At 38.2% G+C, this 72,089-nt stretch overlaps 1 protein-coding gene and 1 long non-coding RNA gene across 2 annotated transcripts; one reads left to right on the top strand and one right to left on the bottom strand.

Moving 5' to 3' along the window:
- Window positions 1-43,547: 43,547 nt before the first annotated feature.
- On the bottom strand, window positions 43,548-56,263 carry LOC134805644 (uncharacterized). The gene is made up of 3 exons (XM_063778915.1): window positions 55,322-56,263; window positions 53,896-54,219; window positions 43,548-43,606 (listed from the first exon to the last, which is right to left on the bottom strand). The coding sequence occupies exons 1-3, from the start codon at window positions 56,199-56,201 to the stop codon at window positions 43,548-43,550; spliced, it is 1,263 nt and encodes a 420-aa protein (XP_063634985.1). The 5' UTR covers window positions 56,202-56,263.
- Window positions 56,264-64,492: 8,229 nt separating this feature from the next.
- Window positions 64,493-65,360, top strand: LOC134805652 (uncharacterized). Its single transcript, XR_010146343.1, has 2 exons — window positions 64,493-64,748; window positions 65,170-65,360. It is a non-coding gene; the product is annotated as an uncharacterized LOC134805652 (long non-coding RNA).
- Window positions 65,361-72,089: the final 6,729 nt, after the last annotated feature.

Below are 72,089 nucleotides of genomic sequence, written 5' to 3'. Positions count from 1 at the left end.
TGCATTCAATTTACGGCTATCTAAGCAGAATCTCATTTCGCCATTTTTTTTAGGAGTCAACAGAACTGGGGACGACCAAGGGCTCTCGCAAGGTTCTACCACGTTTTCACGCAACATTTCATCAAGCTGAGTGTTTAGTATTCTTTGTTTTTCAGGAGACATTCTGTAGTATCTCTGTCGAACAGGAACAGCATTACCGGTATCTATATTGTGAGCAATTAGAGAAGTGCGCCCTAGACCACGCTCTTCATATGAAATGTTACGAAACTGCGCAGTGATATGATCAGCCGTAACCTTTTGCTCAGGCGAAAGATGGTCATAGTCACATAAGTGTGTAGGTTGAGGGTCTAGTGATAGAGAGTCTAATTGATCAACATCCCTAGGCAAAATTACGGAATCTAATTTTTTAGGAAACAATTCAAATATTCTCCAGAAATCCATGCCTAATATCAAGGAATTTTCAACTTCTGGCACGACGTAGGCCTTCAAGATGTAGGTTTGGTCTAAGAACGAGACAGGCAGATTGATCATACCAATATTGTTTAGTCTATGCCTGCCAGCTGCGAATAAATTTATCGTATCTGTACTGTTGAGCTTGAAACCCGCATCCAAGAAAACTTTATGATAGTTATTACCTAGAATTGTATAACTACTACCCGTATCTAACAAACCATGTATAGTTTTACCATTGATCTGAACTGAGACATACGGTCTGCTATGTATATTATCTGATTCCTTGATATTAGGCATGGATTTCTGGAGAATATTTGAATTGTTTCCTAAAAAATTAGATTCCGTAATTTTGCCTAGGGATGTTGATCAATTAGACTCTCTATCACTAGACCCTCAACCTACACACTTATGTGACTATGACCATCTTTCGCCTGAGCAAAAGGTTACGGCTGATCATATCACTGCGCAGTTTCGTAACATTTCATATGAAGAGCGTGGTCTAGGGCGCACTTCTCTAATTGCTCACAATATAGATACCGGTAATGCTGTTCCTGTTCGACAGAGATACTACAGAATGTCTCCTGAAAAACAAAGAATACTAAACACTCAGCTTGATGAAATGTTGCGTGAAAACGTGGTAGAACCTTGCGAGAGCCCTTGGTCGTCCCCAGTTCTGTTGTCTCCTAAAAAAAATGGCGAAATGAGATTCTGCTTAGATAGCCGTAAATTGAATGCAGTTACCATCAAAGATGCTTACAGTATTCCCTACATTTCTGAGATATTCGACAATCTGCGTGACGCGAAGTATCTCTCTAGTTTAGACTTGTCTAAGAGTTTTTGGCAAATTCCTATTAAGGAAGAAGACTGGTGTAAAACGGCGTTTTATATTCCTTCGCGTGGTACCTTTCAGTTTGTTTCTATGCCTTTTGGCTTGACCAATGCTCCAGCGACGCAGCAACGACTGGTTGATATGTTGTTCTATGGGCCTGATTTTGAGCATAAAGTCTTTGTCTACATCGACGACATTATCATTGTCTCATCGACCTTTGAAGAACATATCTTCCTATTAGTTAGAGTTCTAGAGAAACTTAAAATGGCAAACTTAACCATTGGTTACCAAAAGTGTCAATTCTTCAGAAATAAACTGAGTTATTTAGGCTATGTGGTAGATAGAAATGGACTACAACCGAACCCAGAAAAGATAGAAGCAATTATGAAGTATCCAACTCCTACTAATCGCAAGGAAGTTCGTCGGTTTATTGGAACGGCATCATGGTATCGCCGTTTCATCCCAAATTTCAGTACTATAGCTTCACCTCTAAATAAACTTACTTCACAAGCTAAAAACTCACCCCCTTTTAATTGGTCTACCGATGCTGAAGTCGCCTTCCGAACACTAAAGGAAGCTTTAATATCTTCTCCTATATTATCGTGCCCGGATTATACGCAATCTTTCCAAGTGCATACAGATGCGAGCGATTATGGCGTGGGTGCGGTCCTGACACAAGTCATTGACAATCAAGAGAAGGTTATAGCGTACATGAGTAAGTCTCTCTCTAGCCAAGAGCGTAACTACAGCGCAACAGAACGAGAGGCACTTGCAGTACTTACAGCGATTGAACACTAGAGGTGCTACTTAGAGAACGGCAAAAAGTTCGTCGTGTATACCGACCACTCGTCACTTAAGTGGTTCCTAAATCTAAACAATCCTACGGGCCGTTTAGCCCGTTGGGGAGTTCGTATGTCCTCATTCAACTTTGAGATCAGGCATCGTCGTGGCTCAGAAAATGTAGTACCAGACAGTCTCTCCCGTTCTGTTGCTATTGCCGAGATTGATGAGATCCCAACTAGTCGTAACATGTTTTATTCTACAAGCGATTCGTGGTATCTAAATATTTACAACGGTTGCCAAAACACTCCTACTTCATTTTTAAATTACAAGGTAACTAACGGCAGACTATTTAGGTTTAAAAAAAGTCTAAATCCTTTAACCCGAGAGTTCGAGTGGAAAGAAGTCATTCCCCTCAAATTTAGACTCGATATTATTAGTAACAATCATTCTGACCCTACCGCTGGCCACTTTGGCATATATAAAACACATAAACGGCTTTCTTTAAACTACTTCTGGCAGGACATGCATCGCGATGTAGTTAAATTTGTTTCTAATTGTGATATTTGCTGTGCTCACAAGCATGCTACTCATGCTACTTTAGGCATTATGGGCCGTCCTAAAGACTGCTTACGCCCTTTTCAAATGTTGAGCATGGATCTCATAGGTCCCCACCACCGTCGAGAAAACAGAACACCTTTATATTTGTTGTGATATGCTGTTTCTCGAAGTACTGTCTATTATTCCCCATTCGTCGCGCAACCTCCGAGATAATAGCTAAGTTAATCGAGGAAAAAGTTTTCCTAGTTCACGGCGTCCCTAGCACTGTTCTTATGGACAATGGAAAGCAGTTCACAAGTAACGTGTTAAAGAAGTTGTTTAATGACTACAATGTCCCTAACGTAAGATTTACTCCTAAATATACTCCGCAAGTGAACACAGTAGAACGATACAAAAAAGTGATTATTACAGCAGTATCATCCTACATTGAAAACGACCATAGGTTCTGGGACTGCAATCTACCTAAAATTCAATTCGCTATGAACACATCCAGTAATGAGGTAACAAAATACACCCTCGCGTTTCTCGTTCATGGACGGGAATTGGTCACTAGCGGTTTACACTATATTGACCCAGAACTAGGTCACGACATAATATTTACTCCTATGCAGAGAATCTAGGTCATTTGCGGAAATTTTTTGATAAGGTTCAATCTTCTCTAGTGCAAGCCCATACTAGGAATAGCGAACACTATAACCTACGCCGTAAGGATCATGATTTTAAAGTTGGTGATACTATTTGGAAAAAAACGTTCTATTTTAGCGACAAAAACAACATGTTTGCGAAGACACTTGCACCGAAGTATGTGCCATGTAAAATCGTTGCTAAAATGTCTACTTTAGTATACGAACTTGAAGACATGCAAGGGAAGAATATAGGTCACTGGCACATTAAAGATTTTAAGATCACCAACTACAAAGTTTAATAGGATTAAATAGTCCCATATATACGATTTCTACATTAACTGTCTAAATTTATTCATTAGCCTCATGAAACTGACTTATAAGCGCTGGCACATACTGTGACGATTACACAATAAACAGTACGACGCAACTACCCGCTAGCTTCACTCCGTGGAGAAGTGTCATGGCGAGTGGGTGGCTGGCGGAGTGCACAAGTGATAACAGTTGTTTCATTTGATCACCCAGTACACAACGGAGCCTGGACGTCACAGATGGCGACGAGGGTAAAATATTACAAAAAATTACGGAAAGGAAAGGTAACGGTGGCGGAAAAAAAAAACAATTCTAAGGTATGGAAATCCTAACCTAATAGCTACCGTATTTGTCCATTTCCTCCCGAGCTGCCGATTGTATTCAGGTAATACAAAATTTTGGGCGAGGTGATATTCTGTGTAACGAGTGACGTACGGTTGTACTGGTTGTACATAATACGAAAATATTAAAACTGCAACGATTTTGTTAGGCGGTACTTACGTAAGTAGGTTATGAAATTCCAAACTCACGTAAGAGGAGTATTAAAGAAACTAATGCAGAATTTAAATATTACTGTAAAAACGTAGATCTAGTTCCTATACCTAATTTTATAGTTTTGTTTACAATAAATGTTAATAAAAACAATTATGTATATGCACAGTTGATTTTGTCGACTGTTTACATAAGAACAGTGGTTAACTTTACAACTATTATTGAGTAAATCATTGATGGTACGTAGCTCGGGAGGAATGTTTACTAAGCAAAGAAGAAATATACGCGTGCTTATTACACTAACTCTTTGACAATGGCTACTGGGCGTGAGCCTGTTTACCAAATGTAAATCCAAAAGTGTAATCAATGCAAGATAGATCAATAATTGGGGTCACTACAAAAAATAATGTACTCATGTTACATTATTCCTATGATGTGGCACCGACGTATTAGCCATGAATTTTTCCATGAAATGACAGAAATGAATATGCCGATGGTTTGCGTGTTACAAATACAGATGGTACATGGTTTATTTTCTGACTCAAAATCGTATATTAGAATTCATATGATATAAAGGGTAAATATGATTATTACAAACCGGTACAAACTACCTTCGCGGAAATCATGATTATTATGAGTTGTGTATTTACCGTTCATACTTAAAATATACCGACCTACTTAGTCGTGTAATTAAATACTAAGATATTTTTACATGAGGGAACGTATAGAGAAACTTGCATATCAAGTCGGTATAGTTGTATACATTTTACGGACGTTATGTCCTAAAAGAATTATTGTTCGGTTAAAATAACCAGTTATAATCAATTGAAATGCTATTTATAGCACGATATGGGTATGAATCGATGTTAACTTGGTGTCGATTTAACATGTATTTATATATACATAGGTATGTGCTGTTTATGATAATAAACAATGCTAGCAAGTAACGGACCAGTTAAATTATCAAGGACCTTTACGATGTCAAGTGAGTCAAGAACTATAGATAGCGTACTTAGACTGATGAATGCCAAGGGCTTTGTTATTGTTTTACTGTAGGAGTAGACACGTAAACTCAGCATCAAATGAATTGAGTAGTAATTCGGAGTCGGACTAACAAGAAAAATAAATTGCAAGAAGGAAACTGTACATCACATCTATGCTGCAGTTGGTATAAGTAATAATTAGTAGGTTGAAACGTTCAACTGGTACTAGCAAAACAAATAGTTAGTAGGTTGAAACTTTCAACCGGTACTAGCAAAACAAATAGTTAGTAGGTTGAAACTTTCAACCGGTACTAGGAAAACTAATAATTAGTAGGTTGAAACTTTCAACCGGTACTAGCAAAACAAATAATTAGTAGGTTGAAATGTTCAACCGGTACTAGCAAACAAATAATTAGTAGGTTGAAACTTTCAACAGGTACTAGCAAAACAAATAATTAGTAGGTTGAAACTTTCAACCGGTACTAGCAAAACAAATAATTAGTAGGTTGAAACTTTCAACCGGTACTAGCAAAACAAATAATTAGTAGGTTGAAATGTTCAACTGGTACTAGCAAAACAAATAATTAGTAGGTTGAAACTTTCAACTGGTACTAGCAAAACAAATAGTTGGTAGGTTGAAACTTTCAACCGGTACTAGCAAAACTAATAATTAGTAGGTTGAAACTTTTAACCGGTACTAGCAAAACAAATAATTAGTAGGTTGAAATGTTCAACCGGTACTAGCAAAACAAATAATTAGTAGGTTGAAATGTTCAATTGGTACTAGCAGAACAAATAATTAGTAGGTTGATTGTTCAACTGGTACTAGCAAAACAAATAATTAGTAGGTTGTTTGTTCAACTGTTGCTAGAAAAACAAATAATTAGTAGGTTGGAACTTTCAACTGGTACTAGCAAAACAAATAATTAGTGGGTTGGAACTTTCAACTGGTACTAGCAAAACAAATAATTAGTAGGTTGGAACTTTCAACTGGTACTAGCAAAATAAATAAGTAGTGTGTTGAATGTTCAACTAGTACTAGCAAAACAAAAGAAATGATAAGCGAAATCATAACACTTACCTACGATACAAACAGAGAATAATTAGTTAGTTGAATGTTCAACTGGTACTAACAAACCAAAAGAGTCAAATGTACCTAGTAACTAGTCTAGTAGACGCGATAGTGGTGGTTGGTACACTTGGTACTTTAACGATAGGACCTTTTGTTATAGGTCGTCCAAATTAGTACAACATAGTATTTAAAAGTAAACTGACGCGATATAGTGTTGGTTGGTACTAACGATAGTATCTTGTTTTAGGTCATTCAAAATGTCCTAGATGCCACCATTAGACGGATTCTTTAGCCCACCAAAACTTAATAGGGAGGCAAAATAGTCATAAACTGACATTATGTTAGTATAGAGTGACCTCCTATTATGTAATGTATTTACTGAATTCGAAATTATATAATAAGCAGTTTAGAGCCTCTGCCTACTGTTCCAGTTAACTTAAGGCGTAGGTATAGATGGATGGCCTCGGGAATAGGCATATCTACTAATGTAGATTCAGAGTAGATTTCAATTATAAAAAAAAAATACGCCAGTTGGAAACATTTTCTGTAAATTATTACAATTTAACCTTCTTCTAACCTATACCCGTATCATAAATTAACTGCATTTTGCAGATGTTCGTATGGGTAAGAACCGAATGTATCAGCTTAAATAAAAACGGACAAAGTATATATAAAAATATATTATACGACGACTTAGACGGTATTCCGGTTAAAGATTGTTGTAGCAATCCTGTTGGAACAGTTAGAAGACAGGTTAAATTATAGTTTAAGAGAAACAAGCAGGTGACCAGGATAAGAGTAATAATGCATTCTGCGTAAGTAGCCGTGTAAATTGTGGAACACAGAGGCATGCCTAAACTGCCCAAATAAAACCTATAAATAGATGAGGATATACAATTCTTCAAAATCGTATATGACCCAGATTTCATATAATAAATTCCAATTCCAATCTATTTTAGAGCCGGAATACATGATTCTATAGAATAATAATCAGGGCAAAGCTCAATTACAAACCCAAGTACAACAGGTACGTAAATAGACGCTGGGCCTACATCATGTCATGTAGTACTTAAAGTCAATGCTGTAAAAACTGAAGTGGCGATGCGGGGAGCCTTACACGGTGAGGAAGCACTGCTTACTTAACTAAACTACGAAACTATACCCAAGGCAACCATGACTAAGGTACTAACAGAAAAAACTCTAGTGACCAGCAGTTAACCTAATGTCTTGTAAATAGACATACGACTTTTGTCGGTTAACAGTGTAGATGACGAAGTCCCTTTTTAACTACCTAGGTAGTAGGTACACCTACTCAGATGAAGATGAGTGATGTGTGTGATGTGATGACTAATTATAATTAAGTGTAATTAAAAAGGCACTTTACCGGAAAATATATTTCCTTATTTCAGTCACATGCATAAACTTACAATAATTAAGGATGCCAAAACTCTTAGGTATGCGGTTGAGACAATACATACATTAGAAATTATACATTGTCTCAGAACCGATACATTAAATCAAAACAGAAACAAATAACACATTATAAAATAAAAACAATAAGTATTCGAATTAACCGTGATTTGATCGCTCTCAATGACAGTTTGCCTGATGTTTAATTTGTTGAGGCTAACTAATTAAGTAAAACTAGTAGATTAAAGCTGTAGCTTGAACCACTTTATTGATCTACCCAAGAGTACACATTTATTGTACTAATTGAGCACTAAGACTCAAAAGACCAAAAGCCTAGGTCTTATCATTTAGAAACGTTAAACGTAACGATTAAATGGTAAAGTACCTAAACATTCGAACTGTACTCTGGTGTACTCAGTATTTCATGGGATCATGGTTAGAATAATGTAATTCCATTGGTTCGTTGGAAGATGTTTATTGAAGTTAAATGACATACTTACCAATGGCAGGATAGGAAGCAGACATACAAGGTGTTTACCTATGTTTCAGGTTTATAAAATATGTTGCAAGTAATTGAAATAAACCGAAGAAAAAGTGTATAAGTACAAATAATAATATTTATGTGATAGTCTGACAGTAATTATTGTGGAAATAATAATACAATACTTACTGGTCACAATTCAATTGAAAAATCAGCTTTCAATTAGTTAGGTGTTACGTTATTTTCATAACATAAATTGTAATTATGATTCTTCGCATAAGTAAGTTGCTAGAATAATATTACATTCGATATTATATTTGCTGTGTTACTTTTTGAGCAATAAAATGTTTGAAATACCTAAATATTTGGATTAGTTGATGTCAAGATTATATTATTCAAGTATTATAATTAAAGAACGATAATTAGATATGTATGCAATGCAATTAATAATAATAATGGTCAAATAGGCAGGTAAATCTTAGTAGGTACCTAACAAATTAATAATATATCAATCTATTTATATAGATTATTGTTTGCTTAACCTATTCACAAGTAAAATCATACTTGACGTGGTACCTCTACAACGAATGTAACATTCCTACTTTATTTGACCTTCGATTATCTACAAGTATTTTAAATTGCATTATACATATTAACATCATACAAGACAAGTAAAACTGAGTCAATCAGTTATTGCCAATAAGTAACTAATGTCCAAGACGCTTGGCAAGCTTACAATGTTATTGTACCTAAATCATGAAATAGGTATAAATTAGTAAAATATTATATTGTATGCTAATGGAAATACCTGGAAATATGTAAGCATCAAAAGGAAAATGTAGTAATTAAGGCGTTTAAAGTAAATCTTTGAGTTATAAGGGCATTTCTCAGGAGGGCCATTTTTACGTGTCCGGGGCAATAAATGATTGAATTTACTGTTTAATAAATCTGAATTAATTTAGGCATGATCTTCAGCCTATGTTCTGTCTGGGACACTATCAAATTATTTATTTATTATTTATATAATACAAGGAAAAAAAATTCAAATGCCAAAAATGATGTTCGGTGGGAGTGTCCCGCACCCAGATTTTATGAAACAAAAAATTATTACTCAAGATGGGGCATTAGATCGCAGTTATTATGGATAATCACGCATAAGGTATTAGTTAACTTATCATATTCTTTATATCACAATAATGTGTTTGCTCAACTCATTGAATAAAACCAAATTTACGATGTGTCCCGGGCTAGTGCCTGATTTCGGTGTAATTTGCAAAACATGTCGGTACTCCTTCAAAGTTGTAAACCAGGAACTCAGTGTCTCAAACATAGTATGCTTTAGTTGTGCCTTAACCGTTGAATAGAGTAGAGGTACAGTCACAGTATATTAAAGTGATTTTTTAAAGGTTTCACCGTCCTTCGGTGGGTTTGGTTCTATGTTTTTTTGAGATCGGTGGTGCAATTTACTCCGAAAGTTTCAGTGCATTTATCGTTATGCAAGTGCTTAAGAAATCCTCGAAAGTACGTAAATCCATCATTATTACATCTCCTCTGTATCACTCATGCTATTTCTCTAATTGCTAAAAAGCGATTAATTTTGACATCACTGGTGTTGATTTCCTTGGATTCGGTGGATTTTTTGACCACCGATATCAAAAAAGTGATCACTGAATTCAAATCCTGCTTTGTATACTAGCTTGTTGTACTAATTTATCACACCTAAAAAGTGCAAGATACGTTGTATAAACGTAAAATTATGTTTGTAAGTAAATTAAGTCATAATAGGTACAAAAATTCACTAGTTTACTATGAGTAGTTTTTTAAACCAGACGTGTGTTGAAACTTGTAGACCCAATGTTTCTTTCTCTGTCTTGATGTTCTCTTCAAACCAATGAAGTAAATTATGTTAATTGTCCTCTGTATCACCTGAGGCCCTACACCTCGATAACTTTAAACGTGTCAGCCATGTTAAATGAATGCAGATCCCACTTCTTTTACAATAACTTGTGTATGTAAGTATTATGCACCCAAGGGACGGGATGTTCAGAACAAGGGATTAAAAAGAAAGTGGCCTTCTAATGTCGAGATCGCTTCAAAGGCACTGAGCGTACCTTACTGATCGATATTTCTAAAGGATAGCCATAGACACAAATTGAACATAGCAAATGTTTTAACAATCCTCAATGTCTTACGTCTTTATGTCTAAATATAGGAGTTACAAATTAGCTCAAGTGTTTCAGAATGCTGGAGATCTCCAGCACCCTCAAATAATTAACAGGTTATTAGATCTTCAAGCATTAGTCGACCACTTCAAATAGTTTTAAATTGATGGAGTTCACGCTTTAAAACTCTGTTATTCAAAAATACTTGTTTTCCGTATTGCATCACATTGCTTTATAAGTGCATTAAATATTTTTTGAGCATTGAACACCACTCAAAAGTTTCTTGTTTATCGAGTGTAGGTAACATAAGTTTCTTTTTGATGCGTGTGCGGTCGGATTGTGTGAAACAAACGTCTTCTCCTTTATGGCACTAATGTGCGAATTTGTGGTCGACATGTCTGAAACTCGTTCCAGGACCATACATCGCCCACCACCCTATTATATGAGAGGACAGTCAAATAGTGTGGGATATCTTCTAGAGATGTTGTTTTACAAGCCGTAATTAGGTTATTTTAAAATCTATTAAATTTATGTAAGCTTTCGAGATCATTAGCCTTATTGAATGAATGAATGAATGAATATTCTTTATTTCAGACCAGGTCCATATAAAATTAAAATTAAAATTAAAATTAAAATTAAAATTAAAATTAAAATTAAAATTAAAATTAAAATTAAAATTAAAATTAAAATTAAAATTAAAATTAAAATTAAAATTAAAATTAAAATTAAAATTAAAATTAAAATTAAAATTAAAATTAAAATTAAAATTAAAATTAAAATTAAAATTAAAATTAAAATTAAAATTAAAATTAAAATTAAAATTAAAATTAAAATTAAAATTAAAATTAAAATTAAAATTAAAATTAAAATTAAAATTAAAATTAAAATTAAAATTAAAATTAAAATTAAAATTAAAATTAAAATTAAAATTAAAATTAAAATTAAAATTAAAATTAAAATTAAAATTAAAATTAAAATTAAAATTAAAATTAAAATTAAAATTAAAATTAAAATTAAAATTAAAATTAAAATTAAAATTAAAATTAAAATTAAAATTAAAATTAAAATTAAAATTAAAATTAAAATTAAAATTAAAATTAAAATTAAAATTAAAATTAAAATTAAAATTAAAATTAAAATTAAAATTAAAATTAAAATTAAAATTAAAATTAAAATTAAAATTAAAATTAAAATTAAAATTAAAATTAAAATTAAAATTAAAATTAAAATTAAAATTAAAATTAAAATTAAAATTAAAATTAAAATTAAAATTAAAATTAAAATTAAAATTAAAATTAAAATTAAAATTAAAATTAAAATTAAAATTAAAATTAAAATTAAAATTAAAATTAAAATTAAAATTAAAATTAAAATTAAAATTAAAATTAAAATTAAAATTAAAATTAAAATTAAAATTAAAATTAAAATTAAAATTAAAATTAAAATTAAAATTAAAATTAAAATTAAAATTAAAATTAAAATTAAAATTAAAATTAAAATTAAAATTAAAATTAAATTATAACATTACATTACATTAATACATTACATGTGTTAGTAACAGTGTGAAATCATTAAATTAATGTTCCTACAACTAAGGTTAGTATATATACAGGACATCACAGACTTTCTACATACAGTATATTGGCTTGCCTGTCAGTACATGTATCATATTACAATGGTTTATGTACTGACAGTCAAACCTTGACGCAAATGCCCTCAGGATAATGTTAGAGCTGTCCCGCACCCTACGCGACAGGGATGTGCACCGCTTCCGCATTGTGGTGTAGAAACAGTCTACCCTAGCTTCAGCAAACATCCCCGATGCGCTGCAGTAGCGAGACAGCCCCATCATCATCCTGAAGGCATTGTTGTACTGTACACGGAGGGCGTTGTACTGTTTCTGCGTATAAGAGATCCACAGGCTGCTCGTGTAAAAAGTTGTACAAAAGGCTCTAAAGAGAACTTCAGCAGAGCAACGAGCGAACCTGCGGGCCACCATGTTTGCCCTAACAGACAACGCCCTCCGTTCTCGCTCAATATCGGCATCATCTTTCAAGTCAGAGGTTACCACATGGCCAAGATACTTAAAAGATTCTACCCTATTCAAAGGAGTACCATATAATCGAATAGGCGGCACAGGTGGCAGATCTTTACCTCTGACTTGAAAGACCATGCATTCGCTCTTTTTTATATTGTACATTAGACCGTGACTTTTAGCATATTGCTCACATATGCCAAGCAACTGCCCAAGGCCACACGGAGAGGCACTCAACAGCACCATGTCGTCAGCGTAGCTTAAGTTGTTGAGACATACGTCATCAATGTGGCAGCCGACATGAGTGCTGCTGAGCTCCTCTATTAATGCATTTACATACAGGTTGAAGAGCTTGGGTGAGGAGATACCCCCTTGCCTCACCCCGCACTCCAACCTGTATGGATCCGAATATGCGTTTGACCATCTCACCACGTTGACCTGGTTAATATACCAGAACTTAAAGAGGCGGTAAAGCTCAGTAGGCATATTGATGTTTTTTAGTTTCTGCCATAATACATCATAATTAACCAGGTCGAACGCTTTAGAGAGGTCAAGAAAACACGCATACACGGCCGTGCTTCGACCCGTATAGTACCTGACTGTCTGCTTTAAACTCAAGATAGCCGTTTCGGTTGACAGGCCCGGTCTGAAGCCGAATTGGTTGTGATGTAGATTTAGGTACTTGTCAAGCTGAGTGCTGAGCAGACTGTCAAGCACCTTAGAGATCACGGTTGCCAATGAAATCGGCCTATAGTTGCTTTTATCACTTATATCAGCATTTTTGTTTTTAACTATTGGCACAACTACAGTTTTCATTAGAGCATCTGGCAAGTAAGAATGACTCATGCAAAGGTTAAATAATAAGGCCAGTACTCTAGGCAAGTGAGAGCCAGCATACTTAAGGTGTTCTATGCTTAGGCCGTCGTGTCCAGGAGATTTTCCCCGAGCCATTGATTGAATTACTGCATGTACGTCTTTCGCATCAAATCTAGCTATAATTTCCTGTCCTCGCGGCCATTCATCACCTTCTGACGGCGATGCCACCAAAGGTGACGATACAGTGAAATGAGATTTAAATATGCTGGCTATACTGTTATGATCGCTAATGCCATTAATACTTGCCGGAAGACTAGGTTTGCCATTCAGCCTCTTAGTTGATTTCCAAAAGCTACGAAAGTCTTGATTTCTATGATGACTTGCCAAGATGTCCATTTTTATTTGTTCGCTGTGATTTTGACACCACTTCAAGCGCTGTTTAAAAACATTACGACTACTTTGCATGTCATCATAAACACGTCCGGCTTTAGGTTTTCCATACAAAATCCATAACTTAAATTTATCCCTAGCCTCCAAATGCGCCGCACGGACATATTTGTTCCATCCAATGACTACTGGTTTCTTTTTAAAGGCACGTTTCAAAGAATAACAACCAGTGGCCGCATCGCTCAAAACCTCTATTATATTAACATATAATGCATCTATAAGTCTTTTGTGTGTGTCGTCATCACAACAACGGTCACCGCAAGATTTAAAGTCATTAGAATAATTAATTCGGCCAAGCCGCTCATTACAAATTTTGTTATACAGATCTACTTGTTCGGGTTTTCTTTCCCTCCAAATAATCTTGTTAGTCACAGGCTTTATTTCGTATAATAACTCGGACCCAATATTACCAAAGTTACATTTAATACAGAGAGGATAGTGGTCTGACCATATTACATCATAACTAAAGCTAACATTTACAATTGTTTTCGTGGCAGATTCCGTCGTCAAAATGTGGTCTAGCCACCGCCTAGACCCGTTAGCCTCGCTGATAAAACTGTAGGTATTTGATCTCAATCCTAACGTTTCAATGTCAGCACAAGTCCACTTTTGTTCGGAACAAAAATTTATCATTTCGTTATAAAATAATTCGTCCGGATGAGCGTTAAAGTCTCCTAATATGTATGCTAAACGGACATCCTCATTAATAATAGTAGCACTCACCAGGCTAAGGCAATCCGTAAATTCCACTAAGTTCATAATTTTATCCGTAGGCATGTAAACACTGAACACAAGTAACGATTCTCGAGGGAGGTTAATTTTTATGGCACTTACGCGCGCGTTATCACACTGCACAATAGAAACGTTGGGAAACACACTCTTATTCCACATCAGCGCGACACCGCCATACGGTCTTCCACGAATCATGCCAACCGTGGTGTCCATCGCTGAGGTTCCAGTATATCCAAACCTTGTGTCTATCTCAGCTAAGTAATGTATATCGTCAGGCCGCAACCAGGTTTCTTGCAAGGCAATGACATCCGAAGACTGACATAATTGCCGTATAGAATCCACTGACCGCTTTACGTTTTTACAATTAAAGCTTACTAACTGTACCAATCCATTGGCACTATTTATACATTTTTGGTTATTTGTTTTTTCCATTATGAATGCTATTATGTGTGCCGTCAACAGATGTCTTTCTGTTCGCCGTGCTTTGCCTAAAATGCACAAATCTCTTAAATACTATGCCCTTAGGCCATATTTTAGCATCCAGGAAAAGTGACTCTTTACTTTCCAATACGAAAAACTTGAATGCATTATGGGATTTTTTTTGGATATTTAGTTTTTCTAATATTATGTTTTCCTGTGTTTTGTCCTTGACATAGTTTATAATATCGGATTCAAGGCAATCTTTGTTTACATTTGAGATAAAAATCGGTATTTTCCTCTCGGCCGCCCTAAACTTAACATTGTTTTGCGCATCGCAGGCTAAGCCTCGTTTTCCCGCATAACGGTAATTCGGTTTATTACGCTTATAGGTCTTTGTAATCCATTCACCGTTTTCACTATTATTGTCGTCGCGCGGGTAGCTGTTGTTGTCTGTCACCGCGCAGTGGGTATCCGTATCACATTCCTTGGCCGCTTGCGCACACGGTTCAGCAATCTCCGGTAGGGGAGGATGACTCACCTCAACGGATAATAACGGATTCGATGTTGCGATTTCGTTGTTATTGTGACACTTTACTTGAATATTTTTGTGTGGCGATTGTTTCTTCGGAGATAACTGCCTATTGTTTATCTTATTATCATTATTTAGCGGTATAGTAGGAGATACTTGTGACGTGCAGGAAGAGTTCTCTTGTGACGTGCAGGAAGAGTTCTCTTTTTCTGAGTTTGTGGAACAGTGGGATAGCCCAATTGGGCCACTGTCATACATCCACGCTCCCCGCCTCGCATTCACCTTGCTAAAGGGGGATTGCGGTATTGACGCATATTTCATATTATTTAAATCCAAACGTAGCTCCTCAAGTTGAGTTATTGTAGCATAAGAAGATTTTATTAGCGTAATGTCATTTTGCATCTTTGCGAGATCTTTTAACAGTTTTGTACAGTCTAAATGATCTACCGTTATTGGAGGTAAGTTCTCGAGTTTACGCGCAACGAACACGGGCACTTTATCTATTTCGACTGATCGTAGTAGTGCCACAATGTCCTCCAAGTCTCGAACCTCCTTGCCACTGTTTTTTCGCGATATTTTGCGATGATCGGTCGACACAGAATCAAACAATAAACATTTTGATTTTTTTATCTCTTCGCTGGAAAACGACGTTCTACAAAGGCGCACTAAAGTGTCGTCATCTATTACCGATAGTTTATTCTGTATGTAGCACAACAGTTCATTAATAACGATATTACACGTGTTACATTTAAGCACATTCGCCATTTTTACGAATTTCGTCTCATGCGAGTCGGCGAGATAGCCGTTGACGTATTACATCGCTTATAATCAAATAAGAATGAAAAATATGATTAAAATGTAATACGATTGAGATATAAAATTGAAATGTGATTTTTGTGTATGCATTATTGAATTCGGTGACGCCAATTGATTTCAGTGCCTGCACATGATTTCGGTGTTTTTTCAATCTCAAATATCTTAAAAACTATAAGGTTCTAATGGAGGCCTCCACTACCAATATTTTTTATTCTAAGGCTAGATTTTAGGAATTAAAGTCGCATATCAAATAAGTTAAAAAAAATATTTGGCACCGAAGTCAGGCACCGAAGGTCATCTCTGAGAAACGCCCATAAGCAATTGAATAAAAAACTCAAAACTGCAAATAGGAGAAGGAGAGGGACTGACACCTAAGAAGAAATTGTAAAAGTAAAATAATAGTTTTACAGATTTAAAGGCTTGCTAGTGTTGGAAAATATTTATTATTTCACTGTTGTAAAATGAATACATCCACACCTCGCCGAGTTTCTTACGCCGGTTCTTCTCGGGTCTGAGGTTAACCTTTCCGAACCGGTGGTAGTATACCTATAAAAACAACATCATACGAAAAGCTAAAGCAACCTGTTCTCATAGTTAAACTAGCCCTTTCAAGTGTTTGTTTCAACTGTCATACAGACAGTTGGGATAATAATATACAAAAGTAAAAACAACATCATACGAAAAGCTAAATCAACCTGTTCGCATAGTAAAACTAACCCTTTCAAGTGTTTGTTTTAACTGTCACACAGACAGTGGGGATAACAATATACAAAAGTAAAAACAACATCATACGAAAAGCTAAATCAACCTGTTCTCATAGTTAAACTAGCCCACATGGGGCAAGGCCCCATGAGGTTTATTCATAACTGCTGGTTTAGCATTGTCATCATCATCATCATCACGATTCTTATTACCCTTGGATTCCAAAACTTTATTCATTAAAACATTGAGCGGCTTTGTAATTGGTTCAAAGGTTTGCGCTAGCGAAGTATCAAGCGATGTCTCATCTGCTCGCAACGCTTTTACTTTTCTCTTTACACTCTCAATGGGATCTACGAGTTTCCGCTTCACCTTTTTATTACCAAACATGTTTGTTTTTTTTATTTTAGATAAAGAGGTTGTTCCTCAGTAGCTGGCAACATAAAACTAATGGTAAACCGGAGATGACACTAGATTTTATACAATAATGTAAACGTCAACTCCTTTACGATATCGACCCTTGTTAACACGTTCGGCCCAGCAATTATATCATAATAATAGACACAACGTCTATTGACTTCAACTTTAAATGTTCATTAATTCTCACTACGTCGTATAACGCCAGGAGCCCTTACTATGACCCTATTAGCCAATTCCTGTGCCACAACGCTTACAATTATCAAATGCCTACCGCCACAATTTATCAAGTTTTGTCGGTATTTTGAAAAGGACTTTGACACACGCACACATGACTACATTCACACACACAACGTTCATTCCCATCGCCCAAGGTGTCGGTGCGCCCGCAGTAGTCGCTGTGTGCCGCATCGGAGTCCGCTCATGTAATAAAACAAGGCATCTCTGAAACTGTTTGAAGACTTTTCGTCCGGAGAAGGTTCGCCGGACCCCTTTAGTGATGACGGGGAATACGGTACCGACGAGGATTATGATCCTGGACCGGGGGCTTCTTCAGAAAGTGACAGCTCTGTAAGTTACACGCGACGTTCGACTTCAAAACCACCTACATCTAAAATCGAAACTTCGGCTTCAAATTATTCCGATTCTGGCGATTCCTTTAGTTCTGGAAGCATATTTAATTTACGCACGACACGTAAACCCACCATAAGGGCTAGAACTTCGTCGGCTTTCAGTACAAATGCGGCTGGGGCAGATACCATGTCAATTGAATCTCTTCCTGGATTTCCTTTAGCGGTTGAATTTTAAAATAATATACTTCGTGCATCACAGTCACCTGGAGAAATGGCAAATATGCCAACGCCTCCTCTTTCACCACGACCTGCAGAGAGGAGTGTTTACCAGCTTCCTTTTCCATCAGCGCCTATCGCTGAGGTGAACCCAGATATGAACTCAGGATCGTTATCGCCGCTGCCTGAACAGGTACAGAATAACTTAGTGCCGATATTGCCAGTAAGGTCCCCTTCAGATAATCACTTGCTGTCTCCCGATTTGCCACCTGTAGAGGGCATGGATCACTCATCACTACCAGTTTCTTCACCAGCTGCAGAGATACAAGGCCGCTTACATCATACTCCTATGCCTACTTTAGAGGAGGTGGCACCTGTCGAGGTAGAAAACCACTAACCGCTGACTGTCGAGACAGTCAGCGGTTAGTGGTTAGGAGAGCCTCAAACGTCAGACTTCACTAGACGTTGTTCTTATGACAATATAAACTATATACACTATATGCGACACAACGTATATATGCGTCAACGTGTCGAGACGTTGTGTACTAATTTAATACTAAGATGTTGACTACGTAAGGCACAACGTTATTGAACGTTAACGTCTTTTGACGTTTGTGTCGCATTTCAAAGCAATTAGGTTTGTGTAAAGAGCAGAACGTTTTTCAACGTTCAAATTTTTTCTATGAAAAAATATTGTGTCGTGAAGTGAACACCTGATCATCGCGGCGGTGGGCCGAACGTGTTAATGTCTCTCTCCTTGTCGATTGTTAAAAAAGTGTACTTTTTCTGCCAACACTCGCGACAAATTTCCTTAAACTTTTCCCAACTCATATCGGTGTTCACGTGATCGTCATAGGTATGTTTTAAATTCAACTCGTCTTGTTTGAATAGCAATATAAGATTGGCATTGTCACGTACCAACTGTTTAGGTATCCTACTATATGTCTGGCACAAATAGAAACAATCTAACCAACGATGCCGTCCCATTGCAAAATACTGACGAATGGCATCTTGATCTTCCAAAGCCACATCATCAAATACAATGACGCTGTCCTCGGCGGCTTCTTCCGGTGGGACGACTTGACTCTTATCACTGTACGTGTGAAAGGGTATGTCACCCGCTTGCTCTAAAACTTCACTCAGAAACTTGTATTTGGGTTGATTCAATGATTTCGAATAAAGATAAACATTATGAAACTTTACATCATTCGGATGTAAGAGTAGAGACAGCAGAACATTTGTCTTGCCCCAGTTGGAAGGTCCACAGATGAGACATCAATGTTATTCGCCACTAACGAGCCATGTTTAAAGGAGCGATGAGTCATTGTTGGGTTCACATTATCAACTAGCACAACACTCCAATCTTTAATAGCGAGCGACGTGTTTTGTTTTTTAAGCTTCATTTCACTCTGACGTATCAAATCGTTAGGACGTGTATTTTATACTCGCACATATACACACACACACACACATATTTTAAAAGTTTAAATAGATATATAGGCATACTTTATACTCACGTACACAGTCAAATATAGATACTTACTTGAGATGATAACACACATTGGCGGGGTTAGTGTTAAACATAACCCCCAACGACGTAGACGTAGACAGCAGCCTCACAGAAGCGGCGGTGGTATTTTAATTTAAATAGTTTAATTAATAATCTACCATTCGAAGCGCACATACCCGGCTACAATTATTGCGATCCCGTTACTAGATTGAAGGAGAGATTGGCTCGCAACGATCCCGGTGTGAATCCGCTCGACGAAGCTTGTAAATTACACGATATTGCCTACTCGCGTGACAACACATTGGAGGTACGTCATCAAGCAGATTTACGATTGGCCGAAGCTGCTGAAAATCGTTGGCGTGGCAAAAATTCAATTGGTGAACGTATTGCCGCGTTAGCGGTAGTAAGATTATGAAATATAAAGTTAAACACGGTATGGGCATGATTCCCATATCAAAAGTCATACAAAAACACATTGCGAAAAAGAAGGATACAACTGCTAATACACTACTCAAAGTGGGCGTAAAAGCGGCAAAACATTTTGTTAAAGGGAAAATTGTCAAGGGACAACAGAAACAGCGAGTCATCCCAATACCTAAGAGAGGCGGTTTCATACCGGCTTTGATACCGCTACTGGGTGCATTAGCCGCCACGGGAACTTTGGCCGGTGGTGTTACCACTGCTGCTAAAAATATTTATGAAATGGTAAAGAATAGAAATAATAATAATAATACCGAAAGCAAGATTGTCGGTAGAGGTTTATATTTAGCACCTTATACATTACACCAGCTAATGGAGCAGAAGCGGCAGCAGTGGCAGCAACTGCAAAATTGATGAAGAAAAAAAAAACAAGAAATTAAATTTACCTCCAATGGGTAAAGCTCTCACCGATTTGGACATTGTGAGATTTGCACGTAGAGAGAAAATCCCCTGCTTTAGAGGTGTTTTCATGCGAGATAATCTCCCAAAGGAACCTCACTATTATGAAACTGGTATTATCAATTTAGACTCTCAGCGTGGTGGAGGTGTGCCTATGCGAAAAAGGGTGATTATTGTCTATATTTTGATAGCTTTGGTGATTTGAGACCACCTCGAGAGTTTATTGATTATATAAACGGTGCCGCTACTCGTAATACTAATCTACAGCGCAACATGCGAATAGAGTATAATTACAATCGCCTACAGAAATTTAATACTGTAAATTGTGGACACTTGTGTTTGGATTTCCTGTGTACCAATGCTAAGCGTTTGTTTTAAATAAATATCACGAGCATTACATGTGTAGTTTCATTCTTACATTAAACATCTACCCGTCTGCAGCACCACCAGCAGCAGCAGGTATAATGTCTATGACATCTTTCACAATAAGTCTGAGCGGCAACGAGCCTGTGTTGAATGTAGACTTTCAACCGGCTCTAGAATTGGACAATTATGGTTTTTACGAGTGTGCTCTCGTGTACTTTAAGACTTTCAACACTATTCCCAATGTTGACAAGAGCAATAATCTGTTTCACTATGGGATGATGTAATCGCGATTCCTGAAGGTTCATACGAGCTCTCCAGTATAATACACCTCTTGAAGGAGGAAATGACCAAGAGGGCTAAAGGGCCAGAGGGTGAAAGAATGGCGGTGGCAGATATCTTGGTAAATAACAATACCTCCAAGTGCCATATTCTCGCCAAAGTATGATATTCACTTTGACAAACCAAACAGCATAGGATCATTGTTTGGTTATTCACCGAAAAAGCTTAAAGCAAAAACATCACATTGGTCGGATAAAACAATAAACATAATCATAACAAACACTATAAGAATAGAGTGCAATATTGTGGAGGGCTCATTCGTAAACAACAAGCCGTCGCATGTTTTACACGAGTTTTCACCCGACGTCCCGCCCGGATATCAAATTGTTGAACAACCTACCAACATTATATATTTGCCTGTCAAGAAGAGTAACAATCGCATACAAAACATTCAGTTGCGCATTGTAAACGAGCACGGTAATATGGTGAATTTCCGAGGTGAAAGCATTGCACTTCGTTTGCATATTCGTAAAAAGTAAAAAAAAATGATTATTCATAACAATAAAAGCCTTGGTAACAACACCTCTACAATTAGTCGAGATCTTGCTCTCGTTGGGACAAGTACTACTCGTCGTCGTCATCGTCGTCGTATTAACAACGAGAGTAGGGTTTGAGATCCGGATATCCGAAATATCCGGATATCCGCCAAATCTTAGATCCGGATCCAGTGTCTCATAGGATCCGGATATTTCGGATCTCACGGATCCGTTAAATATTGCATTGGTCATGGCCATCACGCGATAACGTCATAAAATAAATACAAATATTGTTGTGTACAGTAGTAACAGTAACAATACTAACAATCTTAAAACTAGCTACTTGCATACCTCCTGACTGGAATAAGGGTAATTATTAGTATGTTTTAAAGTAAATCAGGCTTTCGCTCAGTCGCCTTTGGGTCGTCTACCTGGAACGTCATTAGTGCTTGTGCGTGTTGTTATCAGTGACTTTTTTATGTTGTGTCGGTTCCCTGTCTTGTGTTAAAATAAATAACATGTGCTGCTAGCTGAGTAAGTAATATTGATATTTTTTTCTCGTTATTAAGAAGCTGTAGCCCAAATTTCTTAATTTCGCGAAACTTTTGTAGTAATTTTACATTATTTTGCAGTAATTATAATTAACTGGATTTATATAAGTTTTATTTATACCTATAATGGAAAATTGTTGTAATGGGGACTGAATAAATGAGTTAGATACTTTTTCTAAGCCATTTTTCTCAATCTAACGACTACAGGTATAACTATTTTTCCAATGTAAATTATGTTATTTAATTGTATAATTATACCACACCGGTAAAAAATAATAAAAATACATAAATGTAACTTTTTCTCCATTTTCTATTTTGTGAGCTTATAATAGCAAATTTAAGAAAAAACGCACAAGAAAAGCGGTGTTTTTAGGCACCTTTAGAATTAATTCTTCTGAGCAGATATATAGAAATAAATTTCCTTTAATTACTTAATTATTGGCGATTTTCGGTTACAAATCGGCCTCCTAAAAGAAAAATATTAATAGGAATACCTAATTAAGACTACACTGAATATCTTATAATACTTATTTATGTCGTTTTGCGATAAATAATAATTATTATTAATAATTATAGTAAACTACAATATGAACATTTTACTAGCTATTCGTTGTTATAACCGTTGAGTTATTCGTTTTATGGAACTATCTTTTTGTTTTTTCCAGCATTTTGAGATGATGTATTGTTCAAACTGACTCCAAAATGGCTGAAAAAACACAATATATATACCATACCGCAAATCTGCGCAAGAAAAAAGTTCTGTGTGGCAGCACTTCTTAAGAAGCACCAACGGCGCCGAAGCAAAATGCAACCTATGCAAAAAAATATTAAAAATTTCGGGTTCCACATCACCTTTGCATAAGCATCTGAAGTCGCAACACAATATTGATTTAAAACTGGAGGAAACTCAAAACGCAGGAACTTCAGCAGCTGCCGTAACGCCTACATCATCGACTGCAAATACAAGTGAACCACCGAAAAAAAACACTAAAATCGACCATTACTTTCCATCAGATGACTCCATGGAAGTAACAGTTTCGAAACTAGCAGCATTCGATGGATTTGCGTTTAATGTTTTTTGTACCTCCAAAGAATTACGCAAATTGTTTACTAATAGTGGATACAAGCTACCTGCATCCCCTCACACCATTAAGAAGATTATTGTAACACAAAGTGACCATATTAACCCTTAAAACGTTTCTGTCACTTTTTTAGTACAGGTACTAAATGTGGCGCCAAGTTTAAACACTAAGTCCGGGCTAGAAAAGAAAGTACGTTGAAGAAAGTGCGAGAATTATACTATTTTTCCTAGTTTAAGGTAATGTCAGACAAAATTCGGTTTGTGCGCAGGCGGCAGTTGAAATTTGAAATTCGCTGAATTTGCGACGGAGTGTGTTCCAGACGTCATAGAATATAAAGTAAATAGCCAAAGTGTTTTCTTTGTGTTGATATTATTACTAGGTGAGTTAAACATTTTTATTTTATACAAAGCTCATTAAATCATAGATTAATTCTATGTCAAAAATTGCGAAATAAATCTTGTCCCATTTTTGTGACATTGTCGATAGTACTGGTAACAAAGTACCATTTAGCACGTCCTAAAAAACGGACAGTGCCGACTTGTGAGGAGACAAGATTGTGACAGAAAACGGACATTGCCATACTTAGGGTATATACTTTTTTTTTAATTTATCGTCTATTTATAGGCTATTGTTGCATTGGGGTTATGTTATACATAAGTATGTGATGTGCTGCCTGGGCAGGAGTCACATATCCCCTCGGCCTGGAAGGCTGGAGAGGTTTACCGAGCTAGTCTCAGATTTGGGAGATAGGGGACTTACGGGTTGCTAACACAAACACGGATAGTACACTGGTATAGACGGGGCTTTATGCCGTTTATTGAAAACACTTAATAGCTAACACTTATCACTATTATGCCCCGGTGGGCCGGTTCCCTATAGTAGCGGCGGGATACGCGAGTGCCCTAGGTAATCTACACGCAAACCTAGCTCCGGGTTAGATCGTGTTCGGCGGGAGTGATAGGGACGATCGGGGACAGGAGTTACGCCGGCCGGCGGTGTCCGCTACAGGCCCTGCGTATGAGGATTCACTGGCAGGCGGTGACCGCTCCAGCCCGTGATGGAAGGGAACAGCCTGGCCTAGGCGCACATATGTCACCCCGGCCGCGACCGCAAGAAAGGGGCTAGGAGAGGTGTAAGTAATCGTGGTCGGCGGGAAGGTTAGATTGAGGGCAGGGGCTACGCCGGCCGGTGGTGTCCGCTACAGGCCTTGCGTATGAGGATTCACTGGCGGGCGGTGACCGCTCCAGCCCGTGATGGAAGGGAACAGCCTGGCCTAGGCGCACATAGGTCACCCCGGCCGCGACCGCAGGAAGGGACTAGGAGAGGTGTGTTGCCGAGAAGCGGCGGAGACGGAATGGGGTCCTGTACTCGCTCGTGTGCTTCTTTCATGCCTCCCGAAGGGAGGCATGAGATGCCTTCCCATCCCTTTTGGGGATTTTTGGCGGTTTCAAATCGCCGCCCGTAACTACGGGCGGGTCTTTTCAGTGCCCTTATTCTAAGGGCTGTGGCTTTCTGCGCCATGGCTAGCCGTGATGGCCTGTCATGGCTTTAGTTACTTCTTTATAGCCTTTCAGCGGCTTTGTGGCTGTGGGGCCTCGTAGCTGCTGCGGGCTGACTCCTTCTGCTTCTTGCGCCGGTGTCCCAGGGGGGGAGCTGGCGCTGTCGGCGGCTGTCCGGAGGGCGTGCGTGGAGCGGCGCAGTGCCCGCTGAGTGGCATCTTCTTCTTCTCCTTCTGGCACCCGCGCCCTGGGGGCGCTGGCGCTGACGGCGGTTGTCCGGGGGGCGTGCGTGGAGCGGCGCGATGCCCGCTGAGTGGCATCTTTTTCTTCTCCTTCTGGCACCCGCGCCCTGGGGGCGCTGGCGCTGACGGCGGTTGTCCGGAGGGCGTGCGTGGAGCGGCGCGATGCCCAGTGGGTGGCAGAGACGCGAGTGTGCGGCGCGCTCGGTCGTCTTGTTCGGGCGCAGCTGTGGTGCTGCGACGGTTGCGTGGGTGGGGCCGGTGTCCGCGAGAGCAGGTGCTGGCGCGGGAACCGGGGGTGCTGGTACAGAGGTTCCCAGCTTGGGGGCCTCTGTGTGTCCGGCGTCGTTGTTGTGGTGGTGGGGGCCCTTAGAAGGGCCTTTGTGGGGCTGCGGGGCGACTCCGGGGCTGGCACGGAGTTGCTGGTCCTTGGGCGGCGGGATGTTGTTGTCGTCATCATCATCATCATCCTCTTCGCAGTCGGGCGGGCTGCGCTCCGGTCCCTCCTCGACTGCCGAAGGTCGAAGAGTGGTCGGGCGCTCGTCCAGGTGGCGCTGTGGTTTGGTTTCTTCCAGGGACGGCTCCACTATCCCAGGGGCGAGCGCCGGGGGGTATACCTCCATGTGCGGAGGTATATGACCGACTCTCTCCGGGCCGGCGACCCTGGATCGGTCACGATCGAGGTGCCCGCGAGGGGAAAGTCGGTCTGGGGCTACCCGCGGGAGGGGGGTCGGTGCGTGGGGGCGTCCAAGGGCTTCGATGAGTCCGTCGAAGTCGAAGTGCCACGGCTTTGTGGGGCCGCGGGCGGGTTCGGGAGTCCTGGTGTCGACGGGTACTTTGAAAAACTCGCGTTTCAAACTACCCACCCTATCCGAGGGGACCGGGGGGGTCGCGAGTTTTTCTGTTGTGGCTGCGGGTGGATTGTAAAATCCGTTTTCTTGTCTACCCACCCGCCCCGGAGGGACGGGGGGGGACTTCGGTGGCTTCTTGTCCATATGTGCGGGACCTGCGCGACGCGTCACCGTCGGACGACCCTGTTAGACAGGGCGACCATCGGTGGATGGGTTCTGGGTGCAGCTGGGCTTCTGCTCCGGCGGGGCCGGGCGCGTACCGGCTTCAATTTTCGCAGAAAATCGTTGTCCGGATAAGCTGGTGCTGGTGAGGTGCGTCCGTGCGAGGTGCCAGTGGCTCGCCAGTGGGTCCTGTACTGAGTGCTGCGCGCGGTTATATAGCTGCCGGTTGGTGCTCCCCTCCGTCGCGCCCCGCACCGCGCCGTCGTGTCGGTGTGGCCGGATTCCGCTCAGGGCGCGTCGCTGCGGTGGCATGGCGCGCTGGTGACATGGCTATGTCACATACCCCTCCCTGGTTTGGAGATTTTTACCTGGGGAAAAATCACCGCAACATTAATAACATTAACGGATATCTATTCTATTAATATACTTTTTTTTTTCCTGTATTCTTGTTTTTTTTTTCTTTCTATTCTTTTATATATCTTTTTTTTTTTTAAATCTCTTTTTTTTTCTTTGTTTTGTTTTTTTTTCCAATATATACATTGTTTTTTTTTGTTATTTATTTTTTTTATTGTTTTTTTTTTTATTTATTTTTTTTTTCTTTTTTTTTTTACACAAATACTAAATAGTTGGCCATTTTGGTTTTGGCTTCTGCCTGGTATGTGGCATCCGTATTATGCCACACTTCTTTCCACCGTTCCTTTTCCGGCCCGCTCGGTGCTTCCTCTTACTCCTGTTGTTCGAGTTGGGGCTTGTTGTCGATGATGACGACGGTGATGATGGCGACGTGCCCGGTTCAAGTCCGTCTTCGCCCCCGCTCGTGTCCATCGTAGACAAGCCCTCTGCCAAGAACGCGGAGTACTCTTCTGTGGAGACCAGGAGGGCCAGCGTCTCTTCTAAGTCGCATTCTTGTTGTTGCTGGTCTCCTGTGTCCTCTTCCCGCGGTTCCTGGTTGTCTAGTGGTGGCTCCCGGTGCGTGTGGTCCTCCCAGAACCACTTCGTTCCTGGATTGTAGCGCAGTTCGCGCGCGCGTCCGGCAGCGATCACGGGATGCTCCACTGGAGTTTGCATTTTTCCGTTTGTGCCCGTTCATGACGTGCGTGCTTATATAGACCTATTATTTTGTTATATCGCGGGTAGTTTTAATTCTCCTTAGACACGTCTACCTCTTTGTATGTGTTCCTTCGCTAGCTGTATGTTCCTGATTTTATTTTATCCCGCCATACGAAATGATGTCTTCTTCTCCTACAAATAAGGTCCAATGTCGCTTGACTTCTCGACTTGTTTTTGATATGGAATTTAATGATATGTCATTGCCTAAACCCGTTGTTATTCCGTGTCTTATTTGTATTACGGTACGGTCCATTCCTCTTTGTCGGTGATCGCTCGGATATTCGAGTGGATTATTATTGTAGGTTCTGTTCCAGCTGGTACTGGTTATCTTAAATGTTGTTAATTATATTTTTATTCTGTTTATTTACTGGATTTTTGTTTGTTGATGGTTATTCCTTATTCTTGTTCGTACGGCTTTAAGTCTTTTACGTGTGTTGTTATTAATTTCCCTTTTCCGTCCGGTGATTGTAGCATAAATATTGCTGGTGATTTTTTTTCCAATATTTTGTATGGTCCCGTATACTTAGGTGCTAGTTTTGCGCAGAAATTTCTACTTGCGTTTGACAGTACGTGGTTTTTCTTAAGTACTAAGGTTCCAACTTCGGGTTTCCATTGTTTCCTATTCCGGTCGTAATACGTTTTTTGCGTTTGCGAAGCTTGTTGTTGATTTTTTCTTACTATGGTGTATATTTCCTCTAGCTTTGACTTCTCTTTTATTTGGGGTGTCGGAAGGGGATTAATGTCTTGCGGTGTCCGAAGTTCTCTTCCGTATAGCAAAAATGCAGGTGTATATTTTGTCGACTCGTGGACTGATGTATTTAGAGCGAAGTTGAATTCTGATAGGTATTTGTCCCATGGTTTGTGGTTTTCGTTGATGAATATTGATATCATGGTTTCCAATGTTCTATTCACTCGTTCGGTCATATTACATTGCGGAGTATAGGGTGGGGTTAATTTATGTTCGGTTCCGTAGGCTTTTAACGTATCCGTGAATGTTTTCCCTACGTATTGTTTCCCATTATCTGATAGTAACGCCTGTGGTGCACCGTGCCGCAACGCTACGTTTTGTTCAAATGCTCTGGCTATCGCAAATATCTGTCCATTTCGTGAACTTGTCATGGAAGACTATTATCCATGTATAACCTTTTGATGACCGCGGTAACGGTCCAATGAGGTCTGTTGTTACGATTTCCCACGGTCTTGTCGCGTTATTTATGTGCATCACCCCGTTCGGCTTCTGTTGCGTTGCTTTATGTTTTTGGCAGGCGTCACACTTTTTAACATACGTATATATATCTCTCTGCATACCGGGCCAGTAGTAACGTTGCATTATTTTTTTGGTTGTTTTAGCCATCCCTAAGTGTCCTGCGCTTGGCATGTCGTGATTTTGGTGCATTATTTGTCCTCTGTCAGCTTCTGGTACACATAATTTCCATTCTGTTTCTGGATCTGTGTGCTTGTTGTACGCCGAGTGAGTTATTTTTTTATATAACTGTCCCCCTTTTATGCGGTAATCTTGTGCTGCGTTCGGTTGCTTTTGTACCAGGTCTAGTTTCCTGTCGTACCAGCCTTGTGTATTTATTGCATATACCGGGTTTCTTGATAGTTGATCCGCTACATGGTTTTGCTTTCCACTTCTGTATATAATGTCAAACTGGTACTGTTGGAGTTCTAGTGCCCACCTGGCTAGCCTTCCAGATGGGTTCTTCAGTGTGTTCAGCCATTTCAATGCCTGGTGGTCCGTTATGATAGTGAAGTGATATCCCTCTATGAATGCCCTCATTTTACGGATTCCCCATATGACTGCGAGACACTCTTTCTCTGTGGTGGAGTATCTTGTCTCTGGTGGGGTTAGTGACCTGCTTGCGTACATGACTACTTTTGTTAACCCTTCGTGTTCCTGGGTTAATATTGCGCCAAGGCCCACGTCACTCGCATCTGTCTGTATCGTGAAACGTTTAGAAAAATCCGCCCTAGCGAGTATGGGGTCTGTTGTTAATATTGTTTTTATTTTTTCTAGTGCTTCTTGTTGCTCTGTGTTCCATAGGTACTTTTCTCCTTTCTTGAGTAGTTTTACGAGTGGTGCTGTTATTGTAGCGTAGTTAGGTATGAATTTCCTATACCAGGATGTCATTCCTATTAGTGTTCTCACGGCCTTTACTGTTTTTGGAGGTTGTAGTGATACTATTGCCCTTATTTTCGCTTCATTCATCTTTATACCCTCTCTTGTGACCGTGTGGCCTAAGTACTCTATCTCTGGTTTCGCGAATTCGCATTTATTCTTGTTTATTTGTAGCCCTGCTTGTCGGATCCTATGAAATATCTCTTTAAGGTGTGCCATGTGGTCCTCGAATGTCGTGCTGCACACGATGATGTCGTCTAGATACACGTACGCGTGTGGCTCCAATTCGGGACTTATTACTTGGTCTAAAAGCCTCTGAAATGTGGCTCCGCTCGAATGTAATCCGAACGGCATGACCTTGAAATGGTAAAGTCCTCTCCCAGGGACTGTGAATGCTGTGAGTGGTCTGCTACTCTCCTCCAGGCTTACGTTCCAATATCCATTCTTGAGATCGAATTTGGAGAAGTATTGTGCATTTCTGAGTTTCTCCAATGTATCATCTATTTGTGGGATGGGATATGCGTCCTTTTCCGATGCTTCGTTTATTTTTCTAAAATCTATGCAAAATCTGTACTGGCCATTCTCTTTTTTTACCAATACTACTGGTGAACTATATGGGCTATCTGATTTCTCTATTATTCCTTGTTCTAGCATGTCTTTAACTTGTTGGTCTATGATCTGTTGCTGGCTAGGGTTCCTGGGATAGTATTTCTGCTTGATTGGTTCATTGTGCTTCATTTTGATTTTATGTTGAACCCATGTGTTTCCTTTGGGACTGTTGTCACACTGTTCGAACTCGCTTTCAAGTAATTTTTCCAACTGTTGTTTCTGTTTGTCAGTTATATGTGGTGGTAGTCCACCTGGGGGGCTAGTCGGTGTTCCCTCCAGAGTCATGGCTTGAGCATCGTCGGTGTGGTTGTCTCTGCCATCTTGGCTATCGGACCAGGTAATCTTCATGCCCATTTTCCTTAAAATGTCCATACCTATGATGATGGTCGACGCCATGGGCATTACGCGTACCCAATGCCACAACTAGGGCTTCCAAATACCGGACTTCTTTCAATACCGGTATTAATACCGAAACTGTCTTCATCAATACCGGGATCCCGGGATCCCGGTATTGACTATGAATCGCCTAAAAATTTTGAATTATATTTAAGAAAGGCTCACTGTAACACCAGATATGTATGTTCTTAGCTTAGGCACCGAATAAATAATAGTACTAGGTACAGAAGACTCACTCTCTAACAAAATGCGTCTGTTACGATCAGGACAGATATGGCCGCTAGGTGGCGACAGCGCCACGCGCGGCTTAAGGGTAGCCACCAAAATTGGTGTGGAACGGATGTATTTGTAGCTACCTGTTGCAAAGCGACGAAATCGCGGAGTGGGCCACGCCTGGCTTAGGATATTAAACAATAATCGCCATCTGCAATAATTATCATTTCATCCTCCAGGTCGGCAATCATTTTAACCGCCTTGTTGGCTTCACCAGTCACATTTTTAGGTCTAATTATATTAATATAATATCCTGAACATCAGAATTCATTACCAAATATTTATCTAACGCATATCCACAGATCTTGTTTCAATTAAATGATCTACTTTAATTAAATGGGCAAGTAATCTTCTTAATACAGCCGAATTTGATCATTTTAGTTGATTTTAACGTTATAATCGGCACATTTTCCTTGTTTTTGAAAATACCGGGATCCCGGTATTGCATTAAAAAACACCGGTATTGAAAAATGCGTTTAAACAGACGGGATCCCGGTATTTCGGGATCCCGGGATCCCGGTATTGGAAGCCCTAGTAGGGCTTCCAAATACCGGACTTCTCACAATACCGGTATTAATACCGAAACTGTCTTCATCAATACCGGGATCCCGGGATCCCGGTATTGAATATGAATTGCTTTAAAAAAAATATAGTTTTATTAAAAAGGGGAATTAAAAAGGGTTACTGTAACACCAGATATGTCCTAAAAGCTTTTAGAACAATAAACAATCAATGTCGCCATCTGCAATAATTTTATTTCACACTCCAGGTTGGCAATAATTTTATTCAACTGGTTGACTTCACCAGTCACATTTTTAGTCCAACAACCCACCAGCCGACTTTTTTCTAATTTCCGCCTAAATTAGTTTGCCATACTACAGTTCCTTGTTCCTTGCTCTTTTCTTTAAATTTTTTGATAAAATTTTAAGTACTAACTATATTAATCTCACTGTCAGGATTCATCCACCACCAATCATCAAATATTTATCTGACGTTCAGGCAACGATCTTATTTCAATAATAAAATAAGAGCTAGATGCAAGTTAGATGCGTCTGACGTGTAGTAAATGCTTCTTAATACAGCCGAATATGACCATTCTAATGGATATAAACGGTTTATACTGCAAATTTTCCTTGTTTTTAAAAATACCGGGATCCCGGTATTGCATTTAAAAATACCGGTATTGAAAAATACGTTTAAAAAGACGGGATCCCGGTATTTCGGGATCCCGGTATTGGAAGCCCTAGACAGGAGTTACGCCGGCCGGCGGTGTCCGCTACAGGCCCTGCGTATGAGGATTCACTGGCAGGCGGTGACCACTCCAGCCCGTGATGGAAGGGAACAGCCTGGCCTAGGCGCACATATGTCACCCCGGCCGCGACCGCAAGAAAGGGGCTAGGAGAGGTGTAAGTAATCGTGGTCGGCGGGAAGGTTAGATTGAGGGCAGGGGCTACGCCGGCCGGCGGTGTCCGCTACAGGCCTTGCGTATGAGGATTCACTGGCGGGCGGTGACCGCTCCAGCCCGTGATGGAAGGGAACAGCCTGGCCTAGGCGCACATAGGTCACCCCGGCCGCGACCGCAGGAAGGGACTAGGAGAGGTGTGTTGCCGAGAAGCGGCGGAGACGGAATGGGGTCCTGTACTGAGTGCTGCGCGCGGTTATATAGCTGCCGGTTGGTGCTCCCCTCCGTCGCGCCCCGCACCGCGCCGTCGTGTCGGTGTAGCTGGATTCCGCTCAGGGCGCGTCGCTGCGGTGGCATGGCGCGCTGGTGACATGGCTATGTCACAAGTATATGTCTACATGTTTTTGTATTTTAGTTGCAGGTGGTTCCACCACCTGACTCAGAGGAGAGAGATAGCAAAAAAGACGACGATGACGACATTTTACTAGAGATAGATTGTACATCTGCCTTGCCCCAATCTGACTCTTTTTCAGCCAGGTCACTTTCTACGAGGATGTCAAATATGATGGACAAATATAGATCGGTTCATTTATGAACACGCATGCTATTATTCTTATTGTCATGCTATTAAACTTTGGTGCGCCTCATCGTGAATGACACTATCTGTATTTAAATATACTTTCGAAGTCTAACGTAGTCCTTGTGGGAAAAAAGTTGTTCATAATATAATGAATCGACCTGATGACCTAAACACGACCTGTCCTCTAGTGCTCATCTACAAAACTTAATTCCTCGCCATTAAATGCACAACTTGCTCCAGTATCCAAATTATTGGCACGTCTTGAAATGTCCTACGGTTAAAACCTCTTTCAAGTCGATGAAGAACATGTTACAATTCCTGAGGCCTGTAAAATGTAATCTTTACACAATTCAGGAGAGTAAATAGCTTATTTCGAATCTAGTCTTTCATAAGTGGGGCAGACGAAGCAAAGCATTACTACTCGGGTACAAGAACATATAGCTGATGTCAAGCACCGCCAACTAAAGTTTGCGGTCTGGGAGCATGACATGGATAAGACTCGGGTTCTCGCCAAGGAGGAGCCATATATTCCCAGAATGTTGCGAGAGGCCATTGAGACTGAAACATATCTAAACTTTTACAGGAACTACAGCTATGCTCTACCACCAGCTTAGGTTTCAGATAGTCCGGGTAATAAGGAAACAAGCAAGACATAGAACTGTGAGACCATAGTATTAAATGGTGTGGTAATTTAAGTATAGTAATATTACTTACAATAATAACATTGTAATGTGTAACTAGCTTTATGAGCCTATTTTGCATATATACGTAGCTTTAAAATGTATAATTTTTGTTTAGTATAGATCTGTACGTGGGTCGTTTTACACATCAACACTAGAAGTAAATATAGTATTATTATGTTTCTCATAAGTTTTTTCTTCTTGATATTCTAATTAAACATTTTTCCAAACATTTACTAGTGTGTTATTGAAATAATTTAAATTTTCTTGCCCTGTAATTCTTTAATAATTTTTATATTCTTAAACTGTATAACGGCGTTGTCCGTTTTTGAGGACAACCTTGGGAGCAATCAATCTATAAGGTTCGTGGCAATGTCCGTTTTAACGGACGTCCTGAAAACCCTACTTTCAGAAGGCTTTTAATTTTTTTTTTTAAATATAGTATTTTTTTACTCATTACTATCCCCAAAAACATTCCACGAGATAGGTGGATACGTTATTTCATGTCTTGCCATGTTAAGGTTTAAATCAGACCTGAAACAAGAGTTGAAATCAATAATCTCTGAAAGCTGCAAGTTTACATCCAGCCTTGATGAATGGACGTCTGATCAAAATATTAGATATCTGAACGTCTATATTCATTCTCCAAAGTTAACACCTAACGGTTTTCGCAACTTAGGCTTGCAGCCAATTAAGACAAAAGGGTACAGCGGAAAACTGTCTTAACATATATAAAGAGAAATTGTCTCAATTCGGCCTAACATTAAAAGACGTCATTGGTTTTGTGACAGACGGAGCCAAAGTAATGTGCTCTTTGGGACGAAAAACCCCAGCATTTCATCAGTTATGTTATGCACACGGGATACAACTGGCTGTCCTCGATGCTTTGTATAAGACAAAGCCAATCCCAGAGAACACATACACAGAGAATGAGGAAACAACTGCCGACACCGACACGGGAAGTACAACGGATATCGACAATGATGACATGGAGGTTGACAATGAAGAAGGTTTCATTGTCTGTCAAATACTGGGGCATCAAGATTACATCTGGCTGATCTGGCGGACTCCTACAATGAATTGATAAAAAAGTGAGGAACGTCGTAAATATGTTTAAAAATTCTCCAACTAAATCAGAAATCCTTTATAATTATGACGCCGAGGGTGAGAAAAAAGGAGTGCGCTTAATACTAGACTGCAAAACTCGGTGGAGTAGCCTAGCGGACATGTTATCAAGGTTTTTGTTGGTGAAAACTTCAGTTCTCAAATCCTTGATCGATCTGAAATCGAACATTATATTCACCGAAGAAGACCTATCCAATTTGGAGGAAATATCTGAAGCTCTTGGCATTGTAAAGGCAACAGTAGAAGCGATTTGTCAACGGGACGCAAATTTGCTGACGGTGGAAACTGCAATGAAATTTATGATACGCAAGCTATCAGAAAAACATAGCCGTCCCTTAAACTCAGAATTGCTGAAAGATGACAAGCTGAAATTAATGGTACAATTAAATACCTTCATAGTTCTAATAATGCGTTCTATCAAGAGAGCAACTCTGCATTTCCTTTCGAGAATCCAAGTAATGACTGTGTTCGAGAGACGATAATGAAAATAAATGCTACGTTTTTCGAACCCCAACCCATACAGGAACAGGCACAACCTGAGCAAACCGCACTTCCTAGTACCTCAGCAGCGGCCTCAATGAGTGTGAAACAACAACTGCAGGATGAGATTAAAAAAGCATTATTGGATCCATCATCTCATTCTCCAGACGAAACTGCGGCTCTGGACATAGAAACACAAGTAAAGGTTGAAATGGCTTTGTTCGATAATAATAACAAGAGGACTGAATACTTACAACGAGCTTATGATGCCTTATTAACGATATCACCAACCAGCGTGGAATCCGAGAGAGTATTCTCGTCAGCTGGTTACTTATGTAACATTATCAAACTGCACAACGGGACTTAATCGCGTATTTAAGTTTTAAGATTTACCTCCGACGTTTCGAGGACGGCGTTGTCCCCGTGGTCTCGGAGCAGACTGGCTCAAGTTGACATCAACATCTTCTAGCCGCGCGAGTTTTTCGAACTACCCGCACTTGGTCTTGTTTATCAGTTTGAACGTTTTGCGCACTAGGGATGTCACTCTGTCGACACACAACACTAACGATATTCGATTTATCGACTGTCGATATTCGTTTCCGCTTACATTTACTAATGACTGGATTCCATGTGGATGAGATCTTAAAACCCTCGTCCCGATTAAAATTGCAATGTTTTTTGATTTCAATGGCTTCCCGCACTTTTCTACTGTAGAAATGGCGATCCGTGGAGAGGATTTTAGGGTTATGCAGCTCAATCCAGTGGTTTGGTCCTGACTCCAGCAAATGCTCAGCCACCGCAGACTTGTTGACCTGACGATTTTTGGCAGCTGCGATATGTTCCTTAACTCTTTCTGCTATGGTGCGCTTAGTTTCTCCGATATAGGAACTACCACAACTGCAATCTATTTTATAAACGCCAGGTGACTGGAACGGAATAACGTCCTTCGGTGACCTTAGGCTCCCTGCTACTTTGGATAAAGGTGTGTACACCGTCTTTATAGAGTACTTCCCAAGTACTGTGCCAACTTTATCCGTTACCCCTTTTTCCTCTCGTCGCATTAGGGCTGTCATCAAAGACAACAGGGAGTTGTTCGAAGAAGACGTGTTCGATCGGTTGTACAAACCCAAGATCGTACTGCCACCTAAACTGTACGGATTGCCAAAAGTACATAAAAGGAATGTGCCTTTGCGGCCTATCGTGAGTCAAATCTCTTCTCCCACTTACGATCTTGCAAAGCATGTTGCGTCGGTGTTGCAGCCGCTTGTGGGTAGTACGTCGTCTTTTGTGAAGGACTCTCGTCACTTTATAGATATTCTCAAGGGAATAACGCTGGAACCAGATGAGGTAATGGTGAGCTTTGACGTTGAGTCGCTCTTCACCAATGTTCCCGTTAAAGAATGTCTAGAAGTAGTCAGAAGGAAACTGAGCGATGAGGGTATATCGGAGTCAGTAATGGTGTTGCTGAGGAACTGCTTGGAAGGAAGCTACTTTTTGTATTGTGGAAAGCATTACCTCCAGATTGATGGGGTAGCCATGGGTAGCCCTGTAGCACCGGTTTGGGCAAATATCTGGATGGAGCATATCGAAGCCAGTATAAACTTGCAGCCTTGGGCGGTGAAGTTGTGGAAGCGCTATGTGGATGATGTTTTCTGTATTATGAAGGGTGGGAAGCAGGAGGTGGAGCAACTACTCCGATATCTAAATTCAATTCATCCGAAGACGAAGTTCACGTATGAATTGGAATCACAGCGCAGTTTGCCGTTTTTGGACGTGAAAGTGATTGGTCGAGTGGATGGAACCCTAACTCATACTGTTTATAGGAAACCTACACACACTGACAGGTATTTGAACGCCCTTTCTCACCACCATCCTCGTCACTTACAATCGGTGGTTACCTCGCTAGTAAACAGAGCACATGATCTGTGTGACCCTGAATATTTAGAGAGTGAGATGTCGCATATTCAGGAGGTACTAAGGAGGAACGGGTACAAGGTAAAAAAGTGGCAACCCAGACGAAAGGCAACGCGGAAACGTCCTGATGTCTCCAGACAGCCGGCATTTTTGCCGTATGTAAAAGGGGTAACGGATAAAGTTGGCACAGTACTTGGGAAGTACTCTATAAAGACGGTGTACACACCTTTATCCAAAGTAGCAGGGAGCCTAAGGTCACCGAAGGACGTTATTCCGTTCCAGTCACCTGGCGTTTATAAAATAGATTGCAGTTGTGGTAGTTCCTATATCGGAGAAACTAAGCGCACCATAGCAGAAAGAGTTAAGGAACATATCGCAGCTGTCAAAAATCGTCAGGTCAACAAGTCTGCGGTGGCTGAGCATTTGCTGGAGTCAGGACCAAACCACTGGATTGAGCTGCATAACCCTAAAATCCTCTCCACGGATCGCCATTTCTACAGTAGAAAAGTGCGGGAAGCCATTGAAATCAAAAAACATTGCAATTTTAATCGGGACGAGGGTTTTAAGATCTCATCCACATGGAATCCAGTCATTAGTAAATGTAAGCGGAAACGAATATCGACAGTCGATAAATCGAATATCGTTAGTGTTGTGTGTCGACAGAGTGACATCCCTAGTGCGCAAAACGTTCAAACTGATAAACAAGACCAAGTGCGGGTAGTTCGAAAAACTCGCGCGGCTAGAAGATGTTGATGTCAACTTGAGCCAGTCTGCTCCGAGACCACGGGGACAACGCCGTCCTCGAAACGTCGGAGGTAAATCTTAAAACTTAAATACGCGATTAAGTCCCGTTGTGCAGTTTGATAATGGTTACATATGTATCTCGAACTAGGCTCAAAGCAGACTCTTTGGATGCTTTGAGTTTTCTGCGCTCACAGTATCAAAGACTGGACAAGTAATCATTAAAAAACAGAGATTTTTTGCTGATTTGTATCTTGAAATTCGTTATAATGATTGTGAGACATAATAATTATTTACTAAATCTTTATTGTTAATGTTACCTTCTCTTGTAATTTATTAAATGTTCATTTTTTTTTCGTTGGACGATGTCCTTTTGAAGATTCAATTAGTAGTTAAAAACGACTTTATACAATTTTTTGTTTGTATGACTATAATATTGATTTTGAAACCTTTAATTTTGATTATCATTAGCTTGGGTAAACTTTTTATTTTATAATGTGATTTTAAAAACTTTAAATCTGATTATTATCAACCTAGTCAATCTTTAGCTAAGCTTGTAAAATGTACCCAAGTTAATTTTATTGTTTATGTAGCATTGTAAAGAATTTTTCTATAAAGACTGATTGTTATTATTTAATTGTTAATTTGCAAATAAATGTTTAATTTTTGTCATACTTTTCTACACTGATTTCAGTCCGTTAATTTCAAATAAATCCTACTATATATGAAAAAAGCCTTTTTTTACCCAATCCTTGGTCAGTCACTTTTTTTTTACAGATCCGTATTATCCGAATTATCCGAATATCCGGATCCGTCAAATTTTAATATCCGAAATATCCGGATCCGAAAAATTTACGGATACTGCACTGCAAACCCTAAACGAGAGACAGCAGTCACTACAACAACCAAAGAAATTGACTAGAGAAAACAGTGCATTTTTACAGACTATCGGTTTCCAAGTATGTCCTCGTCATCTATCTTAAACATTGGTGAGAACTGAGAAGGTGTTATTCGATGATAGTACCTATAGAAAGTATAGAATTTCACCCATACACTCCGTATAAAGACTCTTTCAAAAATAACGACAACATCCACATATGTATCAACCGTCAAGATTTAATTCTACTACCGAGTCAGAGTCAAATATTAGGAAGGAACAGTGGAGAAAGGATGTCTATTGGTCAACAACGGTGCTGCATTTTTATTTCAAGACATTCGTTATGAATTGAACGGTGTGGAGATTGATCGAGCGAGAAACTGCGGTATCACGTCCACCATTAAGGGACTAGTCTCTTACACCAAGGAAATGGACCATAGTCTTCAGACAGCGGGGTGAGAAGTCGGTGCTAAAAAGATACATGACAAGTTTACTATAACTATACCACTATCCCATTTCTTGGGTTTCGCCGAAGACTATAAAAAGGTTATAATGAATGGGAAACCCGAGTTGATACTAAATCGCGCCAGTACAGATGTAAACTGTTTAGATTTAGCACCCGTGGATTCGGAGAAGGTACCGCAACCGCCGATTCCAAATGGTAAGATTAAAATCAGTCGTGTCACATGGAGGATGCCAGTCATAAAAGTATCTGATAAGGAGAAACTGCGTTTAATGTCGTATGTTGAGAGGAGCATACCAGTTCAGATAGCGTTCCGCACGTGGGAACTGTACGAATATCCCATACTACCTGCCTCACAACGTCATATTTGGTGCATCAAGACTAGCACTCAGCTGGAGAAACCTCGCTATCTCATTGTTGGTTTCCAAACGGATCGTAGGAACGACAAGACCAAAGATATGAGCATATTCGACCATTGTAATCTTACCAATTGCAGGGTGTATTTGAACGCACAGTACTATCCATACGATCCCTTTTCGGCTGAATTTAAAACAAACAACTATGCACTCTTATATGACGCATTTACCAATTTCCAACGATCGTACTACACCCGTGATCATACCAGCCCTCAAGTAAATTACGCTCATTACAAGACACAGTCTCCATTAATTGTCATCGACACGTCAAGACAGTGTTACAGCTACAGCTCGGGAGCTGGTGCTATTGATATTAAATTGGAAATGGAGTTTAAAGAGAATGTGCTGGCTAACCACGGCATACTGTCTCATCATCAACGATTCACTGTTTGAGAGTACAACGCTCTCACCAGTACCACTCGTAAAATTATTCAGTAGACCATTGACCGTCCTCACTTGTAAACGTGTCTTGGAGCTTTTTAAAAAATGAATTATTCAAACATGTTTTCACCTTCTTACACACCGTCGATTGATTGTTCCGGCGGTGATGGTGCCGGTCGCTGTGAGCTGAGCAAGAGTGTCTACAATCTCAAACGCTGTCCTGCTGGTGCAAGTGCTCTGATTGAAAATATACATGTATACTTGAAGTTGCAGTTTATTGAGGCTAAAATCAGACTAGATGCCTGTGTCAATTTTAATGGACGATATGAACTCACCTGTGAAGAATGGAATGCAATGTTTGCGGAAAAGATTGATGTCATTGGAAACTTCTTTCATAACCCAATGAGTGTTTCACCAGAGCTGATTCAGTGCGATCATCTTCGGATGTGTATCTCTCCAGTACGGCTACTTTTACTCACCTGTGACGACGAAAACGAACCCATGACAAACTCACACCCCTTGATGATAAACCACATGGAATGGAGCCATATCGAACATGTTATGGAGTGCATTACGCACGTATCGGATACTTGAACAAAATAAAGTCTACCTACGAGACCTACATTTCAAGATATATCACCCCGTAAATACAGTGGAAACTGGATAAATGGAATCGCAAGGGACCGGCTGTTTAGTTCCGCTTATCCAGGTTTTCCATTTATCCAGTTTTCCACTAAACCAGGTTCAAATAAAACATTTTCTCACTTACAGAGGCTCTCGCTAACAGAGGTTGTGGATGCTAGTAATGTCGCTTATAGAGGTCGCGTATGGTATGATCAAGACTTAAATAATCATCTTTTATTAAATATGTATGTAGATATGTATGTATTAACAAAAATAGGTATGTAATCCTGACTTTAAAAAAAGCAATACTGTAAATAATCCACAGTACCTACTCGTATACAATTTTCAAAATTACAAAAACAAAATCACTCCTAATATTTATTTATGCAAGAGAAACCAGTATGGTTAAATAAATCAATGTACCGATTGTACTTTAATGCAAAAAAAACTGAACGATGTGTGATCTCATACAAAATACGTAGTTAAAACACGAACCATAATGTTAACGAAACAAATTACCCTCCTTGTGACGGTTTATTAAAAATACAAATTTTATAACGCCGAGCTATTCCACTCATAGAGGTTTCGGAGACGGCTGCTTCCAGTTACAGAGGTAAAAATAAGAAATTTTCGAAAAAATGGATTCCGCTTATAGAGGTTCCAAAATTCCACTTATAGAGGTAATTCGTTGCCAAGGGACTGGAACCGAGAACTTGGGTCCACTTAAAGAGGTTTTCCACTAACCCAGGTTCCACTTATCCAGTTTCCACTGTATTCAACAGGCACGCAATATTATAGGCAGTTTGTGCAATGTCAACGATATTGTCGACTCTGAAATCAAATTTTATGCCGCTGATATTTTGTGTAATACCTATATTTTTCATTAATTGTTTAAAGTTTGATGAAAATAAAAAAAATAACAATAACTAACCTATTTTTTTATTTTAACATAATATAAACCCTAACATGCAGTAATATTTGAATATCTCGCGTTTTTCTGCTCACAAAGTGAGTTCACCAGAGTATACTTAAAAATATGCATTCATTTACTTGTCTTTGATTGACGGGAAATCCCCGCTTTCTCTGACTATTCTCCCTCAAGCCCGCAGGGAATGCCCCCATTCCATTCGGAGGAAACCCCGAAACACGTGCAAATTCCACAACATTTCGTCATGCCTGTGTGGGCGTCGAGTCGTCGACTCGCGCACCTGGCCGGCCCCTTCCCCGCTACGCCGCGCACCGCAGCCGCACGCGCAGGGCCTGGCAGTTGCCCGCGACGCGTCATTTCCTTTCGCGTCAGTCTGATTATGTAGACGTGAATTAAATCATCACTGCATGACTGTGTTACATAATTGCAAATTTTGCAACGAAGACGTTTTATCAAACTGATTAATACTACACTCCGAAACGGAACGTCATAAGCTGCTGTGCTCGGAAGATTTGTTGGCCGACGGTGCTGTTTACATTGTTGAAAGTGCGTTCAAATGTAGGATTGTAACTTACAGGATAAATGGGAGTGTGGACATTTTAGATCCTAAATTGTATTTGTTGAGTATTGGCGAAAAGCTGGAAAAGGTGATCAACATTGAATTAGAAACACATAAACATGTAAAAATAAATGTAGAACTCTTTGGTACTTTTATGAAAACCAATACTGAAGGTGAAATGATACGCGATCTAAAGTCCTTCAATACAAAAAACGTGGCTATGCATAAAGACTGTGTCGATTTTCCATCATACTTTGAACAAATAGCCATGTGTATTTCAAAGAAATGTGAAGACATTCAAGAGCGCGACAGCGGTTGGGCGCTTGAGAAGATTGAGTACCTAAATGTTAATATTAATAAGTATCAACCACTAAAAGGATCTACATATATACCGCTCCCGCCAGAGGTGCGTGCGAAGAAGGCATGTGTTAACGTGAAAAACAGTGATGACAAGTGCTTTTTTTGGGCTGTCATTAGTGCGCTATATCCAGCCGATACCCATTGTGACCGTACCTCATCGTACCCACATTATAGGGACATTTTGAATGTAACAGGTATAAAAGAACCGGTTTGTCTCTCGGACATTAAGGAATTTGAAAAATTAAATAAAATTAGTGTTAATGTGTATGGAATAGACGAGGAAAGGAATGACAGGGGCCTGACTATTGTACCTCTACGTATTTCGAAAATGTCATTCGATAACCATGTAAATTTGCTTTATTTTGAGAGGGGTCATATTTCACATTATTGTTGGATCAAGAACTTGTCTCGTTTGGTGAGATCGCAAATTAGTAAGCACAATGGAAAAACATGGATATGTGATGGGTGTTTACACCCCTTTGCAAATAAAAATAAACTAGATCAACACCGAACAATTGGTTGCGGGGAGACACTTGTCGAGCTACCCAAGCAAAATGATAAATACTTACATTTCAAAAATTATAAAAACAAAATGAAGGTACCATTTGTTGTTTATGGTGACTTTGAATCAATTTTAGTTCCGTTGGATAGTGAAAAGTCTACAAGTGCTACATATTACACCCATAAACATGTGCCATGTAGTTTTTCCTACTACATTCATTGTGATTATGATAGTAATTTATCAAAATTTGTTATCTATCGTGGTGAAGATTGTGTACAGAAATTTATAAAGAGCATTCGTAAAGACGCTGATAGAATTATAGAAATCTTGCGAAAAGTCGTAGCATCAAAAAAAAAATAACAGCGGCGGCGCTAACACCTCCTTCTCCGACATATATCATATTTGTAGGAAAAAAATTCGAATATATGAAGAGTATGTAATGGACCATTGTCATTTAACGGGTATTATACTTCCTATCCATTTGGATAAACTAGATCTAGGTCTTGGATTTCCAACTTTTCCAAGACAACAATATAATTTACTGAGCAGCAGTACATGGAATCATGCCGTCCTTGTCACACATTTTAGAGATATAATATTTAAAAAACAAGTTCGCACTGTCCCTCTCACTCGCTACGTTATCATCTCCCGCCATCCCGCTCCTACACCGCTCCTCAGATACCCGTCATTACATGTTTTTGTGTTAGTCCGAGTCACACGTATTTTCGCCAAAATAGTGTTCCTCTAAATATCTGTGTGTGTGTTTCGATTGATGAAGTAGGGTGAGTAATTTTAATATGTATAAAACCTCCAGTCAGTAAAACGGAACCAGCAAAGGGCACAATTCCATATTATTGTATTCGAAAAAGCAATGCTCACATATCGGCCGACAGCTCACACACATCACCTCAGATACCTAAGACCCCTACTCCGGAAATCAGTAAGGGTTCCATATTATATTATTTTCCTATTGTAAAGAAATTTTTTCGTGGCCACTAATCCTTTAGTAGAGACCATAGCTAAGGACAACAGTTTCAAAATACTTCACCAAAACATAGCTAGTGTTTTATCAAAACAAGAAATATTAGAACTAACTATTCAAGAATTAAAAGAAGCAAATTGTGACTTAGATGTTTTATGCTTATCAGAAACGTTTCTTAAAGCAGGGCATGAAAACTACCTATCCATAGAAGGTTATACAATGGTGGCTAGCTTCTGTAGAGAGAAGCAAAGAGGTGGTAGTTGTATCCTAGCTAAAATTGGATTAAATTGTAAGGAGCTTACACATCTAAAGCAATACGCTACCGAAATGGCTTTCGAAGTCTGCGGAATCGAAATACTGTCAAACAAACTTATAATCATCTGTGTTTATAGAACGCCCTCTTCGAATCCCTCCTTATTTTTAAAAAAGTTAGACTATATGCTGCATGATATACATAACAAATATAATAACTCAAGAATTGTTCTAGCGGGTGATTTAAACATTAACACTCTAATTGAAAGTAAGCTTACGAGAGACTTTAAAGATGTTTGTCGAAATTATAATTTAATAATTCATATTAATGAGCCCACGCGAAAGTCCACATGTATTGATCACATACTAAGCAACATCCAAAACGCAACCTCAACATTACTGCCGCTGTACCTCTCAGACCATGACACATCACAACTTCTGAGTTTTCCTATGGAAAACAATGGCTGTAATAGTATCACGCCGTATTTTATTCATAAGCGTGACTTTAACCTAGCTAATATTAATAAATTTAAACATTGCTTACAGAATTTGTTATGGACAGATGTGTATGAAGAACCGATCTTTAATCTAGCATTCACGGCATTTCATGACCTTTTTTGTCTATTGTATAATCTCTGTTTTCCTAAAATACGCTCAAAGGTAAATATTGGAAACAAATGGAAACGTAATTGGATAAGTAAAGGACTTAGAAGGAGTTGTATAACTAAACGCAAACTGAGATTTCAATATTATAAAGAAAAGAATACACAGAACAAAGTTAAATATATCACGTACTCCAGCATACTTAAACGATGTATTTTTGATTCAAAAAAGAAGGCTAATATACGGTTTATAAACAGAAGCAAAAATAAATGTAGAGCGTCATGGTTGGTTGTAAAGAATCAGATTTCAGGTTCGGTACCCAGTGATTATATTGAACAGATTAAAGTTGATGACAACATAATAACAGATCCAACGGCCATGGCTTCTGCATTTAATGATTATTATATTAACTTGGCCGTAAAAACACACGCAACTACGTCAACTTGTACCTTAAATAATTCAAATGCCAACTCTATGTTCTTAAAACCAATGTCAGAAAATGAAGTCAGATTGGAAATCATGTCCCTAAATAACACTAACTCCGAGGGATACGACGGTATCAACACAAAAATTATAAAGTCATGCATCAATGAAATAGTTCCAATATTAACCCATTTAATCAATTTTTCATTCGCCTCTGGAACCTTTCCAGATGTATTAAAATTATCAATTGTAAAGCCATTGTTTAAAAAGAATGAGAAAGATAATATAAATAACTACCGTCCTATCACTCTAATACCTATACTGTCTAAAATATTAGAAAAATGTATGTATAAACGACTTTTAGACTTTTGTACAAAGTTCCAAATCATTAATAAACATCAATTTGGCTTTCAGAAAGATAAGTCAACAACACTGGCGATCTATTCCCTGATCAGGTCGATATTAAATAGTATAAATAATAACAGAATAACCACAGGGCTTTTCTTTGATTTATCGAAAGCCTTCGATCTCGTTTCTCATGACCTGCTTTTAAATAAATTAGAAAAATATGGAATAAGAGGGCTGCCACTCCAGTGGATATCCTCATATCTGAGTAACAGATTGCAGTGTGTTGAAATATCTAAAGTTGACGAAAATAATGAAAAAAGGAACTACAACTCCGAGTACAAATTAAATAAGTACGGCGTACCACAGGGGAGTATATTGGGCCCTATACTCTTCTTGTTATACGTAAATGACATAACTGAAATAACTCATCATCAATTTATCTTATTTGCTGACGACATATCTGTAATTGTGACATCCGAAAATAGTATAGTTAATAGTAATACAATAGAAGAACATGAATCTGACATTAATAGAACGATAGAAGTAATTATTAAATGGCTCCATATTAACAACTTAAACATCAATTTGAGTAAATCAAAATATATCATGTTCAACAAAAATATACCTCATCTGAATGTTACACGAATAGAGAAAGTAACACAAACAAAATTTTTAGGTTTAACAATAGATGAAAACTTGAACTGGAAGGCACATGTACAAATCGTATGTAGCAAAATCAATAAGTTTGTTTACGCACTTAAACAAGTACGGAAAGTTACAACCGTCGCTACCGCAATTTCAACATACCGAGCATACGTAGAATCCACGCTACGATATGGTGTCCTAGCTTGGGGCAATAGCACCGATAAGGATAGGCTTTTTATCGCCCAAAAAAAATGTGTTCGAGCAATTTGCGGTCTCCCACCTTGGGAAAGTTGTAAACCTATGTTTAATAATCTTGGCTTACTACCGCTACCCGCACTATATATGTACGAAATATGTATGTTTGTCAGCAAAAATAAGCATCTTTTTAAAAAGGCAGCTGACCTGAACCAGCGTCCTCGTAGAGACCCTAACAGACTCGTATTAGACGTTACTCCAAAACTAGCACTCTACAGTAAAAGTTGTCTCAAAATGTGTGTTAAGCTTTTTAACAAATTGCCTGAACACCTTAAAGAGTTGAATGCCAAAGCACTAAAACCAAGGCTCTATAAATGGCTACATGGACAAACCTTGTATAATATTAATGAAATTTTAAATTGACGGTTCCTTTAATTAATTAAATTTCTTAGCTTTAACATTGACATTTGAATTGTTTTGTATATACCTGTCTATTTTGCTTAATGTATTGTATGTCCTAGAGTTTAAGGTGTAAATTTGCATGCTACTTTGTAGTTAATCATGTGTTACCTAATAAAAATAGCATAAGAACCACTGTACCATGTTTATTGCAAATAAATGAAATCTAAATCAATGTATATTGAGCGCTGAATGATAATAATTAAGGTAAGTACCCCTATTAACGAGGGGGTTAAGCAAGTTTTCCAAAAAGAGCCAAAAATTAAGCATAAACCGGCGGTGTATGAACCAAGACATATTTTTTTATGTTAGTTTGTTAATTACAGGTTATATTATTTTAGTTTCTAGCCTTGTTTTAGAAACTTATAAAGGAAAAAATAATTATCAAAACTAACATGTCGAAATCGCCTATTACCGTGGTAATGGACCACTGTTACCCAAATACCGCGGATGTGGGTTCCTCTTTACGAGGGTGGATAACCCGTCACATTTTTAGTTCCATAATTATGATAAATAATATTTATTTGACAATAATGAATAAAAAATGGTATAGGTATTCAGTACAGTACGCTTTTCATATTATAAGACTTAAAATGAATTTAAATTATAAAAATAGTTGGTTCCTTTAACGCTAATAACATCGTGGGTTACCCTTTACGAGCAAGTGTGATGCTGTCGAAATTCTTGTTTAATTTATTACCTCTCTACGTTAAATAAATAGGTACTTAATTATTTCAACCGGACATTGAGGGCAAGTTGCGCCAAAAAGTTTAAGCTATCACAATTCTATTTTACACAATATAAATATACAAGATCTGTGTAAGTTAATGTTGTATGTTTGTGTGTCTATTTTGTTATTAAAATAACATAAAATTTATTTTTCTACTCCAGCACGTCTATATAATCCTATATGATTCTATAATATGATCACAATAGCCAAGTGTTGTATAAAAAAAATGCTAACTTCTAGGCAAAGATCTAAAAACCAATATTTACTTTGACTTTATTTATAATTACATATATCCTTTTATGTTTGCTGCCTTTGAAACAATATTGTGTGCAACGGTACCTACATTAAAGTTTTGGGTCTGTATTAGGTTCTCATACAGCTTATTACCGAGTGATGTCTTTTCTAACCATCGTTAAACGGTTCAATTCAAATAATTTAAAAACGCATTTACGACTAATAAAAATAAATAGTTATCTCGTATTTTTTTAATACAATCAATATAGATGATTCCAAATATTACAAAACAATGGTTAAAATTAACTTTATATCCATACTTCTGTTTTTATATGAATACTTGAACGAGTTTCTCATATAAGGGTTTCTAAGAAAACGTCTGAGAAGGTGTCTAAAATTGTAACCGAAATTAAGAGTTCTTGCATAGATTTCATACCACGTTAATAACTCTTTAGCTTTATAGGTGGTTAAATATTTCAATAACATCAAAAGTCAAGGAAATGTGCATTTATATATGAATATAAGATCGCTCGAATCTAAAATACCGTTTCCGTTATTACCGAGGTATACCTCGAAATTAGGTGTCACACAAAGAAAATGGAACCTAACACCGAGGTTTTTAATTTCCTATTTTTTTCCTATTGGCGAGCAAATATCGCAAATAAAGTATTTGGGAATCATAAAGATAATAACTAAGAATCAATCTCAAGTCTTAGTCTTTTCATAATATTTACCATTATTACGCTAATCACTAAATAGAATACTCGTTTACTTACTTGAGGTGTTGCGTGTTAGTATGGAGCAACCAAATCTTGCGCTCCTTATGCGCTAGTTTACGATTTTCGACTTTTTTGCGTGATGTTTTCTTAGTAGTGTTATACTTATTCGACAGTCAAAAGATAAGGCTTTATTTCTGTGTTCTTAGATTCAAAGAAAGTTAATAAGCTTTCTTATTAAACGCTATTTTATACATACCGCGGTAATGAATGCCAATTTTAATGGGGTCGTTAATAGGGGGAATTACCTTATAGAATTAAAACATTATTTGTACTGCCGGCCGCCGCCGTACCCCCGAGCGAAAAATGAATGTTTTTTCGGCACGGCAAGTCTAGTCTCGTTTACAATTCTTGACATGGCTGGTAAACTTTAATTTGAAATCGTATTTTCATTTAGCGTGATAAACTCATTACCTAAGAAATATACTAAGTAAGTAATCTTTGCGTTCGTACGAAATCACTTGTTACAACTACCTTCTTTTTAGAATAAACTAATTACGGATAAAATAAGTACGGAGCTATAAATAAATCACAAAATGACCTTTAACCCAGTTATATGACTAATCCAAAATCCAAAGGTTATAGACGTTATAGTAATATGTAGATATTACTTACATTTCATGTTTTGAATAAAAAATGGTACATTCATACTATGCAATGTTCGCTCAGTAAATTGTTTACGAATGCGAACACTATATTACTATATTATATTGACATGCTTTCGCCTACAGATTTAATATATTGTATACTAGTGTTAGCATTCTCCCAAAACTCATAAAATCAAATTGTAAAATTAAAAGGGTAGTAGTTGAGTTTTTACCAGAAAATGGCGGTAGGGTGCGCAGGCGGCCATTAGACGATCGGAGCTAAACTCAAGAGTCGATACGATAGATATTTAAAGAAAAATCAATGTATCGGAATAATGGAAATACAAATCACTGTTTTTAAAAGGATGCTGTCTTATTTAACCAAGGACAGTTAATAGTCAGAAGTGGTAAGAACGTTGGAAAACCCACAGGTATGACGATTTCTTTTATTTAAATACCGGACACCATTACAAGTGAAAAAGGTTGCATCACTACAATTAATTGAAATGGTAATGCTCAATCTACGAAAAATACAGTCACGTGGATAACAAAAGAAAGTTTAGAATAAACAGTAACCTTTATACAAAGGTGCAAAGTGAAATCAATTACGCATTTGATCTAACACATAGGCAGTTGAAAATTAAGTTTATGTTTATTTCGATGGAATGAAAATACCTAAATGTATTGTAAGCACTTATTACCAACTACGAGTATGAACATTAAAATAACATCGATGTATGTCACACTGCAAGTCATACATTCTTTAAATTATACCGTTTACTGATAGAACAGTAAAGTCTAGTTTTATATACAGTGAAACCTGGTTAAGTGGGACCTGGATAAGTGAGAAACCTCTATAGCTGATGGGACTCATGGTGCGGTCCCGACACTTTAGCACTGAATTACCTCTGTTAGTGAGATAAAACGAACCTCTATAACTGGGATTAGTTGTTGTGATTTTGTAGTCACATTTACCTCTATAATTGAGACAGAGAGTGTATTTTACCTCTTTTACTGAGACTATATTTATAAGATTTTTAGAATTTTATACGAATTAGCTCTGTATCTGAGATAACGTCAATCTATGACCTCTCTAACTTGGACTTTATTGATCTATTTCCGTATTCTTACTAACTCTTAGTCTATCCACAAATTCCGCATTTGCTTAATTGTGTCTAAACGACTTCAAGTTTCATTTTGTTACTTTATGTAGTTAAAACTATCGAAACGAAAGCTGAAATCTTGATAAGTAACAAGAATAAACAAATGTTCATTTAATAAATTTCTAAGACGCGATGAATTCCGTATCAAATTTAATTGAAAAAATCTATCCTTTGGAAAATCATTCAAAATAAAGTCAAAGAAATATTTAAACAGACTTATAAAATATTTAGGGACAAGGATTATTTTACCTAAACATTAAAAGATCATTACAAAATACCTTATTAACCACCTCTATAACTGAGATATATCCTCTATTCTCACCTCTATTAATGGGACCCTCTGTAAATGAGACAGAAATGTATTTGTACCTGGCTAACTGAGAGCCTGGGTAAGTGGAATACCTCTTTAAGTGAGACAAATCTGCTCGTCCCTTGAAGTCTCACTTATCCAGGTTTCACTGTAGTAACAAAATTCCTATTTGATTGATTGTCCATTTACTGAACGGCCAGGTTAATATTTTTAAACTAGGTACGTATTATGTTTTAATTCGATTGCTTATTATGATGACGATTACGAATACCCATTAACCGATCATCACTAAGGACTGTAGCTGATCTTGGATCTGCTAGCTCTAGTAATAAAGCCGCTATTACAACTGATCGTTATATCGTCGTATTGTGTGATTTGTGTGTCATTTTCGCACTTACATACTTGATAGAATGAGACAATCCTGACGACAGAATGGTAAAATTCTAATCTTTTAGCACTCAGGGGAATCATTTAAAAGGAATATGTTCAAATAGCCAATTAGGTAAGTACCTACGGCATTATTTATGTAGTTTGACACCATTAGGGGATATACTGAGCTATATTGTTGCTACCGCACAATAGACGTATTTCGCAAGTTTTGAAATGCATTTGATCACATAATTAATTATTTCAATTTATAATTTGGATCATTTGAGGTAGTTTCTTTGTTTATACCAATTTATTCGAGTTAATAGCGGCCGTTGTGTTTAATAACATATCGGAATGGAGAAAATTTGCCAAGGGTTCGTTTATATGTCTACTGTGACGTCCAGGCTCCGTTGTGTACTGGGTGATCAAATGAAACAACTGTTATTGCTCGTGCACTCCGCCAGCCACCCGCACGCCATGACACTTCTCTACGGAGTGAAGCTAGCGGGTAGTTGCGTCGTACTGTTTATTGTGTAATCGTCATATCTCTCCCTTTTTATAACGATTTATTTATTTTACTTTATATATTTATCATTCTGATGAGTTGGTAGTTGGAGGGTCGAATGGAGATTAAGTGAAACGAGACATTACCGAAGATGTGTTATATTCTCGGTATCCAAGTATAGAGAGAGCAAGTAAATCTAAACAACATATTTATAGGCTATTATTGCTTACATGCTATTTATACAATTACGTGCGTCGCATATTTATGTTGCAGACAGTAACGTATAGTTACTGTTAATATGTTAACTTAGGCATATAGTACACCTCCCTGGAAAGTTACTCTTCACCCCCACAAAGGAAGAAAAAAAAAATGTGACACACGCAGTTGCATTTACATTTTTTTTTTAATTATAATATAATATAATAGTTGCTAGTTATTACTTAGTTTCAATATACATCTTAGTGTTATTTTTATGAGTTATATAAACCTGATTATTTTTTAATATCTTAACATTTGGTGACATATCTTCTATGACCTTGTAAGGTCCATTATAAATAGAGTCTAATTTATCGCCTACTTGGTTTTTTAAAAGTATTAAGTCTCCTGGTTTATATTGTACAGAATTCATTTTCTTATCATACATTACTTTTCTATTTACTTTACTAGACATTAAATTATTTTTAGCTTCTGACTGAGCTCTTTGTAACCTATACTTAAATTCTTTAGGATAACTATCGTAATTATAGAGAGGGTCGACAGAAGAAATTAAATTATTCGGTAAACGACAGTGTTTGCCGAAAACTAATTCGAATGGCGTATATTGCGTCTCGGTATGTACGGTGGTATTATACGAAAAACACCAATAGCTTAACCAGGTACTCCAGTCTGTGCGGTTATTACTACATTGTATCCTAAGGTAAGCTCCTAGGTTCTTGTGCGTGTTCTCGAGTGCTCCTATAGTTTCGTGGTGATAAGCAGTCGAGTGTAGCTTATTTATACCTAATAATCTACAAATATCGCTAAAAACACTGGACATAAATTCGGTACCTTGATCCGTTATAACGTCGCTTGGTACGCCATATCTTAAAATAAAATTATTTACAAATGCTTTACTTACAGACTCAGTGTCTTTCCTCTCTAAAGGATATGCTTCGACGAACTTAGTCAGTTCACACTGAACTGTTAATACGTACTTATAGTTAAAATTGTCTACTTCTAAAGGTCCTAGAATGTCTAAAGAAACTCTTTCGAAGGATGAACTTGGCGTTGTAGTTATCACCATTGGCTCCTTAGTGTATTTATTAGTGTGTTTGTTGTGTTGACAATGTGCACATTTCTTTACGTATTCGTATACATCGTGGCTCATTCTTGGCCAGAAGTAATGACGTTTAATATTATTGAGCATTCTATTAACCCCCGCGTGGCCACTGGTGGGTAATAGATGGAAATCGTTTAAAATAACTCTTATTTCCTCATTATCGTATACTTTCGTGACACCTTTCGTTACTAGGATCCTAGAAATATCACATTTGTAGCTAGCTAAAAATTCGTTTATTTCTTGCGCATTTTGTTTATTTTTTATTATTATAACTTCATTTATGCGTTGCTTCTTGCAAAATTCTTCTAATTCCCTCGCTAACACGCCTACGGTAGATAACGATCGGGAAGTTAGATATATGCATGATTCGCTTGGTACGTACTCAAAATTTCCTTTACTACTCATTATTTTATTTTGACATGTCTTACTTAATTTGTAATCGGAACTTAATATGAGTTCAATACAATTTTTTGGTGCTTTGATGATTTCCACAACTCTAGGTTGATCAAGCCTATTGTTTGCGGGTACATCTGTCGCTAAGTCACCTTGATCGCAAGTTTGTTGCGCGCGCAGTTTCCGTGTTTGAGCTCTGGTCATGACTGATACAACGTGTGTTCTAATATTTTTTAAATCTTCACTATTCATCGGTAAACGACTCAATGCGTCTGCAGCTGCATTGTTTCGCCCCGGAATGTACTCAATATCAAAATTGAATTCTTCTAAACACAACCTAAATTTGGTTAATCTACTCGAGGGATCAGTCATTCCAAAAAGATAAATCAATGGTTTATGGTCGGTGACAATTTTAAACCTTTTCCCAAAGAGATAGGGTCTAAAATGTCTTGTCGACCAAACTATGGCAAGTAATTCCAAATCTATGATTGGGTATCGCGTCTCGGCTGGCTTAAGATTTCGACTTGCGTACGCGACTACTTTTCCGTTGGAATTTGATAGTACTGCACCTAATCCTATTTTTGATGCATCTGTATGTAGCGTAAAAATGTTATTTTCTGAAAAATCTGGATAGTCTAAAACTTGTGGACTCGTAAGAATATTTTTTAATTTTAAAAATGCTGCTTCACACTCTGTAGACCAGTTAAAAACTGCGTTTTTCTTAGAAAGCTGGTTTAAAGGATAAGCTATGTTCGCGAAATTTGGAATAAACCGTCTATAATAATTGGCAAATGCTACGAATCTTTTGACCTCGTCTGTATTCGTTGGTCTTGGGTATTTGGTTAATGCATCTACTTTCGCTGGGTCGGGCTCTACTCCCTTTGAAGTTATTTTGTGCCCTAAATACATTATCTCTTTACGTAAAAATTCGCATTTTAATGGATTTAGTTTAAGATTCGCGCTCCTCAAACGTTCTAAAACTTGAGTGAGGTTATGATTATGTGACGTTATGGATTTACCTATGACAATGCAATCGTCTAAGTATATGAAACATTGTTTGTAATTTAATCCGGACATGGCTATGGTCATAAGTCTTGAGAAAACACTACCGCTTGTTCGGAGTCCCATGGGACATCTCTTCATTGAATACATCTTATCGGTAGTAAACGCGGTGTATTTCCGGGATTCCTTGTCTAAAGCTAGTTGGTAATAACCTTGGGAAAGATCGAGCTTTGAAAAATATATACTACCTGCTAGGGAATCTAATATTTCTGTTATGTTGGGCAATGGGAATTTATCATCCTGTATTCTATTATTTAGTTGCCTGTAGTCGACAACCAATCTCCATTTCTTTTCTCCTAACTTATCACTCTTTTTAGGAACAAGCAAAACTGGGCTGGACCACTCGGAAGTAGTCTCTTCTATTATGTCGTTGTCTAGCATATCTTGGATCTGCGTTTGAAGTTCTTTGCGTAAGGCATGTGGTATCCTGTAAGGTTTTACGTATACTGGGCTTGTATTTTCTTTTAAGTTAATTTTGTGCTCCAGCAAGTTTGTTGTGGTAAGCTTGTCGCCTGGCAGATGAAAAACATCTGCGTATTTTGCACAAATTTGTTCTATACTTAATTGTTCCTCTTTGTTTAAATAAGTGTGTAAATTTAAAAGATCTAATAAGGTTTTTACTCTATTGACGCTAATTTTTCCTGTGTCAAAATTGCAAATATCAAAATTACATAATCGGTTTACCTTCAACTTTGATAAATCTAAAGTAACTGGCTTATCAGTCGTATTCAATATCCGTACGGGTATTTGACCTTTGTCTGGTCTTGAAATGACACCTGCTACAAAAACGCCTGCTTGCATTTCCTGGGCTAGTACTACACAGTCGTCTACCAGTTGTGACGTAATGTGAGTCATAACTTCGCATCGCGGAGGTATATTATGGACATACGTATTATTTAAATGTACTTGCATAGGTATCGAAACGGACTGACCTCGGTCCTCTAAAATTAATGCATTGCGTTTATAACTTATATCTGCATCGTAACGTTTGAAAAATTCTTCCCCTAAAATTGCTTGGGCTGCGCATTGCATATTCTTAAAAACATGAAACTTTTCTTCGCAAATGAAACCGTTAAAGTCTAAGTCTAAATATATATATCCTTCTGAAGTTAAATCTCCGCATACTCCCTTAATAGTAATGCTATGTCCTTGTATTTGTCTGAAAAGATCGGGTTTGTTTTGTAAATATTCGTACCTAATAGCACACAGGCCTGCTCCGCTGTCGGCCAAGAGTTTTAATTTATATGTTTTACCTATACTACAAGTTACTGTGCTATAATTATCTTTATTATAACTAAATATTGCGCTATTCATATTAGTCACGAAAAAACTGCCTGTTAGGTTTTACATTATCGTGTGACGGCTGCATGTGCTGCGCACGCGTATTCGGGCGAGTGGGCGCGCGCGCAGGTCGGTGGACTGTAGCTGCACGGTCAGCGAAATTGTCCGGTCGTTTAACTCTATTTGTCGAGACGTGTTGCGAAATACCTGTGTTACGGTTATTATTGGAATAATACCGTGTCCCGAATGTATTTTTATTTCCTGTGTTAAAATCTCTGCCCTTATTCCAATTGTAACGCGCAGAGTGGGTATTCCGGTTCCCGTAATTATTACGAGAATGTCCCCGTCCATAATGTAGGACCTGATCCTGTTGTGGTGATGAGCTGTGCTCGTCAATGGCCATCCTGATTGCTTCGGGCAATGACGTAAATTGCCTAGATGATATTATTGTGCTTAATTTTGGGTCTGCTAGACCGTCTGCAAATCGTTTAATGGCTGATTTCTCGTTCAGCGGACGAAGTATATCGTACCTGCTATTGTTACCGTCGGCCTGAGATATGGTCAGGTTGACGAAAAGATCCTCGATCTCGGCTCCGAATGCCTCTATAGTTCTCCTACCTTGCCTAGCTCTGTATAGTTGAGCCTGAATCGATTCGGACGATTTTTTAGGTAGTAAAAATGTGCGCATATCCGTGACAAGTAATTCTACGCTACTATATGACGTCTTTAATCTGAGCTTAGCGCTAGATGAAAGTCTTGTTTTTAGGACGAAGTCTATTAAAACCTGTTGAGTTTCGCTATTAATAATGGAACTGTACATTAGAATACCGTCTATTAATTGTTTAGTGGTATCCTCCTGCCCCGTCATGACGGGCAACAAGGCGATGGCCGTCTTGACATCAAAACTGGGCTTAGCCATTTTTCCGTCTGTTTGAGATTCTGTATCAAAATAATTTAATGCTATCTTTATCCTACTGTAAGTGTCGGCAATATCGTTTATATGCTTATTAGCTAACTCTAATTCTGAAATTTTATATTTTTCCGTTTGCTTCTGTAACTGAGACACAATATCCGCCGCGCGATTATATAATTCGTTTGATTCGTCTAGTTTCTTTCTACCTATTTCTTTCCGTCGCCTCTCTGGACCTAACTTTACAATATCTTCTCTTAATTTATTTAACCTTTCACGAATGGACACTAACTCAGATAGCATAATAAATTTGCGGCTACGGTTAATAACATACAACGGCTAAAATTAGGATACCTAACATTTCCTATATATCGCGACGAAACAATTAAAACATAATGATAAAGTTATATCTAACTTACATTAGTAGCGGGCAATGTACCCCCGTAAGTAGGTTATGTCGACGCTGCATTCCGCGCTGGCTGGGCGGTCGCGTGACGCTGCTGGCGAGCTGGCACCTCCATGTGGCACTCGCTGACGCTGCATGTGGCTGCCTCTGCTCCGACGACGATGACGGGCCGGGCTAACCCTGGACTCCCTCGAGCATGGGCCGGGATAACCCTGGACACCTCTTGATATGGGCCGGGATAACCCTGGACACCTCTTGAATTGCGAGCCGGGATAACCCTGGACAACGCTCTTCTTTCTTCTTTCTTCGTTTTTTCTTAATTTGAGTTTTTCCCCTTGGTCATCTTTTTCTTTCTTCTCTTTCGTTTTCAAAATGTGTGGGAGGGTTCTGTTTTAATAGGAAGGTTCTTTCTTGAAAATGCGCAGGAAGTTTCTTTCTTGAAAAATAGGTTCTTCAACTTGAATCTTCATTAGGGTGATCTTCTTGTCTTGACTTCTATCCTCATTTTGCTATGCGATGCGCTGTGGTGGACTTCGCTTTCCTGGTCCTCTTCTGGTATGGGTCGCCATCTGATGAGTTGGTAGTTGGAGGGTCGAATGGAGATTAAGTGAAACGAGACATTACCGAAGATGTGTTATATTCTCGGTATCCAAGTATAGAGAGAGCAAGTAAATCTAAACAACATATTTATAGGCTATTATTGCTTACATGCTATTTATACAATTACGTGCGTCGCATATTTATGTTGCAGACAGTAACGTATAGTTACTGTTAATATGTTAACTTAGGCATATAGTACATCATGCAACAATAGTGAACTATTGTTAATCGTATTATCTTATACTCGCTAGGTTAATTTATTTTTCCAATCTAGGTATACTACCACCGGTTCGGAAAGGTTAACCTCAGACCCGAGAAGAACCGGCGTAAGAAACTCGGCGAGGTGTGGATGTATTCATTTTACAACAGTTAAATAATAAATATTTTCCAACACTAGCAAGCCTTTAAATCTGTAAAACTATTATTTTACTTTTACAATTTCTTCTTAGATGTCAGTCCCTCTCCTTTTCCTATTTGCAGTTTTGAGTTTTTTATTCAATTGCTTATAACTCAAAGATTTACTTTAAACGCCTTAATTACTACATTTTCCTTTTGATGCTTACACATTTCCAGGTATTTCCATTAGCATACAATACAATATTTTACTAATTAATACCTATTTCATGATTTAGGTACAATAACATTGTAAGCTTGCCAAGCGTCTTGGACATTAGTTACTTATTGGCAATAACTGATTGACTCAGTTTTACTTGTCTTGTATGATCTTAATATATATAATGCAATTTAAAATACTTGTAGATAATCCAAGGTCAAATAAAGTAGGAATGTTACATTCGTTGTAGAGGTACCACGTCAAGTATGATTAGTTTTACTTGTGAATAGGTTAAGCAAACAATAATCTATATAAATAGATTGATATATTATTAATTTGTTAGGTATCTACTAAGATTTACCTGCCTATTTGACCATTATTATTATTAATTGCATTGCATACTTATCTAATTATCGTTCTTTAATTATAATACTTGAATAATATAATCTTGACATCAATTAATCCAAATATTTATTTTATTCATTTTATTGCTCAAAAAGTAACACAGCAAATATAATATCGAATGTAATATTATTCTAGCAACTTACTTATGCGAAGAATCATAATTACAATTTATGTTATGAAAATAACGTAACACCTTACTAATTGAAAGCTGATTTTTCAATTGAATTGTGTAACTAGTGAGTATTGTATTATTATTTCCACAATAATTACTGTCAGTCTGGCACATAAATATTATTATTTGTACTTATACACTTTTTCTTCGGTTTATTTCAATTACTTGCAACATATTTTATAAACCTGAAACATAGGTATACACCTTGTATATCTGCTTCCTATATCCTGCCATTGGTAAGTATGTCATTTAACTTCAATAAACATCTTCCAACGAACCAATGCAGTTCCATTAATCTAACCATGATCCCATGAAATACTGAGTACACCAGAGTACAGTTCGAATGTTTAGGTACTTTACCATTTTATCGTTACGTTTAACGTTTCTAAATGATAAGACCTAGGTTTTTGGTCTTTTGAGTCTTAGTGCTCAATTAGTACAATAAATGTGTACTCTTGGGTAGATCAATGAAGTGGTTCAAGCTACAACTTTAATCTACTAGTTTTACTTAATTAGTTAGCCTCAAAAATTAAGAATCAGGCAAACTGTCATTAAGAGCGATCAAAATCACGGTTAATTCGAATACTTATTGTTTTTATTTTATAATGTGTAGGTACTTACCTACACACAGTATTTAGTTATTTGTTTCTGTTTTGATTTAATGTATCGGTTCTGAGACTATGTACAATTTTTAATGTATCAACGTATGTATTTATAATGTATTTATATGTCTCAACCGCATACCTAAGAGTTTTGGCATCCTTAATTATTGTAAGTTTATGCATGTGACTGAAATAAGGAAATATATTTTCCGGTAAAGTGCCTTTTTAATTACACTTAATTATAATTAGCCATCACATCACACACATCACTCATCTTCATCTAAGTAGGTGTAACAACTACCTAGGTAGTTAAAAAGGGACTTCGTCATCTACACTGTTAACCGACAAAAGTCGTATGTCTATTTACAAGACATTAGGTTAACTGCTGGTCACTAGAGTTTTTGCTGTTAGTACCTTAGTCATGGTTGCCTTGGGTATAGTTTCGTAGTTTAGTTAAGTAAGCAGTGCTTCCTCACCGTGTAAGGCTCCCCGCATCGCCACTTCAGTTTTTACAGCATTGACTTTAGGTACTACATGACATGATGTATTATAACAGGCCCAGCGTCTATATACGTACCTGTTGTACTTGGGTTTGTAATTGAGCTTTGCCCTGATTATTATTCTATAGAATCATGTATTCCGGCTCTAAAATAGATTGGAATTGGGATTTATTATATGAAATCTTGGTCATATACGATTTTGAAGAATTGTATATCCTCATCTATTTATAGGTTTTGGGCAGTTTAGGCATGCCTCTGTGTTCCACAATTTCCACGGATACTTACGCAGAATGCATTATTACTCTTATCCTAATCACGTGCTTGTTTCTCTTAAACTATAATTTAACCTGTTTTCTAACTGTTCCAACAGGATTGCTACAATAATCTTTAACCGGAATACCGTCTAAGTCGTCGTATAATATATTTTTATATATACTTTGTTCGTTTTTATTTAAGCTGATACATTAAGTTCTTACCCATACGAACATCTGCAAAATGCAGTAAATTTATGATACGGGTATAGGTTAGAAGAAGGTTAAATTGTAATACTTTACAGGAAATGTTTTCCAACTGGCGTATTTTTTTTTTGTGTATAATTGAAATCTACCCTGAATCTACATTAGTAGATATGCCTATTCCCGAGGCCATCCATCTATACCTACGCCTTAAGTTAACTGGAACAGTAGGCAGAGGCACTAAACTGCTTATTATATAATTTCGAATTCAATAAATACATTACATAATAGGAGGTCACTCTATACTAACATAATGTCAGTTTATGACTATTTGCCTCCCTATTAAGTTTTGGTGGGCTAAAGAATCCGTCTAATGGTGGTATCTAGGACATTTTGGATGACCTAAAACAAGATACTATCGCTAGTACCAACCAACACTATATCGCGTCAGTTTACTTTTAAGTACTATGTTGTACTAATTTGGACGACCTATAACAAAAGGTCCTATCGTTAGTACCAACCACCACTATCGCGTCTACTAGACTAGTTACTAATAGGTACATTTGACTCTTTTGGTTTGTTAGTATTAGTACCAGTTGAACATTCAACTTACTAATTATTCTCTGTTTGTATCGTAGGTAAGTGTTATGATTTCGCTTATCATTCCTTTTGTTTTGCTAGTACTAGTTGAACATTCAACCTACTACTTATTTATTTTGCTAGTACCAGTTGAAAGTTCCAACCTACTAATTATTTGTTTTGCTAGTACCAGTTGAAAGTTCCAACCTACTAATTATTTATTTTGCTAGTACCAGTTGAAAGGTCCAACCTACTAATTATTTGTTTTGCTAGTACCAGTTGAAAGTTCCAACCCACTAATTATTTGTTTTGCTAGTACCAGTTGAAAGTTCCAACCTACTAATTATTTGTTTTACTAGTACCAGTTGAACGTTTCAACCTACTAATTATTTGTTTTGCTAGTACCAGTTGAAAGTTTCAACCTACTAATTATTTGTTTTGCTAGTACCAGTTGAACGTTTCAACCTACTAATTATTTGTTTTGCTAGTACCAGTTGAACGTTTCAACCTACTAATTATTTGTTTTGCTAGTACCGGTTGAAAGTTTCAACCTGCTAATTATTTGTTTTGCTAGTACCGGTTGAAAGTTTCAACCTACTATTTGTTTTGCTAGTACCAGTTGAACATTTCAACCTACTAATTATTTGTTTTGCTAGTACCGGTTGAAAGTTTCAACCTACTATTTTTTTCTTATACCAACTGCAGCATAGATGTGATGTACAGTTTACTTCTTGCAATTTATTTTTCTTGTTAGTCCGACTCCGGCTTACTACTCAATTCATTTGATGCTGAGTTTACGTGTCTACTCCTACAGTAAAACAATAACAAAGCCCTCGGCATTCATCAGTCTAAGTACGCTATCTATAGTTCTTGACTCACTTGACATCGTAACGGTCCTTGATAATTTAACTGGTCCGTTACCTGCTAGCATTGTTTATGATCATAAACAGCACATACCTATGTATATATAAATACATGTTAAGTCGACACCAAGTTAACATCGATTCATATCCATATCGTGCTATAAATAGCATTTCAATTGATTATAACTGGTTATTTTAACCGAACAATATTTATTTTAGGACATAAGGTCCATAAACTGTATACAACTATACCGACTTATTATGCAGGTTTCTCTATACGTTCCCTCATGTAAAAATATCTTAGAATTACACGACTAACTAGGTCGGTATATTTTAAGTATGAACGGTAAATACACAACTCATATTAATCATGATTTCCGCGAAGGTAGTTTGATTATTTACCCTTTATATCATATGAATTCTAATATATGATTTTGAGTCAGAAAATAAACCATGTACCATCTGTATTTGTAACACGCAAACCATCAGCATATTTGTTTCTGTCATTTCATGGAAAAATTGATGGCTAATACGTCGGTGCCACATCATAGGAATAATGTAACATGAGTACATTATTTTTTGTAGTGACCCCAATTATTGATCTATCTTGCATTGATTACACTTTTGGATTTACATTTGGTAACCAGGCTCACGCACAGTAGCCATTGTCAAAGAGTTAGTGTAATAAGCACGCGTATATTTCTTCTTTGCTTAGTAAACATTCCTCCCGAGCTACGTACCATCAATTATTTACTCAATAATAGTTGTAAAGTTAACCACTGTTCTTATGTAAACAGTCGACAAAATCACCTGTGCATATACATAATTGTTTTTATTAACATTGATTGTAAACAAAACTATAAAACTAGGTATAGGTACTAGATCTACGTTTTTACAGTAATATTTAAATTCTGCATTAGTTCCTTTAATACTCCTCTTACGTGAGTTTGGAATTTCATAACCTACTTACGTAAGTACCGCCTAACAAAATCGTTGCAGTTTTAATATTTTCGGATTATGTAAAACCGTACGTCACTCGTTACACTGAATATCACCTCGCCCAAAATTTTGTATTACCTGAATACAATCGGCAGCTCGGGAGGAAATGGACAAATATGGTAGCTATTAGGTTAGGATTTCCATACCTTAGGTATTTTGTTTTTTTTTTCCGCCACCGTTACCTTTCCTTTTCGTAAATTTTTTGGTAATATTTTACCCTCGTCGCCATCTGTGACGTCCAGGCTCCGTTGTGTACTGGGTGATCAAATGAAACAACTGTTATTGGTCGTGCACTCCGCCAACCACCCGCACGCCATGACACTTCTCTACGGAGTGAAGCTAGCGGGTAGTTGCGTCGTACTGTTTATTGTGTAATCGTCACATCTACCATAGTGTTTATTCATACACTATCATAGCGTGTTTATTGTGTATATTTATACATTGTGTAAGAATGAACATTTTCTTGTAATTAACTTGATCGACGTTTTACCGGCGTTTAGCTGCACTATGGGGTACTCACTTATTTTTAGTATATTAGGTACCTACTATTACACACTAATAGTATGACATACAGTAAAATGATTAATTGATTCAAAATGGCACAACGAGCGAGCGGGGACTAGTTTATGGGAGTAACTACTTTAATTTAAAAAAAAAACCAGCATTAGACCATTTTAACGTGGGGGATTACGTCTTTATTTACAATATTAGTTACAATCACTACTAGTACTGATTATTACATCACATCAAATAAATAAAATATGTTGGTGTAATTTTTTGTAAATCATTGTGTATTATTGATTTAAGCTTGTTTAGTTTAATAACTAGAGACATGATTTCTTATGTATATTGGATGGAAATAAATAAAATAATATATATACAGTTGCTGTACAAGTACTGATATATATTTACAGTTACTACCAGTTTATGTAGTTTTCACCGAACCGATTTTTATTGACGAATCGACAATCAATAAAGTTTATTTATTATATGAAGATATTATATTAATGTCCCCGGATAATGAGACGCGATATACTTACGCCTTCGTATACCAACAGTACAGTCTTACGTAAAAGCGATTATAACACCAATGGCGACGAGAGTTCGACCAGTAAAGTATCAACACGACGTACAGACACATACATATTATAAGTATTTACTACTTACTCTATTGTTAAAATGCAGTAATTTTACAAGTCAATAATGTAAGTACGTATGCTTAAATAATTTTACATGTCATCTATTTGGAACATTAATTATTATTACATATTTATATTATTTGTATCCCATTTTGGATTTCACGGGCCTATAAATCCCGCCTTATGATAGGCTTGCGTGGGGACATAGATTCAACAGCTCTCCAAAGAGCCTTCTTTGGAGAGCTGTAATGTCATGTAGAACACCTACTGGAACCCGTTCACAGGTGCACATTAATATTTATCATTATGACATATTTATTTCGCATCATAGTCCAGTATTTACCAAACTATGGGTGGCGACCCATTGGCGGACCGCGACCGATTATTGACTGTGGGCCCTGAAATCGTTAAGAAAATATCTGAGCGTTACGTCAGTTAATATTTTATGCCCCTTTTCAAGATGGCTCATGGGAGGTGGGTCTCGAATTTGGCAGTTTTTGTTAGGTGCGTCGGAGCCCACTCAACTTTGGGAACCACTGTTATAGTCATTGAATTGAACGTTGGCGCCATACTCGCAGTTCTCGAAGGAGACGTCGTCGTAGTTACTTAACACACTGAGTTATTATTATTAATAGTTCAATGACCAAACACCATCAGGTATAAACAATTCGGGGACTGTGCGGATTTTCGTGTAGTTTTCGCCTGTCGATGGAGTGATTCTTGAGGTTTGTGTATGTATGGTGTGTTGGCCCGTGCGAGGCCGGCCGTGGAGGTGCGTAGGCCGGGGCGGGTCGTTAGTGAATATTATAGGTAGGTTCAAATTTAATATTTTTTTGGAAACTGGGCCATGAGTCAAAATGAATACCACAGCAGTGGCTGTGATTGTTGAATAATCTACACAGTCTGAACAGCACCTCTAGCACATCTTGCATCCGCGACTTAGACCGCGACTCGAGTCGACATTCCCGCGGCTGTCAAATCTGTCGATTTCCGTAGCACAACTTGTACCCGCGACTGCAACAGCCGCGTAGAGAACTCAAAGTCGCGGCGCGACTCATCAGTGTTCCCCGATGGAATCAAAGTCTAAACATAAATGCTATTTACATGTGACAACACTGAATCGGAAACAGGGTTGCGCTATTTCATTCGTTCTTTGGTGGTAAAAAATCTAGTTTATTGTCGATGGTTAAGTTTTTCCTGTCAAAGTCAAGGAACTTTCAAATTTTGTCAACATTTAATTACGAGAAAAAATATGAAAAAATGTAAGTAATAGAGCCTTATATACTAAATTTTGATAATATTCCTTAAAATATATAAATAATATATAGTTTATTAATTTCTGTTTAATAAACCTTTTAAATAAAATATTTTTGTAAATAACTATAATTAATGGAATTGCTATTATTGGTTTGGTTCTCATATTCCTGTTGTAAATTGTGTTTTTTTTTTCAGAATAAGTCCAGCATTATCCTAGACACGATTGATATCCCAGCACCCAAAGGAAAATATTGTTAACAGGAACGTGCCAACGGGACCCGAAGTGGAGAGTCAGGAAAAGAAACACACTAGGCAAGCTTGTAGGTTTCAAACGCGGAGCTGTCCGTTTCTAAAGTCACTAAGATGTGAGAAGCGCTTTAGCTTTAAGAACACCACCGAGGAAGTGAACTATTATAATAACCATAATGGTTATGGCATACCTATCTATAATTCATTTTTTTTAGCATTAGAAATAAGGTAAACAATCTTGATGTGTCTTTTAATTGAAAAACTCATTTTAAAAATAAGTTACAGCAAATATGTAACAATTATGAATCTAATACGATCATTTATATTTTTCTGCTTTCATAAGCAAATATTGTGCCAATAATGGATGGCATGTGTGTGTACTGTGTAACTGTTTATGATTTGACAAATTGATATGAAAAGCTTATTTCATAGTCCTCGATGAAGTCACGACCATATTTTATTTTTTTGTTTACAAACCAATTTTCTTTCCAGGGTGATATTTAATTGTCCTACGCCGCATGTCGAATAAAAAGGATGAGAGAAAATACTTTTCAAGGGTAATAAAGAAGATTCTTACAAATTCTCTATTGTGGTTCTAGATGTTAATAATATATTAGGTTTAATAATAAGAAGTCGAATATTGCAAGAATATATAAGGCAAAGCAATATACTATTAATTTAAATATTGCTTTTTTTTTCACTCCTGTATTTTTTACCTGAAATTAAACAAACATAAAGTAGGTAGGTACCTACAACTCATAGAAGCCATGATTAGCTCCCCAAGGCCCACTTCATACCTAATGCTGACAGCAACGTATCATAGCATGATCGTATCAGGCCCTGTCAAACATGAAGTGAAACATCTAGAACGCGGGTATGATCTAGAGGAGTTTCAATATGGTAGACCATATGATAACCGTACCTATGCTACGCAGACTATGACATGAGCGTAACGACTCCTTCAAAATATTGTTGGTCGGGTCGCGAATTTACAAAAGCTATACTATTTCAGTCACGACTCAGATTATAATAGGTGAGCTTTTGTTTATGCATATTAGTTAACAATACCTATACCGTGTCGGTAAAAAGTAGTCACTGAAATGGATTAGCTTTTTGCATACATATTTTCATATATTATTCACGCCAAAACCTAGTCGAGTTTAGTAAGTTCAGGCACGTTTGAATGTGATATCTAAATTTTAATAATACTTATTTACTCAAATGGTTTAGATTTTGTCGCGATATATTTAAACATTAATGCTCTCACAATACCTAGTCGAGCGGAATCTCGCCGTCATTATTCAATATTATTCATCGAGTATTATTTGTACGACACTAAAGTTCACTGAATATTGATTTCAACAATTATTTTTTTACTAAATTACTTTTCACCTAGTATTCATGTAAATTGCCAAAAAAATAGTTTAGGTTAGTTTGATCTGCAACCTCCAAGAAAACGAAATGTTGCTGGAAAAGTGGGTTAGGTTAGGTTAGAACTGCGACCCCCAAGAAAACGAACTGTTACCAAAAATGTGGGTTAGGTTAAGTTAGACCTGCGACCCTCAAGAAAATGAACTGTTGCCAGAAAAGTGGCTTAGGTTAGGTTAGAACTGCAACCCCCAGGAAAATGAACTGTTGCCAGAAAAGTCGTTCTATGTAAAACAAAAAGTCGGTTCGCTGTTTGGTCGCAGTTCACCTAACACGCTCTTCCTCGCTTCGCTCGTCGTCGTACCTATCTTGACTCAGTGAACTCTGTCAAATGACTAGACGATATCGTATTAATAAATATCTAGCAAGTTGAATGATTTGACCATAGAAATGTACTCAAAACGTTGTACACATAGTAATAATCTACATAACAATAATTCTATAAAGTAAAACGTCGTCATGATGAAAATTTGGCGAATGTTGGTTGCCAAAGTAAATCATCTGCGAAAAGTTGTCTGGCAAGTGAAATTCGGACAATAAAACTTCGGAGAAAAGGCAGAACACCGTAGTAAATCTTGGTCCTTAAATAAGTCATCTACTTCGTTATGTACCAATGTATTACAAAATACAGTCTACTTATAATTGTATTACGATTTCACATTAAACATGTCCTAATAAGAAATCTCAACTGATATAGTTCTTAAATGAAAAAAAAATTAGGCATTTTTAAGTAATTAGCACGAACGGTAGTTAATACAATACAATCGGAGTCATTACTAAAATATTATTCAAGTTTAGATCGCAACAAACTAGCATTTGTAGCAACAATATCCATATTAATTTAGCCAACAAAGTCTATACGATTTCAGTAAATTTCTGTACTGTAATGGATTAGGGTTTGGTCAAGTTTTGTCCAAACAAAAGCTAATCCAGTTCAGTTCGCATCTGGACCTTATCAGTATAGGCTTTGTAAATTCGCGAAAATATGTATGCAAAAAGCTAATCCATTTCAGTGACTACTTTTTACCGACACGGTATAGGTATTGTTAACTAATATGCATAAACAAAAGCTCACCTATTATAATCTGAGTCGTGACTGAAATAGTATAGCTTTTGTAAATTCGCGGTCGGGTCGGTCCAGTCACGTCACGGTATGGTGTTGGCAGGGGACGGAATGGTTTAGTGGGTGATGACTGATAATATTTCATACAAAGCATGATTTTGAGCCGGACATGATCCTGTTACAGCCACGTATTACATTACATCATTCTGTTACAGTACGATGCAGCGGGCACAGGCCACATGTAGGTATGTTTTGTTGAAGTCGAGGAAGGTTCCAAACGGTACCTAAATAGTAAGAGATTGTTGAAATTAGACATCTAACCGTGATCCTAAATACTACTACTAAGACTATGGCTTACTTAATAAGTTGGATAGTTTGTTTTGAACATTTGTACCTTTCCACCTCATCGGCTTCGTTTATGTACAAGCAAGCGGGCTCCGTTGTTAGGTTGATGAAAGTTTTGTGTAAGGAAGTCTTAGGATTACTTTTACAAACTTACGAACCTGAATTGAAATTTAAAAAATCCTACATATGTACCTATTTACTTAATTGAGTACCTACAAGCTAGCTGTTTGAAATTAAAGTTGTAAACATGATGGGTGTGTTGTGGTACTTGTAGGTATCACCGTGCATAATCGATATAACAGTGCGTAAAGCGCATTTAGTGATTATTCCATACTTCCTTATCCCTTAGGGCAATAAGTAATTATACAAATTATATTATTACATAATATATGAAACTTGTTTTTAAGTTATAATTATCATGAGTTCAGTTAAAAAAGTACAAGCAAACCACCCGCGAGAGCGAGTCGCGTTATAAAGTCGCGTAGACTTCAACTCGCGGATTGACATAAAGCCGAGAGAATATTTTGTCTCAAAATAGGCAGTTGTGCTACGGATTTTAGTTCAAAGTCGCGATCGTTGTCATTTTCTGACAGTGATACCTGATCGCGAGATTGTCGCGGCTCTCGCGCGTGAGTTGTGCTGCCAACACGCGACAAGCCGCCAAGTCGCGCCGATCTGTCTCTTCTCGCGCCTGTCGCGGCCAGTTGTGCTAGAGGTGCAGGGAATCACAGGGAGAATTAGTAGCGCCTAGAGAGGTTTTACTAAGTATCGAAGACTGAGGGTCTATTGTGTTTCTAGGCTATCTCTATGGGACACTAGATCTAATTTTGTTTGGTGGTTTAGTTTGTGTAAGGTTTTTGGCATCCGGTTATCACTGTTATCAGCAATCATTATTCTATGCCCTTACTTTTATGAATACGGCTGTGTGTAATAATTAAAAAGTTAATAAATAGGTAAAAAAAAACATTGGAGAGTAAGTCTCTTTGTTTATCGAGACTATTTATTTGGAAGTGTCGTAGTCTCTCTGAATAAGAAGTGTAATGGCTAGCTAGTCGTGTGGGGTTGTAACTAGTTATGTATATTATTTGTATTTATTTATTTGCTGAATATGGGTTTACAAAGGTGTACAATAACATATTAATTAGTTCAACCATACCCTGCTTGGTGTATTAATTAATTGAAATGTTTTTAAATTTAGTATTGAAATTTATTTGAATTTCATGTTTTTATTATGTAATTTTATTTTAAATGTACTTATATGGAATGGACATCTCTGGAGTGGATTGATTTCATTCATTCATATACCAAAGAAATCTCCTCTGCACTCTCTTTCTCTTTCCAATGCGATGAATAGTGAGGCCGCTAGACCGTGCTACAGTGTTCTAAGATGTTACAAACGAAGCAGTTATAAGAAAAGGATATAATCTGTTGCTGTTCGAAATTGTTTACCAGGCCTTATGATAGAATCTAGCATTATATATAGAAATATTTTAAAAAAATTGCCTCAATATACAACCTCAATGCATGGTACAAAGCTCATCTTTTTGTCAAATATAACTCCAAGGTTTTTGATATGGTCAAATTCACTAAATTACTCTCTAGCGTTGTGGTAGAACGAATGTATACAGTTCAAATTTGTTGTAAATTTCATATGTAAACATTTTATGATATTCGACTGCATGGAGTTCTCAGCGTAGACTATTGATTTACTCTGTATAGGCCGCTTTAGGTACTAATGTTCCACGTAACCAGGTGTAGGAATTTGTCTAGCAAACTATAAATCGTCGGCGTATAGACGCGGGCAGAAATATACAAAACTATTTGGAATACAAATAATAAAAATATTTAATACGATTGCATTAACCTGGGATCCCTGCAGAACTCCGGAACTAATGTCTCGCATTAGCTCCTTGATCTCAATATGATTTTAACCACGGGAGAAGAGACCATAAATATCTTAATGAGTCAATTTTGTGATAAGTAAAGTATGGAATGAGAAACGCGACCAAATGCCTTGCTATAATCGGTGTTTTATACGTCTGATCATCGATAGCTTCAACGACATATTCGGGAAAATACATTAAATTGTTAACTACATGTGGGCCTAGCTCTGGCAACCTTGTGCTGGTGATCAGTTATAATTTCGCTAAAGTGTAACTCAATGAATGATCATACTAGAGACTCAAACACTTTTGAATGGATTGAAATTAATTGGTAATTGGAAACTACTAACTAGTGTATTATCATAATATTTATGAATTGGAATAACTTTGGAAAAGTGCGCAACTCTTGGAAATTTGCCATAATTCAATGAGTCATTACTTATAAAAGTAATAATTTATTTAGACATTCAAATACTATTGTTAATACATTTACAAAATAAGTCATGAATTCATACAACAGTCAGCATAATGTACAGCACAATAATAACTAATCTACAATGTACAATTTCTTATCATGTATGATTTAATCAAACTATAGTTACAATTTATACTATAAAGAACTATAAGTAAAACTAAACCTAAACGAACCTATACTAAGCCTACTAACTACCTACTCGAACAACCCACCCCGCATCGCTCCCGGCGAAAAGGTGCCCATCACGCTAGCCGCGTTTCCGCGTTGAATCGCGATATTCGCGATAGACAACCTCTGCGCTAGGAACGACCCGGAGCGGGGGTCGAGACCCCTCTGCTGCAGGCGACGCCCCAGCTCCCCAAGAAAGGTTTTCGCCTCCGCGCACCAGCACCCAGACGTCTCCACGGCAAGGGGAACGAACAAGAAATTTGACAGCCCGGAGTACTTGTCCCTCTTTAGGGACGCCGCCTGCTCAGCGGCTGCTCCTGCCGACCGCACGGTGCGGCCAAGGTGCGATGCGGCGAACGTACTGACGCAGGTGGCATCCCACAAAAGGCACTTACCTCTTTCCCACGGCACCAGAGTCAACCCATCCGGCCTTTTGCCATCCGACCGACTAAGACCCGGTGGCTCCAGCACACAAGGGACATTGGCTGACAACAATGCCCTTCGGATAATATCATTTAAAGCGTGGTGCCGTGGGAACCTCCCTGCGCACCGGCAACAGCTCAAGGCATGGTGCCCGCTGCTCTCCACCATAGTACCGCAGATGCATATATGTGGTTGACAAACATCGCAGCCCAGACGGAGAGCAACGGCAACCCGCAACGAGTCATTGTCGAGTAGGGTGCCTAAGTTCGGAGAAGGGAGGGCGTGCAACCAAGCACCAGATTCCGGCACTGAAGCCGCGTTCAGCCTGGCCCTATCAACACCAGAAGCGTTATTTAGAAGGCTATCAAACAGCCGCTTAATTCCGACCTCGTCCCACAAGCGCTGAAGGAACGGCTTTTCAGGCACCGGCGCGCTCGGGTTGAGCGCCTCCCAGGCCGACAACGCAGCGGAAGCGAAAGGTATTGTGGCCTTGCCACCATCTACGGATAAAATCTTAGTAACAAGGTCTACTACCCCCGCCGCCGATGCCAGGAAGGCCGGAAGGCACACATCCCGCACGCGCCGTATGCCAAATCCGCCACTCCGTATAGGCAAGGAAGCCAGGTCCCACTGGTCCGAATTCAAAGCGACATTGAGCACACACTCAGCACACTCCTTCACCACAAGGTCGAACGATTCAATGTGGCCGGGGTGCAGCCAGGCAGGTACCGTACGCAGAAAGTACATTACCTTGGGAACTGCAAAGCAAGACCTCAGCAAGGTGAGTGCCACATGAGCCGAGAGCTTTTTTAGCCTCTCACCAGCGGATCTAAGAAGCTGCTCTCTCGCCTTGAAAGCTTCAGGTATAGCTGCAGGGAAAATCGGAGATCCCAGAAGATCAAAATTTTGGGCAGATAACTCCTTAACACCAGGGAGTAAGGTACCAAACAAAGTAAAGGAAGGTTGAGAGATGGCGCTACAGGGAAAAAACTCACACTTACTGGAGTTGCCCTCGAGTCCCAGCTCCCGGAAAACAGGAAGCAGAGCAAGTAGATCCTGTTCGACCTCCTCTGGCCTACCCCCCAGAGTGCCGTCGTCGAGGTACCAGATGTTTAATGGTGAACGACATCTGGATATGGCTTTTTGAATAGCCAGGCTGAAAACTAGGGGGCCAAGCGGGTCACCCTGCTGAGCACCGACCTGAGATGGAATGAGTGCACCATTAAAGAAGAGCTTGGAAGGGGACGAATAACATTGATGTAAGAAAGGGTAGAGAGCTGGAACTTTCTCCCGAACCTCTGCTAGAAGAGTGTCGCGTTCTAAAGAGTTGAACGCATTCCTAATGTCCAGCTTGATGATAATACAATCCGCATTATTCGGGTCGAGCGCGAAGGCTCGAACGGCGTGGATGGCAGCCTCACAACCCAGTTTTGTCCCAAAGCCCAGCTGGCATGGTTGCAAATAGGGTGCCATTTCGTCTCGCACGGCATAGCAACCGAGCTTTGCAGTTAAACGGCGGAAGACGCTGCCGACAGCAATAGGCCTTAAACCGCCATCCTTTTTCGATAGTGCGCATAAGGACGCACCGTACATATAAGGACATACCAAGGGGTTCAGCTGACCACTA

This window comes from Cydia splendana, unplaced genomic scaffold (assembly GCF_910591565.1).
Source record: "Cydia splendana unplaced genomic scaffold, ilCydSple1.2 scaffold_47_ctg1, whole genome shotgun sequence".
Taxonomy (NCBI): Eukaryota; Metazoa; Arthropoda; class Insecta; order Lepidoptera; family Tortricidae; genus Cydia; species Cydia splendana.
This window is presented reverse-complemented; position numbering and strand designations above follow the sequence as displayed.

Bases quoted from the DNA above. Each gene is read 5' to 3' on its own strand.
- LOC134805644 (XM_063778915.1), bottom strand. From the start codon at position 56,201: ATGCTATCTGAGTTAGTGTCCATTCGTGAAAGGTTAAATAAATTAAGA. The intron at 54,220-55,321 runs GTAATAATTACG...TTCATCTGCCAG, and splicing joins TTATGGACGGGGACATTCTC to GCGACAAGCTTACCACAACA. The intron at 43,607-53,895 runs GTAGTATATATT...ATCCAATTTTAG, and splicing joins AATATTAGATTCCCTAGCAG to CTAGGATACAACTACCACCT.